The sequence below is a fragment of the Phytophthora cinnamomi genome, assembly GCF_018691715.1.
Source record: "Phytophthora cinnamomi strain GKB4 chromosome Unknown Contig83, whole genome shotgun sequence".
Classification (NCBI taxonomy): domain Eukaryota; phylum Oomycota; class Peronosporomycetes; order Peronosporales; family Peronosporaceae; genus Phytophthora; species Phytophthora cinnamomi.
In genome coordinates, this window is record NW_027151016.1 from 833,765 (window position 1) to 904,528 (window position 70,764).

The 70,764-nt window shown below is 55.6% G+C and overlaps 7 protein-coding genes across 7 annotated transcripts; 3 read left to right on the forward strand and 4 right to left on the reverse strand.

Moving 5' to 3' along the window:
• Window positions 1-25,588: 25,588 nt before the first annotated feature.
• Window positions 25,589-25,999, reverse strand: IUM83_11377 (reverse transcriptase; the record flags this gene model as incomplete). Its single annotated transcript, XM_067935933.1, has 1 exon — window positions 25,589-25,999. One exon carries the CDS (start codon window positions 25,997-25,999, stop codon window positions 25,589-25,591), a length of 411 nt encoding a protein of 136 aa, XP_067784969.1.
• Window positions 26,000-28,830: 2,831 nt separating this feature from the next.
• On the reverse strand, window positions 28,831-29,073 carry IUM83_11378 (polyprotein; the record flags this gene model as incomplete). The annotated part of the gene is made up of 1 exon (XM_067935934.1): window positions 28,831-29,073. The coding sequence occupies one exon, from the start codon at window positions 29,071-29,073 to the stop codon at window positions 28,831-28,833; it is 243 nt and encodes an 80-aa protein (XP_067785035.1).
• A 4,060-nt stretch (window positions 29,074-33,133) lies between these two features.
• On the forward strand, window positions 33,134-33,844 carry IUM83_11379 (putative secreted RxLR effector protein; the record flags this gene model as incomplete). Its single annotated transcript, XM_067935935.1, has 1 exon — window positions 33,134-33,844. One exon carries the CDS (start codon window positions 33,134-33,136, stop codon window positions 33,842-33,844), a length of 711 nt encoding a protein of 236 aa, XP_067785061.1.
• Window positions 33,845-34,955: 1,111 nt separating this feature from the next.
• On the forward strand, window positions 34,956-37,019 carry IUM83_11380 (Spore coat protein CotH; the record flags this gene model as incomplete). The annotated part of the gene is made up of 1 exon (XM_067935936.1): window positions 34,956-37,019. One exon carries the CDS (start codon window positions 34,956-34,958, stop codon window positions 37,017-37,019), a length of 2,064 nt encoding a protein of 687 aa, XP_067785087.1.
• A 1,716-nt stretch (window positions 37,020-38,735) lies between these two features.
• IUM83_11381 (reverse transcriptase) lies at window positions 38,736-39,752 on the reverse strand (the record flags this gene model as incomplete). Its single annotated transcript, XM_067935937.1, has 1 exon — window positions 38,736-39,752. One exon carries the CDS (start codon window positions 39,750-39,752, stop codon window positions 38,736-38,738), a length of 1,017 nt encoding a protein of 338 aa, XP_067785025.1.
• Window positions 39,753-39,895: 143 nt separating this feature from the next.
• On the reverse strand, window positions 39,896-40,936 carry IUM83_11382 (reverse transcriptase; the record flags this gene model as incomplete). Its single annotated transcript, XM_067935938.1, has 2 exons — window positions 39,896-40,218; window positions 40,585-40,936. The coding sequence occupies 2 exons, from the start codon at window positions 40,934-40,936 to the stop codon at window positions 39,896-39,898; spliced, it is 675 nt and encodes a 224-aa protein (XP_067784980.1).
• Window positions 40,937-42,735: 1,799 nt separating this feature from the next.
• IUM83_11383 (reverse transcriptase) lies at window positions 42,736-45,580 on the forward strand (the record flags this gene model as incomplete). The annotated part of the gene is made up of 2 exons (XM_067935939.1): window positions 42,736-44,731; window positions 44,787-45,580. 2 exons carry the CDS (start codon window positions 42,736-42,738, stop codon window positions 45,578-45,580), a joined length of 2,790 nt encoding a protein of 929 aa, XP_067785086.1.
• Window positions 45,581-70,764: the final 25,184 nt, after the last annotated feature.

Sequence of the window (70,764 nt, forward strand, 5' to 3'; positions counted from 1 at the left end):
GGCCAGAAACTCGCGCTGCTCCTGCTCCATGCGGGCCTGCCACTCTTGCTGTTGTCGCAAGACATTCAGCTCGATTTGGACAGGCCCAGACCTCGCGGACGCGGAAGAAGCTGATCCAAGACGCCTGGATTCACCCGAGCGACTGGAGGCGGCCGACATCCTGGGTTTCGCGAGCGTCGAGCGCGCACCTCGCTCTTAGCGCTTCGGTGTTGACTCCGCTCATCGCCGCTGACGTCGCCAGTGTCGACGGGCTCGGAGGAAGCTGGAATCCTGGGTGCATCGCGCTTTGGAATCCTGACGTCGGCGTTAGAGTGCACGGACGGCGCCATCTCGACGTCATCCTGGTCGGCCGGCACAAGCCGCGGAGGGATGAATGTCCGGGTGACTTGGAATCCAAGATCACCAGTGACCGCGACACCGCCAGAATTCTGGGCAACCAGCGCCAAGGTTCCGACCCTTTGACCAAGCAACATCATCGACGAGGATGAAGAGCTGCCGCGAGACACTTGCGCGCCTGAGGCGGTGCTCTCGTCTGAAGCTCGCGATGTGCCGAAGATGGAATCCTGACGCGAGGTACCAGCCGATGACTTGTACGCCGGCAGTGAAGACAGCGATGGCGTGGACAGCGCGGACGGGGTCGTCGGGACTTGCGGCCGAGGTGGTCCAAGCTGAGTGCGCTTGGACTACGGCTCGCTGTCACTCGACCCTCGCGGGCTCCGTGAAATCCTGAGCCCAGTCACCCTGAACTTCAGGACGAACTGTCGCCCGAGTAGGTCCGCGTCGTAATCCGTCATCAATAAATCACCGTCTTCATCTTCCGTGTGGTAATCTAGTCTTGGTGGTACTTCTGGCGCAGGTTGATCTTCAGGCGCAGCGTTCACCTTGAAAGGCACTCAGGCCACCACAAGTCTCCATTCGACAAGCTCCGCCGTGAGGAAATTCTGGATCTCCTCCATGACAGAGCGCACCATGCCGTCTGGAATCCTGGATGCACGTGTCGTGGACCATTCCGGAATCAAGTTGACGAACTCGAATCCTGCCTCAAAGAACAAAGTCTGGAGGATGGCGACACACTCGCGTGGCGTCATGACGTTCAGAGGAATCTGGGTAGCCGTGAGATCCTGGGCCCCACCAACGCCCCACCGGGCGAGGTGAAACTCAGAGATCCAGGCATCATCCTGACTCGTCAGAGCCGACCGCCACTTGAGGTAGTCGCCGGTCGCGTAGGCCGCAGCGAAATACGCATTAGCGTCCGGTTTTGGAGTTGGCCACTCGTAGTCGACACTTGGGGGCGTCACCTTTCCAGGTTTCGCGTCTTCCCAGCGTCGGACCTCGCGTCGCGCGTACATTACCGTACGCTCTCCATCCAGCACCGGTGCTCCCGACTCTAGAGCAGCCTCAGCAGCATCCTGTACGTTGCCTTCCGGTGTCGTCCTTGGCGCAGCTCGTGGACTTGGGGCCGGAATCCTGGGTTCAGGTGGTGCGGACCCAGACTTCACAAGTGAATCCTGGGTTTTCGCCTCCTCCTTCACACGCACGGGCTCCGACTTCACTTCCACCACAGACTCGTCCGAAGATGAAGACTCAGAAACCAAGTCCGTCACCTCCGGGGACTCCACCGCATTGGCGCCTCCCTCAGACGCCTGGGCACCACCCTCGCGGGCGTGCTCCTCCAGGACGTCAGGATTCTGCGACCCAGGATTCGCCTCCGACGAGCCTTGAACCTTGGACGAAGCTTGGTCATCGTGGGTCGACGGCTCGTTAGCCGGCTGATCTTGAATCGAAGACGCCTCGACGTCCCCACCTTGCGCTGCGTCGCTCTCGCGAGCAGCCTTCCTCGCCTTCCGAGCATCGCGGACGACTGTTTCCAGGTCCTTGTGCTCCTCAGGCTCCAAACCTTGAACACGACGTGACTGACGCGCCGCACTACCACGTCCCCCGTCATCACGTCCAGCCTTCTTCGCCCCTCGTCCTCCAGGCATCTTCGACACTTGAAGTTGACAGGCACTCAGCAGATCTTCAACACTTGAACTCGGTGAAATCCTCGACAATCGAATCCGGGCACGCGCACCAGCTGAGGCGAGGCCGATGAAACCTTGATCGCCCAGGATGTTTTCTATAGCGTAGCCCAGGAAAATACTGGGAGTCAACAGAAGAAGAATAAAACCCAGAGTTCCGCAAAGCAAACCCTGAATTTCACCCTCCCTTGTTTGGCGTGAGTACCTTGCGTAATCCCTGTCGGCTCGTTTATCTTCGACGGAACGGCACTTCACCGGAGTTGTAAATGTAGCCTTTGAAGAAGCGCTGAGGTGCACGTCTAATCCAGAACGCGTCCTCGATGCTGAAGGCAACCCAGAATTTCAGATCACCCGAATCCAGAATATCACGAATTCAGGATCCAGGATTTTACTTCCACTCTGGGTGAAGCTTGGAACTCAGAAGGCACCTTACCCAAGTGCTCTCTTAGTCCGATAACCAACAAATACAGAGTATACAACACTACAACTAGCCGTCACTTATTCTTTTGGACCCTCGGACGGTGGGTCACTCACACACTAGGCTCACTCGAGTCTGAAATCCAGGCGCCTAGCTCGCCTGAATACTCGCCAATACGCGCACCACCCTCAATTAAGAGGGAAAAGACAATCACTATCAGTTAACCTTCCCGTCACACGCAGCAGTCAATACAATATCCTGGAGGCGACTACTTAGCACTCCAGAACACAATCGGGAACATGAAATGGGCTACCACGAGCACAGCAAGTGACCCAACTAGGATATGAAATAGATGGATCACCCCAGGAAGCACAAGGCGTCTCTGGTCACCACCTAACTGGACTTAGAGTAGGTGGAGCTCACACAGACGACTCGTCCTTGTAGTCGATGTGCCCTTAATGTCCCGCGGTCGTAGTCTCGGGTCCTCCGGATTTCCGTCGGCAGGCTTGGCCGAAGTCACTTGCGCGTTACAGGGAAAATTGAACTCTGTTTTGGTTATCGACTACACTATCACTTCTCTCTTCTGCACTCTTCTACGGGCAAATGTCATCGGTTCATTATGCTTCGGGTCGAATATCTTGGCTTCAGTATACCTTGGGTTAGAGGTCCTGACTAGTGACGACTTGGTCGTCGCACCTTCGTCGTGGGTTAACAAATGACTTGGTTTCACCATGCAGCGAGTCCGTTGTCTTGGTTACAGTATAGTGTGAGCTCTCTCCTTCTTCTCTTCGAAAAAGTCGAGTCGACAGGTCTTAGTGGATTCTCGACTGTTCTTCAAGCCACACATCACTTGATTGCAAACTGGCCTCAAACTTGCTTCGCATTCACACTCAGGATTCCACTTGGTATCTTGGGTGATTCTTGGTATCTTGGCGTAACTTGGTGAATCTTGGCGTAACTTGGTGAATCTTGGATGTCGGCTTGGAAGATACTTGGTTTTAGTATAGGGCGTCTGGATTCACGGTCCAATCCCAGGATTCCATCTTGAAATCCTGGGCACGTGTCTTCACACAAGTGAATCTTGGGTTTCTGTGGTGCACTCTGGGTGCAAACTCTTCTTCATCACAGACTAGCGTGTATCTCCACAAACATCAACTCGTACGGCTTCCAGCGCGTGATCATGGTGGTGGTAGTGGGTGTTTCTTGGTACTTGATCCATCTTGTCGCTCTGGACCACACCAAGACGAGGTGTACTCTGGGATACGTTCTCCAGAGACACTATCCGCCAGCCTTTAGGCACTCGTCGTAAGGGAAAGTCCGGTGGCTGGGCTGAATGCACTTGTTGAATCCTGGGTGTGCACGCCCAGGATTTCACACTTCCAGCCGGTTGGGCCCATCTGCGGTCAGGCGCGGGATTCCTTCCACAAGAACACGCCCCTCCCTGTCGCCACTCATGTCACACGGGTACGGCCGTGCCGCATCCTCTCTCTCCACCAATCACAACTCAATATAGACTCCAAGTCCAACCAGTGACGGTTCGTCGTCAGCGAAAATCTGGGGCCGCTATGTGTCACAGCAGCCAGGCGAGCGCCTGAGTGACTTCGCCGATAGCCTGGTGGACATCGCGTTCGGGAAAAACGTAGCAGACGAGCTCATTAGAGAGGTGTTCTTGCGCGGCATGAACAATGAAGTGATGGCCACGCAAATACGTACCTCGAAACCGGCTACCCTGGAAGACGCAGTGCAAGTAGCCATCGAGACGTGCGGCGAGTACGGTGAAGGCCTCAGCGTCACCGACTGGAGGACAGCGCAGGAATGCTACCGCCCCAAGCGAGGGTCCGCCACTGAAGAAGCAAGATGTAAGAAGAAGGCGGCGAAATCGGAAATGGCAAGCCCGTTTGATTGGAAGCAGCTAGGACTCGGATTCGGTACGGGAACGCAGCCGATGTACGACATCTCAGGGGAAGCTGTTAGCGGATTGGCCGAGACGGTCAAGAAAGATCCAGTGTCAGTAGCCGCCCTCCGCGCCCTGATGGTGATGGTTGGTACCGGAAATAAGACAGCCGAACCCAGTGAACAGCAGGCGAAGGCAGCAGCAGGCAAGACCAAGGCGAGGGTCCTGGAGCAGTGTGGATAAAGCCGCACCCTTGCGGCTTTATTTCGTTCAGGGCTCTGTCGCGATTTGCTAGATAAAGCCGCATGCAAATTCAAAAAGCCGAATAGAGCCGGCCCTATAAAGCCGAAGATAACTCCGCGAGATTGGCTATACAACGGTATACGAAAGGCTATACCTACTTGTATACTCGGCTAATTTGTGTGGGGTTTGTGTTTCGGAAATCAGGTGAGGACGACAACCCCCCCCCCCCCCCCCCCTCAAGTTCCCGTCCAAATCAGCATACAGCCAGCTTACTCATACAGCAAGCCTACCCTGGCACGATGGGGCGCCTCCAGGGCTACGAGAGGCAGCAGTTCATTGAGACGGACTTACCGAAGAACGGCGGCAGGCTCCACCTTCGGTGCAAGCATTGTCCGCGCCCAAGATCGTCATAGGGCGAGATACCGGTTATTTTTTCAGCGAGAGAGAGGCAACATCAATTTTGAGAGAATTGATACTTCCTTTGCGGATGGAATCCCAAGGTGGCTGAAGCAACAAGATGGCGTTCGGCGTCGAACGACCGGTACCTTCGTCTTAGACTTGCCCTTCTTGCCCTTGGTCTCCATGCGAAGCATGGGCGAGCCGTTGGCAGTCGTCGCGATCAGCACGAACACGGCGAGCGCAGTGGTGAAGAACCTCATGCTGCTTTCGGTGGGTGCGTGGGAGGTGACTTGGCGGTGAGGTGGGGAGACTTATTTGCAGGAGCTTGCTCGGCTCGGTGCAAAATGAGAAATGAGGCCGAGCAGCGCTCAACGAAATGGAGCGCAATACGCTTGAGACACCGTGGCCGTGATTTGAGTTGGAGGCCGTCCGTTGCCGATGATTCAGATAACGTTCGGGTTCAGGATGCCCGATGGCACCAGGTGGAACTTGTTCTCCAGCGCGGTGTGGCCCGCGTAGGAGCCCGCAAGAGCTCGGTGATGGCGCGACTCTCCTGTGTAATCTACAAAATATAACAAGCCCAATTAGGTACGATTTGTCAGGTACTGTCCGGATATTGGCCGCCACTTGCCCAACCTATAAAGCCGATCGGCTAAAAAATCGATAAAGCCGAAAAGCCGAAAATAAAGCCGCGGCTTTATCCACACTGCCTGGAGATCAAGGCAGAGAGGACAGCTGGCGGCGCAGCCGCGGAAGAGCAGCCCGCAGCCGCAGGACGCAGCTGGCAGCTACAGCCGGCCGGCGAAGGTGGCAGAGGGTATGGCAGCCGCTGGGAACGGAACGGCCGAGGACGAGGCGGAGGACGAGGCGGAGGACGCGGAGCTGGCTTAGCGAACTACGGGCCAGTCGACAATCGGCCGATTGCGTAGAGGAAAGCCGAGTCGTCATGCAGCTATTGCGGACGATCATGCCACTGGTGGCGAGAATGCGCTACGCGCCTAACAGACGCCAGCGCCGCGGAGGCACAACAAGCCCAAGCCACCGGAAACAACAGCAGCAGCCGAAGCAATCAGGATGCTGAAGCAGAGCAGAAGGCAGCCCCACTGGCAGCGCAGGGAAACGGCCAGCGGCAGTAGACGAGGGGACGCTATTGCCGGCAGAACAGGAACGCCCCATAGCTGAAATGACGGATGGACAGCGCACAGTTCACAGACGGAACCGGTGTATTAAACACCAAGAGAGACGGCGTACGATGCGCAGTGAAGCACCCAGAGCAGGACAAAAGACAGAGGTCCCGCGGAGTGCACCAATCTGGGGGAAGAGCGAGTCTGCGGCTAGTAGTCCAGTCTGGGGGAAGAGCAGCAGCGCGTGTGAAGACGAAGAGGCCGAGAGTGAAGATATGGCCGATGCGGGAACCAAGGAGGGTGCAGCAGCAGTACTGGCCGTGTTAGCAGACAGTGGAGGCGCTCCTGCGCTCGCGCAGACGCCGACAGCCGAAGGTAGTGCAGCTGACGTGCAAAAGACACCGCAGGGATTGATGAGGAAACGCCTGTTGCTGAGCGGAGGCCGGACCACGGCCGCTAAGAGGCGACAGCGAAGAACGAAGCAAGAGGTAGCCGAGGCAAGCGCATACTGGCGGCAGAGATTCGTACATAGTACACCGAACGTGCTAACGTGCTGCGGAAGAAGGTTCAGAGAGTGATAGCCGAACTGCGCGAGGTGTCCGATCTGTTGCATCTGGAACACGACCGTCGAGACACGCAAATAGCAGCAGCAGTTGTGCTGCGAGAGGAACGCAAGAGGCGCTTGAAGTGGACGACCGCTGTCGCAGCAGCTGACGACGAGCACGTCAAGCCTGGACCATCGACAGCAGTCGAAACTGTGCCAGCGGTGGCACAGCAGAAGACTCAGCAGCCAGCAACCATTACCGACGAGGAGTGGCAGAGGATTGTGCAGCAGTATGCTGACAAGGCGCCCGAGACGCTCGAAGAAACTGGCTCGCGGTGGCAAATGCGTGCAGCACGCCGCCGAGCCGAGAAAGAAGCCAAGTCGTACCGGGTGGCAAGATGCATAAGAATACTGCAGCAACGCCGAGAACGGCAGAGGCGTCTGAACGTAGCAGAAGCAGCTGGTCGAGCAGCAAGTGAGCAGGATAGAAGACGCCGAGCCAAGAGCAGCTACCACTATGAACAGCAAGGGAATTACGGAGACGTAGAGTTGCGGACAGAAGCCGACGATACGAGTGGGGATTTTGCGCGCCACGAGCAGCGGCAGTTCTAGCTGTTTGCCCGAAGAGACACACGCAGGAAGTGAAGCTGGACACTTGCGCCCAGTATAGTGTGGCTGGTGAAGGTTTACGCAAGTACGGGTACTATGTGACGCGCAACGCGCCGGTGTACATTGTTGAGGGATTCGGCGGAGGCATCAACCAGGAACTTGGTGTACGGAGATTCACGGGCACGACGCGATACCAGCAGCGAATAGTCGTGGATGCATTGTTGGTTGAAGGCCAGGGCGACGAGTTCCTGATCGGTGAGAATTGGATGGTGGACAAGCAGGTTAAAATGGATTTCGGCAGCCGTGAACTAAAGTACCGCGACGAAGCTGGACAGAAGGTGATCTTACCCTTCACCTGTTATGGAGTGAGTTTGCTGCTACAAGCGAATGGCACCAGACGGGCTGTGGTACGGCTGGCTAAGACCATGAAGTTAGCCACTAACATCCGCAGCATATTGCGAGTCGCAGTGGATGCAGAGGATGGCACCACTGGTGTGTTCTTGCCGAGGCTGGAGGCAGAAGACATTTAATGCTAGCGCCCACAGTCGCCACGGTGCGCAACGGGAATGTTCGGATAGTAGTGTTCAACGTAAAAGGCCGCCGCGAGAAGCTGCTAGCTCGAGAAGCGCTAGGGACGTGGATTCCTGCTGATGTTGACATGCAGATCCTGTCTCTGAATGGCGAGTTGGAAAGGGCTCGAGTGGCCGAATGGGTCCAGACGCTGCGTAAGGCCGACGCTAAACCCTTAAAGGACGAGGATAAGCTGGAAATTGGTGAGATGGTAGCGGAAGACCGTGACCTAGTCATTGCATTGCTGAGGCAGTATCCCGACATTGTCGAGAAGAAGGAAGGCTGTCCGCCGCTCTCCAAGACGGGAGTAGTGCATCATATCAACACGGGCGATGCAGCGCCAATTATGCTGCGCCGTAGACGATACGCCGTAGCCGAGCACGCTATTATCGACAAGGAAGTGGATGAGATGCTGAAAAACGGAGTCAATGAAGAAGGGTCAGGCGCTTGGGGTTTCCCAGTCGTCTTAGTGAAGAAGAAAGAGGGCACCGTGCGCTTCTGCATTGATTATCGGGCATTGAATGCAGTCACAGTAAAATAGGTATATCCCTTGCCGCGTGTGGACGAGACCCTGGAGGCCTTGCATGGAACTCGACGGTTTACAAGCCTAGATCTACACGCCGGATATTGGCAGCTGGGCGTAGCAGAGGAGGATAAGCCGAAGGCGGTCTTTACAACTCGCCGAGGGCTGTTTCAATTCGTGCGAACGCCATTTGGTCTTTGCAATGCGCCGAGTACCTTTCAGAGATTGATGAATTGCGTGTTGAGGGGCCTCACGTGGATTTGTTGTTTGGTTTACTTGGACGACGTGATCATCTTTACCCGAGGCACGGTCGCGAGACATGTCGTGGAGCTTGCAGTGGTTTTGGAGAGACTTGCAGAAGCTGGTCTGAATTTGAAAGCAGATAAATGCACGTTTGCAGCAAGCATGGAGTACCTGGGTCATGACTTGACACCCGAAGGTATCAAGCCAACAAGCCGCTTGATCAGAGCGACCACTGAGTTCCCAAAGCCAGAAGATGAAGCAGCCGTTCGCAGATTTGTAGCTTTAGCGGGATATTACAGGAGATTCATGCCAGAATTCGGCACACGAATGGCTCCACTAACGACGCTGTTGAAGAAGAGCAGTGAAAGGACATGGGGACACCGGCAAGAAGAGGCCTTTGCATGGGCCAAGGCCTGGTTAAGTCAGAAGCCGGTGTTGATTTATCCTGATTATCAACTACCCTTCAAGCTGACAACGGATGCTTCGAAGACAGGGCTAGGCGCGGTGCCCTCGCAGGATCAAGGGAATGGAGACCAACCCGTCGCCTACGCCTCCAAAGTGAACAGTCCTCAGGTGGCGAAGTATAGCATATCGGGGTTGGAATGTTTGGCAGTAGTTTGGGCAGTGCGTTTGTTTAGACCGCACTTGTACGGGCGCAAGTTCACTATCGTGACATACCACTCTGCGCTGAAGTGGCTGATGACGGCAAAAGAGCCAGCTGGACGCTTACACCGCTGGGCTTTGACACTGCAGGAGTATGATTTTGAGATCTGTTATCGGCCGGGGAAGGAAAACCATGTTGCTGACGCCCTATCCCGAGGACCAGCAGCTGAAGACGGCGCCGCAGAAGCAAAGGGAAGGGACGCCGACGAAGAGGTAGCTATTGGAGGTGCCGCAGATGCCGTTGAGGGCGAGTCAAGGGCAGGTGGAACCGGGGAGCCCGTTGTGACAGTCATTCGCCAAATTGCCGGCCAGGGCACAGGAGCGATGTTGTCGCAGGATGAAGCTGAAACGCTAATGACTCCGCCACAGCAGCCTCGCAGTGAAGCCGCTGAAGTCAAACTGACGATGGAAGAGATTGCCGATGAAGTTGCAAAATTGAGTTGTGGTAGCAGAAGTAGCATGGGCGCTGAGAATGCAGATGCAATTGACGCTGAGATTGAACGCGCAGCAGACGATGTAGTTCGAATGGCAGTGATCCGACGTGTGGAAGCTGCAGAAATGGGCGTGGTGCACTTCACTGATGAGGACATTAAACGGGAGCAGGCTAAGTCAGTGATGGTGCAGACATTGAAGGAGAAGGGCACCTACCGAGGACAGCAGGTGGTGACCGATGATGCCGGTCTAGTGAGTATTGTTACAGCCGAGGGAGAGCAGCATATCATCCTGCCCGCGGTATATTGGGCTTTAGCTTTCAAAGAAGCACATGACAGTATTTGGGCTGGACATCTACGGATGCCGAAGACATATGAACGGCTGCGGAGGATGTATTGGTGGCCGCATATGCGTGAAGCTGTGTACAGCTGGGTAGCCGCGTGCCAGGATTGTGGTTCGCGCAAGGCAAAACCCCAAGCTGTAGTGCCGCCGTTGAGAAGTGTCAGAACGGGAGACGTTTGTGATCGATGGGCTATCGATGTAGCGGGTCCTTTACCGGAGACGGAGAATGGTCATCACTGTGTGATTGCCGCTATTGAATACACGACGCGGTATGCAGTGGCAGAAGCAGTGAAGGAACACACAGCTAAGGCAGTTGCAAGATTTCTAATGCATCGGGTTGTGTTGGTTTTCGGACCCATGCGCGAGATTATGATGGACGGGGCCGCGGAGTTTTGCAGTCAAGCGACAGCTGAATTGCTAGAATTGATGCACGCGAAGCAGTCCACACCAGAGCCGTATCGACCGCAGCTATTGGGGCTGGTTGAACGTTTTCACCGCACATGGAAAAATATCATGGGTACCAACCGAACGAGCTGATGTTCGGGCGGAAGTTGCGACCGCCTTCTGAGTTGTTGAGGCGTAGTCATTTACGGCGGCCGTATCGGACGTTGGACGAATACCATGAAGTGTTAATGCAGGACCTACAGAGAGCACGCGAGTTAGCAGCAGTAGCATTGCAGAAGGAGCAGACACGTCAGGCGATGTACTATAACCAGCGCAATGTGCGGTAACGCACCGTGTTTTCGACCGACCAGTTGGTGTGGGTCTACCGACCAGCACGCGGGCCGGGGATCACGAGGTTTGGACACCGCCGGAGAGGTCCGGGACAGATTGTTGAATTGCAGGATAAGACAACAACTTAGTGAAGATGCTTGAGTCGGGAAAGGAACTTGTAACACATTGCTCGTTCTTATTACCTTATTATTACCCCACGAATTTGTTGGAGCAGATGGCTCGTGACATCGCGTTGGATCTGCATGAAGAAGCCGTAGCAGCAGCTGAAATTGATCCAGATGACGAAATTGATGGATCAGACCAGATGGATGATCCACAAATAGATGGAAGTGATAGGACTGCGGATATTTCCGTGATGGAGCACGACGACCGAGTGACTGGAGTGGATATATCCTCTACAGTGGCTCCAAACGCAGTTGCTAATTTACCCGCAGCTCAGACGACAGCCGCCGAAGTAGCAGACGAACAGCAGCCCCCAACAGCAGCTGTCGCGCGTGACGCCGAAGCAGCAGACGAACAGCGGACAGCAGCCGTAGCAGACGAGCAGCAATAACCGAACGCTCAAGGTAACGCAGCAGGAGACACTGGCAGCAGACGTCGTGGACGCCCGCGAAAACACCCGATAGCAACAGATGCATCAGCAGCAGCCGAGCGAGCACCGAAACGACGGCGTTCGCGAACAACAGCAGCGCTTGGAGATGCCGTTGCCGGACGCACTCGTGCACGCATTCGAAGAGGTCCCTATCCAGGAACTGAAGATGACGATCAACTTCGACACAGAGGCGATAGCCCGATTCGAGCATTGGCAGCTGGCGTCAGCCTGGAAGGTGACAGTGCAGCCGCTCCCGATGCAACAGCAGCAGCCGATGATGATGCACTTGCCGCAGCCCGCGTTGCTGAGCAGTCAGCCAGAGATGCAGACACAGCCGAGCAGCCCAGTGATAGCCGAGCGGCAGGAGCAGTGGACCACGTAGTCTATGTTCAAGATGACGGAGCAGCAGAAGCAAGACGTCGACAAGGCGCTGAAGCTGGCAGAGCAGACATCGGCCTAGAACGTGATGAGACGCATGCTGACGAAGTTGAGGCAAGAAATGCAGCAGCTGACGAGGAAGAGATCTCACAGCAGTAATTCAACCGACGACGACAACCTGCGGCCGAGGAAGCAGAAGAAGAGCCGAGGGTATACGTTTTAGTTGGTCAAGGACGCCGAGGCGTCGACAGCCTCGTGTCTCCGAGACCAAGGCTGCCACGCATCGTTCCCGACGAAGCCGTGGTGGAGCTTCGTAGAAGGAAGGATCGAGCACGCACAGGGCGTTACTCGATGGAGTTCCAGATTGTCCGTTTGGCTGATAGGTTTGACCCTAAAGCGGACACCATCTGGATTAATCAAAAAGATTACGAGCAGCTGTGGAAAGAAGGACGCATACGCACCGAGTTTGAAGATGATACAGCTGGCGAAAGTATATCCCCACCTGATTGTGAACACTAATGCAGAGGTTGCAGCAGTCGAGTGCGTAGAACAGCAGTATCGCACGCGCTTTGAAGATGACGGTAACGCAACCCCAGATGAAGATGACGGCGTGACCACCGACGAATCGGGGACGATTCGAGGCACGGTGGAAGAGAGTGAGCAAGGTGTAAGCACTGAAGCCCTTCCACCTTGCGTGGTGATGACGGACAACCGAAGCAGCAGCAGAGACGGCGGATAAGTGGACAGCGGCGAGGACGCTCAAGTGGACAGCGGCAAGGACGCTCAAGTGGATGACGGCGAGGACGATCCAGATGACGGACGCGCGGATGACAGTGAGCAGCTGGCTCACCGAGGAGACGGCAGCTGGGGTGTGCCACGAACCGGCACTTCAAGGACGCAAGGATCGCACGTGAGCGGCTGTAACGAGACAGAAGCAGGTGCAGAAGTAGATGTAGCAGCAGAGTTAGATTCGCCCTGTGGAGCGTAAGCCGTAGCGGTGCGCGGTGTTGCCGGCATTGGTGACGCCGTAACTACTCTAATGAAGCTGAAGATGCGAAGCAAATATGTGTGTGTTGGCGAGATGTCCAAGTGTGGCGAATGGGAGTGTGCCTGAGTGAGTATCTGCAGCCCCACGAGAGGAAGGAGACCGCGGTATCGGCAGCCCGCGTAAGCAGAAGCGTGCAGGGACAAGAGAGGTATTGGCAGCCCCGCGGTAGACTAGCCCGCCCGCCCCACGCCTGCAGGTGTCCTGAGGATCTCCCGGATTGCCCCAACTTCAGCCGGATGCACGGAGGGTCGACCAGCAGCTATGCGTGTTTCATATGTAGTGTGCGTGTGTAGTAGCAGCTGGAAGGCTAGTCCATCGAGCACTGTCTCGACGGCCGCGATATAAGATCGACGCTGGCGAAAGATCGACGCTGGCGACTGGAGCCTACGGGACAGATTGCCCCCGCTTACTCTAGCACAAAAATTCTCTGGCTCGCACACGTCGTGTTGAGGTTCCAGGAAGTTGTGTTCCAGGTCCAAATGGGTACAGTGTACCAAAACTGATAGCCAATTCAAAGGCTTGAAATTGCCCAGCTCAGAGCACGTTCTTCACTTGGACCAGGGCCTAATAGTCGTGTAACCCCGTTAGTGGGGTCCACATCTTAACCTAAATCAATAGGAACATCAGTAGGTGGCTTTATAGCCAATGAATATGCAAGAGACTAGGCTCACTATACTAGATAGTGAGTGCCATACATTTACACCAACACAAAGAGAAATACATTCAGTTTGGGATTTACAGTTAAGAGTCTGGTGCTGACTCTTGGAGTCTGTAGGGTGTATGGCCTCGTACGTCGTTCTGGTATTAGAACGACCGCTATCCTTAGCTAAGACTCGGTGAGTCTCACTCGTCTTCCTCTGACGCAAAGCTACGGCAACTCCGATGCACTGGGTAGCACTTGTAGTCAATCCGACACCTGAGTCTGGAAAGACTGACCCTCTGTGAGGATGGAGCAGTTCGCTCAGTTGCCCCCGAACCAGCAGGAAGCGCTTAACAAGCTCTCGTCCTTGCTCAGCCCAGAGGGCGTGATGCAACTTGCACAGCAAGGCCCCGACGCCGTAAGCGCGCGTCTCGAGGCATTCTCGAGCTACGAGAATGATCTGCTGGGGCACCTTCAGCAAAGGATGGCCGCGACTGCGGCGCCCCCGGCGCCCACGTTGTCATTCGACGCTGGTCCAAGACCCAAGCCGTGAGCATGAAGACCTTTGAAGGCAAAGAAGGAGAGAGTCTCCTGTTGGGGATCCGAGAGGTCGAAATGGCTATGGGATCAGCCAAGCTCCGGACGGAGTAGCAGCGCGTGGCGCTAGCTATCTCGAAACTCGGTGGACGAGGGAGCGAGTGGGTACTAACGTGCGGGACGTCGGTCGACGTGGCCTCCCCGACGTGGGACCTGCTAACGCAGCAACTGTCCCGAGTGTTCGCCCCGCCTAACCAGGCGTATCGCGTGCGGTCACGTTTCCTGGATACTCGACTGAGTAAAAAGGAATTGGTGGACTATGTCCAGGAGTTGAAGACTCTTATTGTAGGCATGTCTGCAAATCCTCTACCCGAGGCAGTAACCGTAACGGTGTTCATGGAGGGTCTGCGCACTGGGGTTACCACGACGGAGGTATTCAGTATCCCACCTCTTGGAAGAGGCTGTGAACATCGCGTTGAACGCTGAGTTCAATTTTAAGTTGTCACGACTTCGGTGGAATGCGTCGTACGCTGAATCGTCGAGTGGTCCGAAACCCATGGATTTCAGCTACGCTGAAGATGAGGAAGCTGAGCTTCGGGCTGCTGAGCAGCGGTGGGGTATCCGCAGGTGCTTCATCTGTGGTGACACCCGGCACCTGAGAGTTCGCTGTCCGCTGCGCAACCAGCGTCAAGCTTCGACACGCCACAGCTCCGCTTCGAGCCATACCCCTGATTCGTCTCGGAGAAACGGGAAGACCCAGTAGGCCGCCCCGCGCCTACAGGGGAAGAACAAACTTCGGTTGAGCCACGGCGAGGTGGAGGTCCGCAGGACTTCGCCCCGAAGCGAGCCGTACTCTCTAACACGGAACGTGTATGCAAGCCGGGCTTGCTAGTCGTCCAGGCGACTGTGAAGGACTTTCAGAATCCATGGGCGATTTTGATCGATTCGGGAGCGTCGGGTAATTACGCCCGGCGCTCCACGATGGAAGAAATTCAGGTGTATGCTGAGGCACTAGCAGCGCGTGTTGGTGACATCGCCACTGTTCGTCTCGCGACGGGCACTCGTGTCACGGTGCCCAAGGTCCCTGTGGACCTGAGCGTGAAGGTTTTGGACTTCGATAGCGTGGAACGCTGTCTGGTCTTGGACCTGGATTCGAGATATGATCTCATCCTTGGCATGACGTGGCTGGAACACCACGATCCTTGGATAGATTGGCGGTCCAAGACCCTTGGTGATACGCACTTCTCTCCTGGTGGAGCTTTGGCGAGTTATGAACCCACCTCTGCTAGGAAGCAGAAGAGCTTTTCGCGCGAGCACGGGACCGAGGCGCAGCTTATGCAGCTCGCTCGAGAATTCACCGGCGGCGGTACGCGGATCTCATGGAATCACGTCGCGCTCCGCATGCAACCCACGGGGCATACCGCGGCCACGCTGCGCCAGCCAGGCGCTGTACCGAACATGGGATCGGGACATCCCGCGTTTTCCTGCCTCTTTCTTCATAGCAGGTCGACGTCCTCGTGGTCGCCCTCCTGCTGTCGCGCGGCAACTTCGGAGCCTTGCTGGAGCTCCGACACCACTCACAGCTGGTGACGTGGCGCCGACGCCTCCTGAAGATCACCGAGAACGAGCAGCGCTTCAGTCACGGTCTCCAGAAGCAACGGGAACATGTGTAGCAGCGACACCGCCTCTGGTATCTCCACGCACACCAGCAACACCTGTGCCAGGACAACAAACGTCGGTACTGTCTTCAGCGAGTGCGGAACGTGCTGTTATGTCCATTTTTGCTCAGGTTTCACGGGCTGAGGTCGCCTGTGCTCGTTGCAACCCTAATCTGAACGTCGGGGAAGTGCTGCCGGGGGTGTGACACTGTTGTTGCGAGAACTGGGCGATATCACCGCACGTGACGTCTTCTTCGACATAGGCATGGTCTAGGTACAAGTTGCGGTTGCGACAAAGGTCTCGAAGGCGATCGGTATCGATATACGCGACGATGTACAAGATCTCGGCGTGGATCGGATTGCCAAGAGTCCGTACGGCGAACGCCTTCGAGAAAGAACCAAGTTCATCTGCAAGCAACATCACTGAGCTTCGCTTCTCGCGCATGAATCTGTACGCGCAAGCTACAATCATCTGTTGGAACAACATCTTGTTCGAGGCTTTGACGGTCGCATTCGTGAAGCATGAATTTAGTGAGCTGGTTGAAGTGCGGGTTTTCGTCTGCACAGCTCCCATTTGCCCACGCCACCGCGAGCCTTCTCGTGCTTGAGCGACTCCCACATCATCGCGCTCTCGGTAGCAGTGCCCGCGGCTTCAAGCATAATGCAGCTAGCCGTGCATCACGACCACGCCCGAGGTCACGTCATCGTGCACGCCCAGGTTGGGGCGGCCGCCGCTCCACGTTATCCAGCGAGTGAGCAGCAGCCAAACGTGATACAACATGGCGGTCCCCGCGGATGCTGAGACCCTGGTGCACGTTGACGGCGAGTCGTCTGAGAGACTCAAGCCGAGGGCCCAGCACAGCAATCACGCGCCCCGACGACTCCGCACAAGCCTCCATGATGAGCTGCTCGACGAAATCACGCGATACAGCATCACTAGAGTCCTGCGAGTTGCCGGTGGCGGATAGACCAGCACTAACAATTGAAACGGAACACGCAGCGCCCGTAGGCGATGGTTGACTTGTACCTGCGTCACCGGCAGCTGTGGTGTAGCAGAACGCACAAATTAGTCCTCGCAACAGACACAACAATCGCCGAGCTACTCGACGCTTATCGGTCTGCGCTAGGTTGTCCCCAGCGGTTCGGCCCTTCCGGGACAGCGGTGGCGGTCCTCGCCGAGACCAGGCAACCAAGCCAGTTGATCATCCGGAAATCAGCTGAGCTCGCTGACTTCCGCTCCTCACAAACCCGTGCCCTCCACCAAAGGATGGATGTGAGATTGGGTTTTGACTGCGGAGTGGAGCCGCCAGACCGAGGTCTAACGGCGTCGAGGCTTTGAGAGAAGATGACCGAGGTCTCCTATGGGCTACTCACATTTATCGCGCGCAGAGCGACAGGAAGCTAGTTAGTGACTGCGGGGCTCGGCGGGTCCTAATAAATCCCGCCGAGCCCTCCAGGTAGTCATAGTGGATACCCTTGTTGCCGCTTATTACGAATCCGGACTTAAGGCGAATGCTCGTCCGGTTGTAGGATCAGACCGACAGCTCGGTCAACACTAGATATTTGTATAGACATTAGGGATTAGTTATAGTCGAGGCCTCACCGCCTCTAACTATTAAATCAGAGGAGAATATTCCTCCAAGCCACCAGGGTCAAGTCCATCTACGGTAAGTCTAGCTAACTTAGCTGTAGGGTCTGGATACGCTCGGCCGACGCGGGGTATGGCTGCCGGCGAGCTTAAGGTACATTGGCCGAGAGTTCGTCCTGGAAAGGCCAAGAGTGGATAGTGGCCGAGTGCTGGGAGATAGAGAGTCCTCACTGTACGTTTGTACGTTGACCTGGGTGCGTGGCGTGACCCCCCAGTGTGTTTGACTCTTTGGCCGAGGTTTCACCTCGGCGCCCCTGTTAAAGGCTTTGACCGGCCCGGTACCCTTCCTTTCTGAGGGACCACAGTGGGTTTAGCGCGAAAGCGTTTATATTTACGCACCCCAGCCGTTGCTCGTGGCTGGCGGTGCCTTTGTGTGGGCTCTACCTATCTGACCGATACTTCAACACAAGGCATATTTCCAGCCCGGTGTAAGGGATCGGACCTGGTTTTCAGGTTTAATCCCAACAATCTTCGCCGACCTTTCGAGGGAAGCGTGTGTTGTAGGTAGGACTCGTCCCATTTGTCGAGGCTGAGGACGAGGACTCGTAAAATCGTGAATTCCTACACGACTGTCAACAGTCATTGGCGAAGCGGCGATAGCTACGATGCTGCGTACGCTATCGCCGACGGAGCAACATGGTGTTGCTCTAGGATTCATCATGAAGGAGCAGCGTGATACTGCTTCCTCAGTGACGGCGTCGTCAGTGACGGCGTCGTCAGGGACGGCGTCGTCAGGGACGACACCGCGTGCTCAATCATTGAAATTGAGCGTGAGCAATTACGTGGGAAGAGAGGGCGAGCCTCTCCTCCGATGGCTTGTCGAGCTCGACACAGCCATAGCGGCTCGACGCATCGTCGACCCGCTGTCGAAGGTCGCGTTCGCCATGTCCTGCCTTGGCGGACGCGCAAGGGGTTGGGCGTATGGGCGCCGACTCTCCGATCCTACGTGCTGCAGCACCTACGAGGTATTCAAAGAGGAGCTCAGACAAGCGTTTGAGCCCCCGCAAAACGAGTTCCGGTCGAGGGCGGAGTTCCTCGACCTTCAGCAGGGTAAGCATGACGTCCATGCTTACGCGCAGCGCGCACGATACTTGGTATCAAATATCGTGACCAACCCGATAGCCGAGGCGACTAAAGTCGTCACGTTGATGAAGGGACTGAGAGATGGGCCTGTGAAGACCTATCTCTTCCGAGAGTACCCGAGTACTCTCGAAGCTGCAATCACCCTTGCCATGCAAGAAGAGTTTAGCCTGCGGGAGGCTAAACTCCATGCAAATGTACCGAGGCCGCAACCACGCCCGGTATCGAGGACGGGAGGTCCAGAACCAATGGACCTCTCGAACGCAACAACTGCTGGTTACCAGCAGCAGGGAGGTAGCGTGCGATGCTTCCGTTGCGGAAGGATCGGTCACTTTGCACGGAAGTGCACAGTTCCCATACCCCCTGGAGGTGGCCGTCGTGGCGATGCTAGGCATCGCCGCGGACCAACACAAAACGCGAACATCCAGTAGGCGTGGGGCGCCCTACTGTTAATGCAGTCACACGTGCCGACATCGGACACACTGAGGACTACAGCCCCCAGTGAGACTAGCTCTCCCTGCAAGAAACGAGATGACAGGCCGAACCTAGTCATCTTGAAGGTTTACTCGAAGAGAGCGAGTGACTCTCTTCGAGCATTGGTAGCTTCAGGCGGGTCGAACAACTTTGTTCGACTACGGAGCCTGCCGAGACTTGACTTCGAGGAGGCGCATGTACCTCGAAGTCTTCTGGAAGTTCGATTAGCAACAGGTGCCATCGTGAAGACCGAGAAGCGCGTCGTGAACGTGCGCTTCTCGTACAAATAACGTGTGTTTGTCGAACACTTTATCGTCCTGGACCTGGACGATAAGTTCGACGTGGTAATGGGCATGCCGTGGCTTGCACGGCATGATCCAGTAATTGACTGGAAGAAGCGCACGAGCGTGCGCTTCGGCCGCGACAGCGGAACAGAGAGCGATGGCCCTGTTACCGCCGCGCACACACCAACAGGTGCGCGCGGCTTACCAGTCGAGACAGCGCTTAATGCTGCTGTCCTAGAGTACCCAGGAAGTGCGCGAAGGCGCGCACAAGTGAGACCAACGCCGGCAATGCTGCCGACGTCAGAAGAAAAAAATGTGCTGGTTCCGGGAGCCAACACTCACATTCAAGTGTGTAAGGGACAGTCCCTGCCCGAAGAGGTCAGGTCGACAACGACGCGTCGGCTCCGGGAGCCGACGCACCCTCGGTCATGAGGGGCTCCGCCAATGAATGGCGTCGAGGTGACGAAGGCGTGTCGACTCCGGGAGTTGATGCTGCAAACAGTGCGGACGGTTGCAAACGTACCGCACTGACGCAATTTGCATGCTGTCGTGCAGCCCGGCTGCACGACGAAGCGCCATGCGATTAAGCCGGGCTTGATATCGCGCGCCCGCGGACAGGGTCTGCTGGCGAAGGAACACATCTCCGTGCACACGAAGGAACATGCGGTCAAGCCGGGCTTGATACCGCGCGTCGCGGACAGGGTCCGCCGGCGAACAACTGTCCACGGCCGGGCCTGGACCAGACGAACAACTGTGCGGAGCCCGGCTCCGCGCAACAAGAAGACGGCGCATGCGGAGAACGCTGCGCAAGTCTCGGTCCAGGACTGAGGCGCCACGAGAACCGTCTGCTGGGCAGACTGAGGCGGTGACACCGGACGTCGAGACGCTAAGCGTCTTGACGCGTACCGATACTGAATTCCAGTATCATGAAATGGAACTCGCTAATCCTTCGACGACGGCGTCGGAGTTGACTTCGCTTCCAGTCATGAGCTGGAAGCGCTTCACGCGCGACTTGCACGATGGACGCATCGAGCGGTCAGCGTTCTTTCGAACAGCGAAAGAACGAAGAGCGAGAGCGAAGAGCTGAGGCAGCTCTTCATGGGAAGTACCACTGAGAGTGAAGACACTGTCAGCGCGAAGACGAAGCGAGAGTGCTTCAAGGAACAAGTCTGGGACTCGCTGAAGTCGAATCCCTATTAAGAATTGTTGAGGGAGTACAAGGACGTACTCCCGGAAGAAATTCCTGCGGAGCTTCCGCAGGATAAAGGCATTCAGCACGAGATTAATCTCGTGCCGGGCACAAAGTATTGTGTTACGCGGCTGTGGTCACTGCCGCGAGAGCAAGTTAAATCAATCGACGACTTCTTTGAACACCCCTGCGAACTTCAACACGTGCGTGACGCACTTGTTGCGCTCGGTGCGCGACTTCGCACCGAGCTACTTCGATGATGTGTTCATTCACAGCCGAGCTGTGGACGGGGAGACCGACGTAGAGATGCAAAGGGTGCATCTCCGGAAGTTACTTGAGCTTATGCGAAATCATAAGCTCTACGCGAACCTGAAGAAGTGTACCTTCGGGGCGAGCGAGATACCCGTCCTCGGGTGTCTCGTAGGGAAAAATGGTGTTCGCCCTGACCCGGAAAAGGTCAGAGTGATTAATGAATGGCCAACGCCTTCAAGTGTCAAGGAACTGAGGCAGTTCCTTGGCTTGGCCACGTACTTGTGCAAGTACGTGGAGGATTATGCGGGCAAGATCCGCCCGCTGTCACTGCTTCTTATGAAGGAAGCTGTGTGGAATTGGACAACCGATTGCCAAAAGGCATTCGATGCAGTCAAGCGGGGCTTGACTGAGGCGCCGATCTTGGCAGTGGCTGACCAAGATCGCCCATTTCACGTAGTGTGTGATGCATCCGATGTCGCGATCGGAAGTGCATTGATGCAGCACGGTCACGAGGGCCGTGATCGTGTCGTCTACTACCAATCGCGTCAGCTGAAGCCAGCTGAGCGCAACTATCCGGTGCATGACAAGGAACTCCTTGTCATGAAATATGCACTCGCGAGGTTCCGAGTGTATTTGCTTGGAAGTAGACCATTTGTGGTCTACACCGACCATGCATCACTGCGCACTGCAGTGAAGTCACCACACATTTCACAGAGAATGGCGAGATGGCTCTCATTCTTTGCGGAGTATAACTTCCGGGTCGAATACAAACCTGGAAGATTGAATGTGGTGGCCGACGCGTTATCACGTCGGCCGGACTACGCAGAAGCTGCTGACGTCAATGCCATTGACGTCATGCGATCAAGCAAACCCACATCGTCTCTGTTGGACGATGTGAAGGCCGCGTACGCGCACGACGCGGACACGAAGCTCTTGCTGGCCTATGGCACAGCGTCTTCTGACAGGTCCCGTCAGAAGCTGCCCAAGCACCTTCGAGCGCGTGCACACCGCTTTCGAGTGCACGACGGATTGCTGCTTTACAATCCAGTCGATGACAACGCGGATCGCGTTGTCGTGCCGAACGATCATGACCTGCGACTCAGGATCATGTACGAATATCATGATGCCCCGACTGCGGGACATCTCGGACGTGAGAAGACATACGTCCTTCTCACGCGCGACTTCTACTGGCACCACCAGTATAAGTGGGTGCGCAAGTACATCCGTGCTTGCGAGGTATGCCAACGCGTAAAGCCTGCGCCATTCGCGCAGGTTCCTTTAAACAATCGCTACCGACTCCGTCGGAGTGTTGGAAGTCCATGTCTTTGGACTTCATCTTTGGTCTTTCCCCCGGACAGCGGAGGGAATACCGGTGTTGTGGTCTTCGTCGACCGCTTCAGCAAGATGGTACATCTTGCTGCGGTGCCGGCAGAAGTGACCGCGAAGCAGACGGCCCGTCTGTTCGTCGACATGGTGTTCAAACACCATGGCATGCCGACTGACATTGTGTCGGACCGAGACCCGCGCTCACAGCGCATCTGTGGCAAGAAGTGTTTACACTTCTTGGGAGCCAGCTCTCAATGTCGACTGCGGATCATCCGCAGACGGACGGCCAAACCGAGCGCGTGAATCGCGTGCTCGTCGATATGTTGAAGAGCTACGCTCACTCGTTCCAATACTGGAGCGAGTGCTTATCGATGGCGGAATTCGCCATCAACAACTCGGTGCATGCCTCGACCGGGCATACACCGTTTTATGTGAATGCCATGCGGCATCCACGTCTGCCGAGTTTACTCGGAGTGGTGGCTCTCACTTTAAGTGGGGGAGGATCTACGACTGCAACACAGCAGCCGCAAAAAGCCGCTGACACCTGCACAGTGTCAGCCGCGAGAACAAGAAACAAGACAACCAGGTCGGCGCGGGGCGCAGACCTTGGCAGGAAGAACCAAGGGTCAGCGCAGGGCGCTGACCCCCAGAACAAGGAGAACGAGTCTGTGCAGAGCACAGACTCCACTAGGAACAAGGACCACCGGCCTGCGCAGGGCGCAGACACCACGAAGAACCACGCAGAGGCCGGGCCTCTTGCGGAGAGCGAGCTCAACGAGTTCAGCTCGGATGCGATTGACTTCATCAATAAACGACAAGCCGTAATTCGGTTTGTCCAAGATGCAATAGCAGCTTCTGTTGACCAACAGAAGCTGAACGCCGATAATATTGGCAGCGGCAACACAAATGAATTCAAAGTTAGTTCATTGATTTTGTTAGCTACTCAAAACCTGCCTAAACATGCAGTTTCCGATTTCGGAGCGTGCAAGCTTGCTCCGCGCTTCATCGGGCCATTCACTGTGTTGGCACGGCACGGCACGGCAACGCTTACACGCTAGACATACCCTCTAGCATGCGCCTCCATCCGACCTTTTACGTCGGGCGGCTGAAGCCGTACCTGCAGCACGAGCCATTAGCTCGGCTGACCCGAAGCCTCGGCAGAAGCGGAAGCCTTGGCCTCGGCGACGAGCAGCTTCTCCTCCAGCGCGCGGACGCGCTGGAGCAACCCCTTCATCTGGGTCCCCAACTCGGCCTGGATATTCGAGGCGGTCTGCGAGACCGCCGCGACTTGGGCCTTCTAGTTCGCCAGCTCCTGCTCAGGGCGGCGAACTCAGCGCCCTGCAGACGCTCCACGATGGTCACCCGGTCGTGGAGAGACGCATACTGATCAGCCCGGGGCAGATCATACCCGGGGCGTGTTCCCACCCCCGCCACCGCCAATCCGTGACGCCTGCGGCTCAACCCGCTGGATTGTTGGGCGGATTGTTGACCATAGTATCCCGAAAACGAACCCTCAAGGGGCTCGTTTTCGTATTCGTTGGAGAGGATTTCCTCCCCATCAAGATACATGGGAGCCGCGGAACGTCTTGCTGGAGGCCGTTCCGGAAATGGTGAGGGCGTACGAGGAGCAGTACGCGCTGGTGCAGCGGAAGTAGTACGAGCGCTGGATCATCGCTAGGGTACACGTCGTTCCGTGTGCCCAAGAGTATCAAAGAGCTCCGTGCTAAATTCTTCGGTGTATGCCCGGTCGAGGCATGCACTGAGTTATTGATGGCGAATTCCGCCATCGATAAGCACTCGCTCCAGTATTGGAACGAGTGAGCGTAGCTCTTCAACATATCGACGAGCACGCGATTCACGCGCTCGGTTTGGCCGTCCGTCTGCGGATGATCCGCAGTCGACATTGAGAGCTGGCTCCCAAGAAGTGTAAACACTTCTTGCCACAGATGCGCTGTGAAGCGCGGGTCTCGGTCCGACACAATGTCAGTCGGCATGCCATGGTGTTTGAACACCATGTCGACGAACAGACGGGCCGTCTGCTTCGCGGTCACTTCTGCCGGCACCGCAGCAATATGTACCATCTTGCTGAAGCGGTCGACGAAGACCACAACACCGGTATTCCCTCCGCTGTCCGGGGGAAGACCAAAGATGAAGTCCAAAGACATGGACTTCCAACACTCCGACGGAGTCGGTAGCGATTGTTTAAAGGAACCTGCGCGAATGGCGCAGGCTTTACGCGTTGGCATACCTCGCAAGCACGGATGTACTTGCGCACCCACTTATACTGGTGGTGCCAGTAGAAGTCGCGCGTGAGAAGGACGTATGTCTTCTCACGTCCGAGATGTCCCGCAGTCGGGGCATCATGATATTCGTACATGATCCTGAGTCGCAGGTCATGATCGTTCGGCACGACAACGCGATCCGCGTTGTCATCGACTGGATTGTAAAGCAGCAATCCGTCGTGCACTCGAAAGCGGTGTGCACGCGCTCGAAGGTGCTTGGGCAGCTTCTGACGGGACCTGTCAGAAGACGCTGTGCCATAGGCCAGCAAGAGCTTCGTGTCCGCGTCGTGCGCGTACGCGGCCTTCACATCGTCCAACAGAGACGATGTGGGTTTGCTTGATCGCATGACGTCAATGGCATTGACGTCAGCAGCTTCTGCGTAGTCCGGCCGACGTGATAACGCGTCGGCCACCACATTCAATCTTCCAGGTTTGTATTCGACCCGGAAGTTATACTCCGCAAAGAATGAGAGCCATCTCGCCATTCTCTGTGAAATGTGTGGTGACTTCACTGCAGTGCGCAGTGATGCATGGTCGGTGTAGACCACAAATGGTCTACTTCCAAGCAAATACACTCGGAACCTCGCGAGTGCATATTTCATGACAAGGAGTTCCTTGTCATGCACCGGATAGTTGCGCTCAGCTGGCTTCAGCTGACGCGATTGGTAGTAGACGACACGATCACGGCCCTCGTGACCGTGCTGCATCAATGCACTTCCGATCGCGACATCGGATGCATCACACACTACGTGAAATGGGCGATCTTGGTCAGCCACTGCCAAGATCGGCGCCTCAGTCAAGCCCCGCTTGACTGCATCGAATGCCTTTTGGCAATCGGTTGTCCAATTCCACACAGCTTCCTTCATAAGAAGCAGTGACAGCGGGCGGATCTTGCCCGCATAATCCTCCACGTACTTGCACAAGTACGTGGCCAAGCCAAGGAACTGCCTCAGTTCCTTGACACTTGAAGGCGTTGGCCATTCATTAATCACTCTGACCTTTTCCGGGTCAGGGCGAACACCATTTTTCCCTACGAGACACCCGAGGACGGGTATCTCGCTCGCCCCGAAGGTACACTTCTTCAGGTTCGCGTAGAGCTTATGATTTCGCATAAGCTCAAGTAGCTTCCGGAGATGCACCCTTTGCATCTCTACGTCGGTCTCCCCGTCCACAGCTCGGCTGTGAATGAACACATCATCGAAGTAGCTCGGTGCGAAGTCGCGCACCGAGCGCAACAAGTGCGTCACGCACGTGTTGAAGTTCGCAGGGGCGTTCAAAGAAGTCGTCGATTGATTTTACTTGCTCTCGCGGCAGTGACCACAGCCGCGTAACACAATACTTTGTGCCCGGCACGAGATTAATCTCGTGCTGAATGCCTTTATCCTGCGGAAGCTCCGCAGGAATTTCTTCCGGGAGTACGTCCTTGTACTCCCTCAACAATTCTTAATAGGGATTCGACTTCAGCGAGTCCCAGACTTGTTCCTTGAAGCACTCTCGCTTCGTCTTCGCGCTGACAGTGTCTTCACTCTCAGTGGTACTTCCCATGAAGAGCTGCCTCAGCTCTTCGCTCTCGCTCTTCGTTCTTTCGCTGTTCGAAAGAACGCTGACCGGCTCGATGCGTCCATCGTGCAAGTCGCGCGTGAAGCGCTTCCAGCTCATGACTGGAAGCGAAGTCAACTCCGACGCCGTCGTCGAAGGATTAGCGAGTTCCATTTCATGATACTGGAATTCAGTATCGGTACGCGTCAAGACGCTTAGCGTCTCGACGTCCGGTGTCACCGCCTCAGTCTGCCCAGCAGACGGTTCTCGTGGCGCCTCAGTCCCGGACCGAGACTTGCGCAGCGTTCTCCGCATGCGCCGTCTTCTTGTTGCGCGGAGCCGGGCTCCGCACAGTTGTTCGTCTGGTCCAGGCCCGGCCGTGGACAGTTGTTCGCCGGCGGACCCTGTCCGCGACGCGCGGTATCAAGCCCGGCTTGACCGCATGTTCCTTCGTGTGCACGGAGATGTGTTCCTTCGCCAGCAGACCCTGTCCGCGGGCGCGCGATATCAAGCCCGGCTTAATCGCATGGCGCTTCGTCGTGCAGCCGGGCTGCACGACAGCATGCAAATTGCGTCAGTGCGGTACGTTTGCAACTGTCTGTACTGTTTGCAGCGTCAACTCCGGGAGTTAACACACCGTTGTCACCTCGACGCCATTTATTGGCGGAGCCCCTCATCACTGGGGGTGCGTCGACTCCCGGAGTCAACGCGTCGTTGTCGACCTGACCTCTTCGGGGAAGGGACTGTCGCTTACACGCTTGAACGTGGGTATTGGTTCCCGGAACCAGTCCATCTCCTTCTTCTGACGTCGGCAGCATTGCCGGCGTTGGTCTCACTTGTGCGCGCCTTCGCGCACTTCCTGGGTACTCTAGGACAGCAGCATTAAGCGCTGTCTCGACTGGTAAGCCGCGCGCACCTGTTGGTGTGTGCGCGGCGGTAACAGGGCCATCGCTCTCTGTTCCGCTGTCGCGGCCGAAGCGCACGCTCGTGCGCTTCTTCCAGTCAATTACTGGATCATGCCGTGCAAGCCACGGCATGCCCATTACCACGTCGAACTTATCGTCCAGGTCCAGGACGATAAAGTGTTCGACAAACACACGTTATTTGTACGAGAAGCGCACGTTCACGACGCGCTTCTCGGTCTTCACGATGGCACCTGTTGCTAATCGAACTTCCAGAAGACTTCGAGGTACATGCGCCTCCTCGAAGTCAAGTCTCGGCAGGCTCCGTAGTCGAACAAAGTTGTTCGACCCGCCTGAAGCTACCAATGCTCGAAGAGAGTCACTCGCTCTCTTCGAGTAAACCTTCAAGATGACTAGGTTCGGCCTGTCATCTCGTTTCTTGCAGGGAGAGCTAGTCTCACTGGGGGCTGTAGTCCTCAGTGTGTCCGATGTCGGCACGTGTGACTGCATTAACAGTAGGGCGCCCCACGCCTACTGGATGTTCGCGTTTTGTGTTGGTCCGCGGCGATGCCTAGCATCGCCACGACGGCCACCTCCAGGGGGTATGGGAACTGTGCACTTCCGTGCAAAGTGACCGATCCTTCCGCAACGGAAGCATCGCACGCTACCTCCCTGCTGCTGGTAACCAGCAGTTGTTGCGTTCGAGAGGTCCATTGGTTCTGGACCTCCCGTCCTCGATACCGGGCGTGGTTGCGGCCTCGGTACATTTGCATGGAGTTTAGCCTCCCGCAGGCTAAACTCTTCTTGCATGGCAAGGGTGATTGCAGCTTCGAGAGTACTCGGGTACTCTCGGAAGAGATAGGTCTTCACAGGCCCATCTCTCAGTCCCTTCATCAACGTGACGACTTTAGTCGCCTCGGCTATCGGGTTGGTCACGATATTTGATACCAAGTATCGTGCGCGCTGCGCGTAAGCATGGACGTCATGCTTACCCTGCTGAAGGTCGAGGAACTCCGCCCTCGACCGGAACTCGTTTTGCGGGGGCTCAAACGCTTGTCTGAGCTCCTCTTTGAATACCTCGTAGGTGCTGCAGCACGTAGGATCGGAGAGTCGGCGCCCATACGCCCAACTTCTTGCGCGTCCGCCAAGGCAGGACATGGCGAACGCGACCTTCGACAGCGGGTCGACGATGCGTCGAGCCGCTATGGCTGTGTCGAGCTCGACAAGCCATCGGAGGAGAGGCTCGCCCTCTCTTCCTACATAATTGCTCACGCTCAATTTTAATGATTGAGCACGCGGTGTCGTCCCCGACGACGCCGTTGTTGAGGAAGCAGCATCGCGCTGCTCCTTCATGATGAACCCCAGAGCAACACCATGTTGCTCTGTCGGCGATAGCGTACGCAGCATTGTAGCTATCGCCGCCTCCCCAATGACTGTTGACAGTCGTTGGAGGGCCTCCCACTCTGGATCCGACAGGTGGGGGCAGTCTGCGCGTGCAACATGCGTTGCAGGCGTATTGGAGCTCTCCATGGGCACCTCTGAGCTCATGGGGTTCTCAGCTCCGCGTTCGTACACCTCGTACGAACGTCAAGCAGTCGGTCGTTGGACGGACTACAAAGTGCTACCAGGTGTAGTGGGTCTAACTTGACTCACTACTTTAGCTTACACGTCGCGCCACGTGTATGAGAACGTGTAGGAGTTTATTAATAATTTGAATTAATTATACTTGAGTCCACAAGTATAATATAAATCAGATAAAACACCAAGTAGTTAGTTTAAGGTAAAATGAGAACTGTATTGTTTGTAAATTGATCTTCCTCCTAAATCTGCTAAAACTGTTTATCATCTATGAAAGGGGTTGACAGCGACTGGCTGTCAGAGCCCCGCCAATATGCACGTCTCTAATTGGTAGAAAGATGCTGCTTTCTACCAATAGGATCTTTGGGTAGGTGTGGACCACTCATTGTGGTGGCCCACTTCAATGTATCCATTGGTGTGACTTACACCAAAGCGAGGAAGTATCTAAAACCTTTAACAGATATTTATCTGTTAAACCATAAGTGACAAATGTCATGCACAAGTGACAGTTGTCACTTGTGACCGTTGTCATGCACAAGTGACTGTTGTCACTTGTGTGTGTAACCCCGTTACAGTCCCAGCTTCCATCTTAAACTCGTGCAACTTCCGCGTTATCACGACACAGTTGTGTAGCGTGGTGCGGTTGTAGTACTCGCGTAAAGTGTTCTATGTCTGCAAGGCACGCGTCAAGGAACGGATCTTCGTCTGGTGCTGGATCACCACACCGTGTACGATGATGTTCAGAGCCTTGGCATCGTTCGTGAGCCACGCCTCCGTGATCTCGTTCTTCGCCTTGACGCCCTCCACATGCGCGAGCAACCCCTTCCGGGCGAGCGTCATGTGCATGTTATACTCCCAATGGAAATAGTTCCCACTACCCAGGAGGACTTCGGCGTGCTTGGTCGTCATGTCTTGAGCGGAGCGTTCCTGCAGCGAGCGTTCTTGCGGTGAGCGTCCTTGGGGCTGTTAACCTATTGAGGAACGCTTGTAATGTTGGTGGCAAATGCCGAAGTGAGTTGATTAAAGTTACCAAAGGTGTCCTACTTGTCCTTCTCAACGCTCCTCTCCTCTTGTCCTTCTTGTTGCTCCTTCGCGTGGGCTTGTGCAAACACTGTTTCCTGCTCCTTCGAGCCAACCAAGCCGACCATCCTGTGATCGGGCAATAGGAAGCGTTCTAGGGCGGTTCAGGGTGAACCGTTTTACGCGGTCCGAACCGTGCTAGCTGTGTACCTCAACACCGTGAGTCCTGGATCGAAGTAGCGATACGCAGTGCAATATTAATATCGCTTTTTGAAAGTGGTGCTCATGTTATACATTTAAAGTTTAAGCAATACACAAGTGAATGTTTTTCTCCCATGGTTTGCTCACCAAATTTAGAATAGGGATAGCTCTACCTGTACGGTCACCCTTAGGAGTCCTAAGCGTACTATGTATTGAAAAGTAGAGAATATCACTATTTGGAATACCACTGAAAATATATTTGTCTGTAAGTCCCTCGAGGATGGTGGCCGTCAAAAGGTATCGAGTGTTGTGCATACGTTGGAGAAGCTGTCCTAGGTGAAGGTCGTAAACAAGACGCCGAAAAATACCGAGGAGAAGCACCCCGTTGTGTAGGGCACCTCCCTATTCGTTACATCATGTATGTTATGACCAAGTTTTCCGCAGCGTCCGCATTTGTGTGCTTTCTTCGGAGCCTTAGCGGTAGATGATTCGCCTGCGCTAGAAATCCATTTCTCTCTCGGTCTCGCTCCTCCTCCGAGGCCACCACCTCCACCATGTTTTTTTTTAGCCATGTACGGCCCTACAACGACTCTATCGTCCACTGCGGTGACTCCGGCTTCACCAACACGCGCGCACACACGACGGTCCCGTGGTGCTCCTGGTGCAGCAAGCGCGGCAGGCGCGTGGTCCTCTTTTGCTGCAGCCTTGGCTGCGGGTTTTGGTGTGGTGCCAGTACCGTGACTGAGATGTTACATCTCTGACTGGCATAAATTTGTTGGAGTGCGATTCTGTCATTTGGGCACAATTCGGCACGGAACAGTGCCTGAAAAAAGAACTGTCATTTAACCTCTCTAAATGAACAACGCTTGGCTCGAACCAATTAGGGGGTTTCAGAATCGACTGAAATGCCTCAGATTTGAGTTGCATCTGGCGAGCAAGTCCGCCTGAAATCGTCGATGTACCACATATTTCGCTGCCGCGAAATGTCCCGGGTATCTGGGCCATAGCGACACGTGTCGGAGGGAGGGCAGTGAGGCAAGGCTCAAAGCAGAATTGCTATGCCTCGCCACTCGCCGCGGAAGGCGCTGCTGACGGATCTACAGGCCGTGTATATCACTACTCGGACGATCAATACGCAGCAGAGGTAGTCCTCGCAGCGTTCCTATCGGTTGATACAAACACATCTCTCTCGTTTCGTTGGGAAATCCTCACGCCGACTTCCGCTTGGCGCGCTTCTTTTCTTCAGCGCAGCGACCATCTCCATCACTTTTCGAGGACTTCTTCTTCCCAACCGAGGTATTCTTCACCACGCCAAAGTGCTTCTCCAAGTTGAGTGGGTGTTCGCGCCACAAGATGAGCGCGAGGAAGTCCTCTTTCCTGAGGTGCTCTTTCGGCAAGATCGCTGGGGAAAATCTGACACTGATTATTTAGTCCAACCAAATCCGTCGACCACACAACCTCGAATCACGTATGATTTCGTAGACGGATTTGGCAAAGAGCCTTGTGAAATCCGACGGATTTACAAATACCAAATACCATGGTATAAGGAGGTAGATTCTGAATCCCCCGATTGGATGTCACTTATGGAGGTATGACTATACAGTTGTTGCCTGCGACTGCGGTCGCTTACATGTACTGTATGTGTTCGTCCTTCGTGCTTGACGGCAGACAACGTTGGACAAATCTGTGAAGATGTTGGAATCGTTCATGGCGCAAATACCGTATGCAGAGAAAATGTCACGTAAACACGCATATTCTCTGGTTATCACAACAAAATGTGGCTGAGCACGAAACGCAGAGGTGAGCGGTTGCGAGGAGTAGGCCGCACGGTATTTACCAAAGTGTGTCCAGCCAGGAGCATTCCGGCGAGCGGGGAGCGAACCGCGATGGCGCCCAGCCATGCGGCATTTATTGATACTAGGAAATTGTATGGATACTGTGCTAGTAGAGAGGTTTCCAAATTGTGTTTCCACTGCCACTACTCTCCTGGTCCGAGATTGGTTATAGTGAAAGCCATGGCAAGTTTTTTAGTGCTCTCAGGTTCACTATCCTCACATTTTGCCTACCGGAGAATACTCGATAATAGTCTACTGATCACTTGTGATGTAGCTGAAGCTTGGGCTCGTAGAAGGCAAAAAGAAAAGTGATATTGTAACTTAAAGTCCGTACTCTCTTGTACTCTAGATTAGCTACTCACTTCATGGCCACTCCTTGTTGTATGCAAGTTTTTAGTTGACGGTCGTCCCGTAAACTTCGTCCCGTAAGTCGTCCCGTAAAGCCGTCCCGTAATACGTACCACAACAAATATAAATTACGTGCTCCGTAATAAATTACGAAACCAGTAACATATAACGCAGTGCGTTACATCACTACGGTACGATGGAGATGAGTGGTTGTGGCACAGCTGAAGCGAATGCACCAAACACGCTTCAGTGTCCGCGCGCATCTGCCCCTAGATCTGCATCACCGGCGACGCTGCCAAGGCGCAGCGCATCTGAAGCACCAGCGGCGTCGCTTTCCAGACGCAGCACACCATTATGCTGTCTCTGAGCAGGGACGGCATTGCGTGCGTGTATAGTATCTATTCTCGCTGTTCGGTTGTTCATGGTAGGCTGCGTCAAACGCAGAGCGATGCGCTAGAGCTTTTCGCTGGGCTCCTCCAGTACGGGAGGATAATACGTGGTTGGAGCTGGTGGCGGCCGGCGATGTGCACGCGCTACGCCAACTCGAACGTACCCAGGAGTAGCTAAGCCCGATTCTAGGCCATCTTTGCTGTGAGATTGTTGCGCGAGGAGTCGCCCTATGTATTCAGGGCGCCTGCCGCGTGCTGCCACTTCTCCATTACATTGTCGTGGCCGCCCTTGTAGGGCTCATCAGCGATAATTTGATCTAGAACAAGCGCATCATCGGCGTCCGTTAAGTTCTTGCGTTTGACGCACCATTGCAACGCGTTCAGAAAGTACCAATGTGCTGTGGTTCTGCTTGGCGAGCAGACTGTAAGGATGGCTGCTGGTTAGGGAAGTGAGCGTTTTCGCAACGATTTTGTAATGAAGGTTCAGGGGAAGCGGTGTTTTAACAGCTTTTTTGGTGGTACATGGAGTTAGTGAAAGCGCTCTCGAAACATCTCTAGTATCGTTACATGTATTGTGCTTGACAATGCTGGTCACTTCCTCTCATCATTGTGATTGGATACTGGTGAATCACTAGCTCAAACGAACCCTAAACGACGCAGCCAGGTAGCCCTGTGCTTGCTTTTCGTTATCCACACGATTTGTTGTCGCAGTCATCACGTTTTGCTGTTATTGACTGCGACCAGTTGGTGCTGAAGCTGCTATCTTGGACAGGCTGGAGATTTCCTCCACTACAGTGAGAAGTGCCAAAAACACTGGTTTTGGTCGTTTTTGTTGTGATTTTGACTTCTCTCAATTTGGCCTAGAAATAATGTACAGTGTATCCGTGCTTGAGATTTGCTCCAGCTGTAAGAAGGAAATTGGATGGGTCTTTGATATTAAAGCATCACACTGCGGAATACTATAGAAGGGGCATACGTGTACTGTACCGGTACTGTGCAGCCGATCTCAAAGCACATCCCAGTTGGGTGGGATTTCCCTGCTGCGGACCACGCAAGCGTCGCTCGTATGCACGTCGTCATACCCAGTTGATACTGTAACGCATATTGACACTCCGGAACTCGCCGTGCGGAACGCAAGTCCAAACACCCTGAGAACCCCTTTAATCAAGTCCCAGGATGCGTGCAAGTTGCGTGCTATTGGTGATGGCAGCATTGCTGGCAACGTTGGACGCTGCATCAGCTACAACTAAGGTGGAGGCAGATGCAACGAAGCACCTTGAGAACAGCGAGCGATTTCTGCGCACTCATGAATCAACAACGACGGCAAACTGGGATGACAGTGACAATGAGAAGGACGACGAAGAGCGTGCCTTCAGCATTCCAAAGGCCCTAAGCTTTGGAAGATCTTCTCAACAACTTTCAGGCGCGGAAAAGGCGTCTCAACTTCTGGCCGCGGAGAAGACTTATCAAAAGGCCTTAAGCTTGGAGAAGGCTCCCGCTCCAAACTATTTTGCTTTTGACGACCTCACCAAAATGGTAGATAACTTCAACTTTAAGGTCGATCAGTGGGAGAAGTGGTACCGACAAGGCTTTACGCTGGGGCATATTCGACAAAAACTCGATCTGGAGCAAAATCCAGGTTTCCAGACACTGCTGCTTGACTATATCAACCAGTACAAGTCCCGGGTGGACGAACTTGTCCTTGCCCCTTTGGAGAAGGCTGCGAAGGCTGCAGAGGCTGCGAAGGTTGAGAAGGTTAAGAAACCTAACAATGTTCGTTTTGGAGAGAACAAGGAGACAACCACTGCTGAGATCGATGCGATATGGGAGAAGGCACTGGCAGATATTCCAAAGCGCCGAAGGCGATGGTGGGTTTTCGGCTCGTGAAGATCGAGCGTTTGTGCTTCGACCGGGATCACATCTGGTACTCGCCGAGCGGTGATGTGTTTGTATATTTAGGTAACTTGGTTTCCTACTCAACACACAAAGCTGTAGCATGCAGTCCCCGGGCGGGTAGGTTTTCACAACCCTAGTGGGGACAGCCATTCAGTGGTCACTTGCTCTTTGTCGACACGACGATCAAGTTCATTCAGCGGACCGTCTGGCTATCCTCCGCCGCGGTCGCACTCGAAAACCCGCCACACTACTCTCCCAGGGCGAGCGTCTACGATCCATCTCTCGGGCCGACGCCCCTTCGACCTGACTCTCCGAGGCCTAGGCTAAACATTGTGAATGGACTGTCCCTTGACCCCGCATGACTTGAATAATGAAGGAAATTACTCAGTGAGTATTGAGGTACGGAGTGCCAGAAAAATGGCTTCACCAGGCGAAAATGAATAGACGAATTGTGCATCTGCGTGATCTTGTTGTTCTCGAAGTACAATGACCACCTTCATTCTAACACACACGCACTCTCTTACACTCCAGATACGAAGCCTCTAGCTACCCGCAGTCATCAGCTTGCAATACGCACTGTTTGCTCTGTAGCCAAGTCATACCAAGCAGCATTTTTCAGTCCGTTACTTCAACGTTATCAACGGTGCTGTAGGTTTCTCGCGGCGGTATGCAGCAAGTCTTCTCGCCGAATCTGGGGCAGCCCTGGCACAGGCCAAGATTCGCGACAGGTGAACGCCACCTTGTCGGTTTGGCCTACTGGCAAGTAGTCTGGCGACGCTCATGCCCAACGGATACGAGCAGCCTCAGCAACCAAGCAGTCGTTACCGTCCGATCCAGTCGCCATTTTCGGCAGCGATAACTGCCCTCCTGCGCCACTAACGGACTTGCGGCTCTGACACCTGCAGCTTCCTAGCGGCAGTTTGCAATTCGCCGCAAACTGCTCAAGTCTTCGGCCCAGTCCAGACCCCACCACCGACTTCGACGAGTACCTGCCCCGTGCACCATGCGAATCCTCTCCACCCTGGCGCTTCTGGCGTCCGTGCAGGCAGCGGTTGCCGCAGCGCAGCAGCAAGCTGCCCAGAGTCTGGCAGAGTGCTATGAGATGCCCGTGGTGATCGTCTCGGCGCTGGACCGGAGCTTCCCAGATCCGACGTGCAACCAGCTGCGCTACCCCGCCGACGACTGCCTCAAGGAGGCCGTGCAGACCCGCGTCGAGGTCGTCGACAACGCCGACGGCTCGCCCAACTGCGTCGACGGCGAGCGCACCGCCGTGTTCGAGCACTCCACGTCCAACTACCGTGGCCAGACCAGCCTCTTCTTCGCCAAACACCAGTTCAACCTTAAGTTCCCCGAGGACACGTCATTCCTGGGCATGGTGGAGAACAAGGCCTTCGTCATGAACGGGCCCTTCCTCGACTGCACCTTGCTGCGAAACCACTTGGCCCACTGGTTGTACCGCTCGACCGGCCGTTACTCCGTGAAAACCCGGCACGCCGTCGTGTACATGCGCACGAGTCCCGACCAGGAGAAACCCAAGTACTCCGGTATATACCTGCTGCTGGAGAAGCCGACGTACGACAAGAACCACGTCAATTTGGCATCCATGGATGCTGCTTGTGCCGCCAGAGACCCCAAAGTGATGAACGGCGGCTGGGCGTGGTCGAACGACCCACCCAGCTACGGCTCCTACTCGCCCAACATGGTCATCGACCAGTACCAGAACGAGTTCGGCATGGGCGAACGCCCTGTGTTGGCCCACCCGAGCGGCTCCGAGCTATCGCAGCAGATGCGCGACTTCTTCGTGAACACGGACTCGGGCTTCCTGCCTCAGATGTACCGCGCGCTCTGGAACAACATGACGGCCCCGCTCGAGCTCCAGAACCACTTGGACCTCGGCTCGTTCGCCGACTACTTGCTGCACACGGAGATGTCGCTCAACGTTGACGCCTACCGACGCAGCACCTTCTTCTTCAAGGACCGGGACCAGCCCATTAATGCCGGACCCGTGTGGGATCTCAACTTGGCGTACGGCAATGGCGCCCGCCGCAACTTTAAGGACTGGATCTACCCGCAGTACACGTACTGGAAGCGCCTCATGTGTCACTCGCAGCTCGCGTCGCTCGTGATCCAGCGCTGGAAGACGCTGCGCGGCACCAACGTGCAGAAGGCCGACGACCCCATCTTCGGTGTCTGGACTGACGAGTCGATCACGAAATTCCTGGACGCGAGCTCTGCGCCTGTGCACCGGCAGCTTTCAAAGTGCCAAGGTGGAGACTGGCGCAGCGATGTCGTGCAGTGCGCTGTTGTCGACTTGCAGACTTGCAACGGAACATACGCCGAGCGTGTGACCGACCTGCGTGACTCCGTCTTGAACCGCGCTCGCTGGATGGACGAGCGGATCGAGCAGCTCTACAAGCCGCTTGACGCTCAAACGTGCTCGGGTGTTGGAGAAATCCCCAAGTACAATTGCGGACTTGACGGCAACGACGACGGCTGCCTCTCGAACGCGGAGAAGTACTACAACGCCGTCAAATTCCCGCCGGTGCGAAAGCCGTACACTGGATCAACATGCGAGGAAATTGCTACGAGCAACGTCGCTGCCCCCAAGGGCGAGGAGACTGCGGCGGAGATGACCCCGTACCAAATGGCCTCGGTCGACTACTGCTGGAAATCCGCAGGTAGCTACGTGTACCCGCAGCAGAAGGGAGTCAAGGACAAGACGCTCACTCCGTTCTGCAGTGGCTATGGGTCGTGTTCCCAGGGACCCGGTGCAACATGCAATTGCTCTGCTGCAATTGAGGTCGAGCACCCGTCCTGCCGCCGCATTGATGCTGAGAACGAGCACTACGCACGTGAGCAGCAGCGTATCGCTGCTGCTGCAACTGCGGCCAAGACGACAACCTCGACCACAACTGTTGCAGACACCCAGACAGCAAGTACCGAGACCCGCGAAAAGGACGCAGTGCACAACTCTCGCTCGCCCCTATCGGATACCATGGCCGTTGTTGCGGCTGCTTCGGCAGGCATTGTGCTGTTGGCTTTGGGCACCTGGCTTGTCAAGGAGCACGGCCGTCGCCGTCGTCGCCACCGTCTGAGCGAGTACACCCCTGTCCAGTACGGCAGCGTGGAGCACGCTCGCATCTTCGCCCCGCTGCCTAACCTCTAGATTAGTAGATAATTGGTATTAAGTGGTTAGATGACTACAAAAAGAATGTAGTCATGTTCGCACTCCTCCCTCTATTGTAAACCAGCCCCAGCCCTACGATATCAAGACTTCGAAAAAGAGAACCAACTTATTTTTTTCCAGCGCCACAGCATCTTTTGACGAATGCCACTGATTCTACCTTTAGGACTCGCTCCTCACATAAGCGTAAATACCAATGTGGTACCTCCGGTCTCGCGGCGAGAGCTAAATACCAAAACCGCCCCATCGTCTTATCTCCGGCCCTTATCCAGGCAGTCCAGAATGCCTTGTGAAGCTACTGTCCAAGAAGGTGGAGACGTCGCCCGCATATTTTAGCTCTCTGAACTGAAGTTTGGTCAGCATGGTCTCGTGTACCGGGGTTACAAGGAATAGTGACCCTGGCACTATTCAGGGATGGCTACAAGAGGTCACTCCCCTGAGAAGTGATACAATAGGCTTGAGAGCCAATCGATACATTTTATATAGGATAAACTATAGGGAACTTCGGATTTGTATACAGGCCAAATCTGTACTAACCTATAAATACACTCAGTCGTAGATCTACCGTACTTCTGATCAATCAGTCCCCTTAGGCCAGGGACACGTGAACTGCCGTTCACTGAGAGTTTGGATACTCTCGTTAGCACACTTCCTCTGTGCAAGGTGCTCGTGTGGCCCCGTCACATCTCGCCTGCCTCAAGCCCAGCCCGTGCGGCACTCGCTCGTGCTGCTAGCCGCGTACAGCGGCCCGATGACACGTTGGACAGCGACCGCGCTGTCGACCTCGAGTCCACACCGCCTGTAACTTCCGTCCATGTCCGAACTGCAGCCGAGCCAGCTTCATCTCCGCCCCCTGGAGACGTTATAGTGGTCGATGAGGAGGACGTGGCTGCGGCTTCCACTGCCTCGCCTCAGCGCTCCAGCGCCCCGGTTGCAGTACGCATGTCCGCTGCTATTGGACGGAAGCCATCAAAGCGTGTTACCACGCGGTCGGGCCAGGCTACCGGCAGCGCCACCGCGGCGCCGAAGAAGCGCAAGACAACCAGGTGTTCTCCCCGATAGAAACCAAGTCAGACCGAGTCTGTATCAGCTCTTGGTACTACTGTCGCGTCGCCGTCAACAACGCCGGTAGGGCCCTCGACACGCCCCCCCCCCCCCCCCTATAACGGGGTTACACGCACAAGTGGCCTTGTGGCCACTTGTGATTTTAACGGATAAAATATCTGTTAAAAATTTGAGATACTTCCTCACCTTGGTGTAAGTCATACCAATGAATACATTGAAGTGGTCCACCACAATGAGTGGTCCACACCTACCCAAAGACCCTATTGGTAGAAAGCAGCATCTTTCTACAATTTGAGACGTACATGACCCACTACACCTGGTAGCACTTTGTAGTCCGTCCAACGACTGACTGCTTGACGTTCGTACGAGGTGTACGAACGCGGAGACGAGAACCACATGAGCACGGAGGTGCCCATGGAGAGCTCCAACACGCCTGCAACGCATGTTGCACGCGCTGACTGCCCCCACCTGTCTGATCCAGAGTGGAAAGCACTTCAACGACTGTCAACGGTCATTGGAGAAGCGGCGATAGCTGCAATGTTGCGCACGCTATCGCCGACGGAGCAACATGGTGTTGCTCTAGGATTCATCATGAAGGAGCAGCGTGATGCAGCTTCCTCAGTGACGGCGTCGTCAGGGACGCCTCAGTTCCTTGACACTTGAAGGCGTTGGCCATTCATTAATCACTCTGACCTTTTCCGGGTCAGGGCGAACGCCATTTTTCCCTACGAGACACCCGAGGACGAGTATCTCGCTCGCCCCGAAGATACACTTCTTCAGGTTCGCGTAGAGCTTATGCTTTCGCATAAGTTCATGTAGCTTCCGGAGATGCGCCCTGTGCATCTCAATGTCGCTCTTCCCGTCCACAGCCCGGCTGTGGATGAATACATCATCGAAGTAGCTCGGCGCGAAGTCGCGCACCGAGCGCAACAAGTGCGTCACGCACCTGTTGAAGGTCGCAGGGGCGTTCTTAAGCCCCTGCGGCATTACTAGCCACTCCCAGAGCATGCCGCTTGGCGTGCTCACTGCCGTGAGAGGGATGTCGCTCTCACGCATTAGGATCTGATAGAATCCATCTCGCAAGTCGAGAGCACTGTAAACGGTGCTCCCGGCCATCGAATCGATGATGACATCTTTTCGTGGTATCGGCGTCTGCGCCGGTACCGTCGCATCGTTCAGCTTGTTGTAGGCATGAACGATGCGCCATCCGCCCTGTGGCTTTTTGACACAGAACGTCGGAGCACTGTGCGGGGACTTCGATTCCCGCACTTGTCCTGCTTTGCGACGACTTTCAAAGAAGTCGTCGATCGCCTTGACTTGATCTCGCGGCAGTAGCCACTGCCGCGTAACACAATACTTCGTGCCCGGCACGAGATCAATCTCGTGCTGAATGCCCTTATCCTGCGGAAGCTCCGCAGGAATCTCTTCCGGGAGTACGTCTTTGTACTCCCTCAACAATTCGTAATAGGGACTCGACTTCAGCGAGTCCCAGCCTTGTTCCTCGAAGCGCTCTCGCTTCGTCTTCGCACTGGGGGTGTCTTCAATCGCAGTGGTACTTCCCATGAAGAGCTGCCTCAGCTCTTCGCTCTCGCTCTTCGTTCTTTCGCTGTCCGAAAGAACGCAGACTTGCCCGATGCGTCCATCGTGCAAGTCGCGCGTGGAGCGCTTCTAGCTCATGGCTGGAAGCGAAGTCAACTCCGACGCCGTCGTCGGAGGATTAGCGAGTTCCATCCCACGATACTGGAATCCAGTATCAGTGCGCGTCAAGACGCTTAGCGTCTCGACGCCCGGCGTCACCGCCCCAGTCTGCCCAGCAGACTGTTCTTGTTGCGTCTCGGTCCCGGACCGAGACTTGCGCAGCGTTCTCCGCTTGCGCCGTCTTCTTGTTGTGCGGAGCCCGGCTCCGCACGGTGGTTCTTCTGGTCCAGGCCCGGCCGTGGACGGTTGTTCGCCGGCGGACCCAGTCCGCGACGCGCGGTATCAAGCCCGGCTTGACCGCATTTTCCTTCGTGCAGCCCGAATGCACGGAAATGTGTTCCTTCGCCGGCAAACCCTGTCTGCGGGCGCGCGATATCAAGCCCGGCTTGATCGCATGGCGCTTCGTCGTGCAGCCCGGCTGCACGACAGCATGCAAATTGCGTCAGTACGGGACGTTTGCAACTGTCTGTACTGTTTGCAGCGTCAACTCCGGGAGTTAACACACCGTTGTCACCTCGACGCCATTTATTGGCGGAGCCCCTCATCACTGGGGGTGCGTCGACTCCCGGAGTCAACGCGTCGTTGTCGACCTGACCTCTTCGGGGAAGGGACTGTCGCTTACACGCTTGAACGTGGGTATTGGTTCCCGGAACCAGTCCATCTCCTTCTTCTGACGTCGGCAGCATTGTCGACGTTGGTTTCACTTGCGCGCGCCCTCGCGGACTTCCTGGGCACTCCGGGACAGCAGCATTAAGCGCTGTCTCGACTGGTGAGCCGCGCGCACCTGCTGGTGTGTGCGCTGCGGTAACAGGGCCATCGCTCTCTGTTCCGCTGTCGCGGCCGAAGCGCACGAGCGTGCGCTTCTTCCAGTCTCTCACCGGATCATGCCGTGCAAGCCACGGCATGCCCATTACCACGTCGAACTTATCGTCCAGGTCCAGGACGATAAAGTGTTCGACAAATACCCGTTGTTTGTACGAGAAGCGCACGTTCACGACGCGCTTCTCGGTCTTCACGATGGCACCTGTTGCCAATCGAACTTTCAGAAGACTTCGAGGTACATGCGCCTCCTCGAAGTCGAGACTCGGTAAACTCCTCAGTCGAACAAAGTTGTTCGACGCGCCCGAATCTACCAATGCTCGAAGAGAGTCACTCGCTCTCTTCGACGTTACCTTCAAGATGACTAGGTTCGGCCTGTCATCTTGCTTCTTGCAGCGAGATCTGGTCTCACTGGGGGCTGCAGTCCTCAGTGTCGCGTGCTCAATGTCGGCACGCGTGACTGCATTACCAGTAGGGCGCCCCACGCCTACTGGATGTTCACGTTTTTTGTTTGTTCGCGGCGATGCCCGGCATCGCCACGACGGCCACCATTGTAGTGCACGGGAGCCGTGCACTCTCTGGCAAAGTGACCGATCCTTCCACAACGGAAGCATCGCACATTACTTCCGTGCTGCTGGTGACCAGCAGCCGTTGCATTCGAGAGGTCCATTGGTTCTGGACCTCCCGTCCTCGCTACCGGGCGTGGTTGCGGCCTCGGTCCATTTGCATGGAGTTTAGCCTGCCGCAGGCTAAACTCTTCTTGCATGGCAAGGGTGATTGCAGCTTCGAGAGTACTCGGGTACTCTCGGAAGAGATAGGTCTTCACGGGCCCATCTCTCAGTCCTTTCATGAACGTGACGACCTTGGTCGCCTCGTCAATCGGGTTAGTCACGATATGTGATACCAAGTATCGTGCGCGCTGCGCGTAAGCATGGACGTCATGCTTACCCTGTTGAAGGTCGAGGAACTCCGCCCTCGACCGGAACTCGTTTTGCGGGGGCTCAAACGCTTGTCTGAGCTCCTCTTTGAATACCTCGTAGGTGCTGCAGCACGTAGGATCGGAGAGTCGGCGCCCATACGCCCAACCCCTTGCTCGTCCGCCAAGGCAGGACATGGCGAACGCGACCTTCGACAGCGGGTCGACGATGCGTCGAGCCGCTATGGCTGTGTCGAGCTCGACAAGCCATCGGAGGAGAGGCTCTCCCTCTCTTCCTACATAATTGCTCACGCTCAATTTCAATGATTGAGCACGCGGTGTCGTCCCTGACGACGCCGTCACTGAGGAAGCTGCATCACGCTGCTCCTTCATGATGAATCCTAGAGCAACACCATGTTGCTCCGTCGGCGATAGCGTACGCAGCATCGTAGCTATCGCCGCTTCTCCAATGACTGTTGACAGTCGTTGGAGGGCTTCCCACTCTGGGTCAGACAGGTGGGGGCAGTCTGCGCGTGCAACATGCGTTGCAGGCGTGTTGGAGCTCTCCATGGGCACCTCCGTGCTCATGTGGTTCTCGGCTCCGCGTTCGTACACCTCGTACGAACGTCAAGCAGTCGGTCGTTGGACGGACCACAAAGTGCTACCAGGTGTAGTGGTCTAACTTGACTCACTACTTTAGCTTACTCGTCGCGCTACGTGTATGAGGAAGCGTAAGTACTTAGTAATTACTTCGGTTAATTATATTTGAATACACAAATATAATTTAACTTAGACAAGACTCCAAGTAGCTAGTTTAAGGTAAAATGAGAACTGTATTGTTTGTAAATTGATCTTCCTCCTAAATCTGCTAAAACTGTTTATCATCTATGAAAGGGGTTGACAGCGACTGGCTGTCAGAGCCCCGCCAATATGCACGTCTCTAATTGGTAGAAAGATGCTGCTTTCTACCAATAGGATCTTTGGGTAGGTGTGGACCACTCATTGTGGTGGCCCACTTCAATGTATCCATTGGTGTGACTTACACCAAAGCGAGGAAGTATCTAAAACCTTTAGCAGATATTTATCTGTTAAACCATAAGTGACAAATGTCATGCACAAGTGACAGTTGTCACTTGTGACCGTTGACATGCACAAGTGACTGTTGTCACTTGTGTGTGTAACCCCGTCACACTTCCAGCGATGAGCTGGAAGTGCTCCACGCGCGACTTGCACGATGGACGCATCGAGCAAGTCTGCGTTCTTTCGGACAGCGAAAGAACGAAGAGCGAGAGCGAAGAGCTGAGGCAGCTCTTCATGGGAAGTACCACTGCGAGTGAAGACACTCTCAGTGCGAAGACGAAGCGAGAGCGCTTCGAGGAACAAGGCTGGGACTCGCTGAAGTCGAGTCCCTATTACGAATTGTTGAGGGAGTACAAAGACGTACTCCCGGAAGAGATTCCTGCGGAGCTTCCGCAGGATATGGGCATTCAGCACGAGATTGATCTCGTGCCGGGCTCGAAGTACTGTGTCACGCGGCAGTGGCCACTGCCGCGAGAGCAGGTAAAAGCAATCGACGACTTCTTTGAAAGTCGTCGCAAAGCAGGACAAGTGCGGGAATCAAAGTCCCCGCACAGTGCTCCGACGTTCTGTGTCAATAAGCCACAGGACGGATGGCGCATCGTTCATGCGTATAACAAGCTGAACGATGCGACGGTACCGGCGCAGACGCCGATACCACGAAAAGATGTCATCATCGATTCGATGGCCGGGAGCACCGTTTACAGTGCTCTCGACTTGCGAGATGGATTCTATCAGATCCTAATGCGTGAGAGCGACATCCCTCTCACGGCAGTGAGCACGCCAAGCGGCATGCTCTGGGAGTGGCTAGTAATGCCACAGGGGCTTAAGAACGCCCCTGCGACCTTCAACAGGTGCGTGACGCACTTGTTGCGCTCGGTGCGCGACTTCGCGCCGAGCTACTTCGATGATGTATTCATCCACAGCCGGGCTGTGGACGGGAAGAGCGACGTAGAGATGCACAGGGTGCATCTCCGAAAGCTACTTGAGCTTATGAGAACACGTAAGCTCTACGCGAACCTGAAGAAGTGTATTTTCGGGGCGAGCGAGATACCCGTCCTCGGGTGTCTCGTAGGGAAAAATGGCGTTCGCCCTGACCCGGAAAATGTCAGAGTGATTAATGAATGGCCAACGCCTTCAAGTGTCAAGGAACTGAGGCAGTTCCTTGGCTTGGCCACGTACTTGTGCAAATACGTGGAGGATTATGCGGGCAAGATCCGCCCGCTGTCACAGCTTCTTAAGAAAGAAGCTGTGTGGAATTGGAGAACCGATTGCCAAACGGCATTCGATGTAGTCAAGCGGGGCTTGACTGAGGCGCCGATCTTGGCAGTGGCTGACCAAGATCGTCCATTCCACGTCGTATATGACGCATCCGACTTCGCGATCGGATGCGCATTGATGCAGCACGGTCACGAGGGCCGTGATCGTGTCGTCTACTACCAATCGCGTCAGCTGAAGCCAGCTGAGCGCAACTATCCGGTGCATGACAAGGAACACCTTGCCATGAAATACGCACTCGCAAAGTTCCGAGTGTATTTGCTTGGAAGTAGACCGTTTGTGGTCTACACCGACCATGCATCACTGCGCACTGCAGTGAAGTCACCACACATATCACAAAGAATGGCGAGATGGCTCTCATTCTTTGCGGAGTATAACTTCCGGGTCGAATACAAACCCGGAAGATTGAATGTAGTGGCCGACGCGTTATCACGTCGGCCGGACTATGCAGAAGCTGTTGACGTCAATGCCATTGACGCCATGCGATCGAGCAAACCCACATCATCTCTGTTGAACAATGCGAAGGCCGCGTACGCGCACGACGCGGACACGAAGCTCTTGCTGGCCTATGGCACAGCGTCTTCTGACAAGTCCCGTCAGAAGCTGCCCAAGCACCTTCGAGCGCGTGCACACCGCTTTCGTGTGCACGACGGACTACTGCTTTACAATGCAGTCGACGACAACGCGGATCGCGTTGTCGTGCCAAATGACCATGACCTGCGACTCAGGATCATGTACGAATATCATGATGCCCGACAGCGGGACATCTCGGACGTGAGAAGACATACGTCCTTCTCACGCGCGACTTCTACTGGCACCACCAGTACAAGTGGGTGCGCAAGTACGTCCGTGCTTGCGAGGTATGCCAACGCGTAAAGCCTGCGCCATTCGCGCAGGTTCCTTTAAACAATCGCTACCGACTCCGTCGGAGTGTTGGAAGTCCATGTCTTTGGACTTCATCTTTGGTCTTCCCCCGGACAGCGGAGGGAATACCGGTGTTGTGGTCTTCGTCGACCGCTTCAGCAAGATGGTACATCTTGCTGCGGTGCCGGCAGAAGTGACCGCGAAGCAGACGGCCCGTCTGTTCGTCGACATGGTGTTCAAACACCATAGCATGCCGACCGACATTGTGTCGGACCGAGACCCACGCTTCACAGCGAACCTGTGGCAAGAAGTGTTTACACTTCTTGGGAGCCAGCTTTCCTTGTCGACTGCGGATCATCCGCAGACGGACGGTCAAACTGAGCGCGTGAATCGCGTGCTCGTCGATATGTTGAAGAGCTACGCTCACTCGTTCCAATACTGGAGCGAGTGCTTATCGATGGCGGAATTCGCCATCAACAACTCGGTGCATGCCTCGACCGGGCATACACCGTTCTACGTGAATGCCATGCGGCATCCACGTCTGCCGAGTTTACTCGGAGTGGTGGCTCTCACTTTAAGTGGGGGAGGATCTACGATTGCAAAACAGCGGCCGCAGAAAACCGCTGACACTTGCACAGTGTCAGCTCCAACAACGAACAAAACGAATGAGTCTGCGCAGGGCGCAGACTCCTCCAACAACAAGGACAAAGACCACGGGTATGCGCAGGGCGCAGACACCGCGAAGAACCACGCAGAGGCCGGGCCTCTAGCGGAGAGCGAGCTGAATGACTTCAGCTCAACTTCATCACCAAAAGACAAGCCGTAATTTGGTTTGTCCAAGATGCAATAGCAGCTTCTGTTGACCAACAGAAGCTGAACGCCGATAATATTGGCAGCGGCAACACAAATGAATTCAAAGTTAGTTCATTGGTTTTGTTAGCTACGCAAAACCTGCCTAAACATGCAGTTTCCGATTTCGGAGCGTGCAAGCTTGCTTCGCGCTTCATCGGGCCATTCACGGTGATGGCACGCCACGGTAACGCATACACGCTAGACATACCGTCTAGCATGCGGCTCCACCCGACATTTTATGTCGGGCGGTTAAAGCCATACCTCTATCACGAGCCAAGTGGCTCGTCTGACCCGAAGGGACAAACTCGGCAGGGGAAACCCTCCTCTCCAGCGCGTAGTCGCGCTGGAGCAGTTAATACAGTCGGGCCTACATCCCGACCGGCACGTTCAAGGCGGTCTGGGAGACCGCCACAGCCGGGACACGAAGGAACAGAGCGGCAACCGCCGCGCTCTGAAGGTACTCCACGACCGTCACTTGGTCGTGGAGCAACACGAGATGAAGGTCAACACGGCGTTGACCATCGGGGCGTGTTTACACCACCTCCGCCACCGCCGCGAGACGCACGCGGAGAAATCGTTGGATCATCCAGCGAATTGTTGATCATAGGAAAACAATCCGAGGTCCGGATTGTTTTCGCATTCACTGGAGAGGTTTCCCTCCCCAACACGACACGTGGGAACCACGGAACGTCCTGATGGAAGACGTTCCGGACGTGGTGAAGGAATACGAAACCCAGCACGCACTACCAGCAGGAAGGTAGTGCGAGCGCTGTAGTAATCTACAACGCCTGACGACTCGCGTGCTAGATAATTAGCACGGAGGTCATTGAAGCTTTCAGGTATACATATAGTATACCTGTTGTGGTCGCGGTTGCTAATACGCACCGCCACCTGGACGGACAGTGCGCACGACGCACGGACACCAGCCTCCGCCGCAACAGCGTGGACTTGCTAATACTTGCCTCACTTCGAGAAAGACTCGAAGTGCTGTGGCGCTTGCTTACCCGATCACGGTAAGCAACAGAAATTCGCTTAGAGATGTCGACGAACAGACGCGGTCGACATCGAAGAATCGTACACAGACACTGTGTTGTCTGTTCCCGTGGTAGTGGCGAACCTCGCCCTACCGCGCATGGTACTCAGCAACAGAGATCTTACCCTCTGTTGCAATGGCAGTCTTCAGCTTGGTCGTACTCATTGCGGATGAGTACGGAAATCCCCAACACAAACAATTGACAAGCAGTCAATATTAATTGACGTGTCGAGACCGACACGTCTAAGCTTAACGGGGGGATGGTGTAACGGGGTTACACACACAAGTGACAACAGTCACTTGTGCATGACAACGGTGACAAGTGACAACTGTCACTTATGCATGACATTTGTCACTTATGGTTTAACAGATATGTATCTGTTAAAGGTTTTAGGCACTTCCTCACTTTGGTGTAAGTCACACCAATGGATACATTGAAGTGGGCCACCACAATGAGTGGTCCACACCTACCCAAAGATCCTATTGGTAGAAGCAGCATCTTTCTACCAATTAGAGACGTGCATATTGGCGGGGCTCTGACAGCCAGTCGCTGTCAACCCCTCTCATAGATGATAAACAGTTTTAGCAGATTTAGGAGGAAGATCAATTTACAAACAATACAGTTCTCATTTTACCTTAAACTACCTATTTGGTGTTTTATTTGATTTATATTATACTTGTGGACTCAAGTATAATTAATTCAAATTATTAATAAACTCCTACGCTTCCTCATACACGTAGCGCGACGTGTAAGCTAAAGTAGTGAGCCAAAGTAGGCCCACTACAGGAAGCGAAGTCAACTCCGACGCCGTTGTCGGAGGATTAGCGAGTTCCATTTCACGATACTGGAATCCAGTATCGGTGCGCGTCAAGACGCTGAGCGTGTCAACGCCCGGCGTCACCGCCTCAGTCTGCTCAGCAGACTGTTCACGTGGCATCTCGGCCCCGGACCGAGACTTGCGCAGCGTTCTCCGCTTGCGCCGTCTTCTTGTTGTGTGGAGCCCGGCTCCGCACAGTTGTTCTTCTGGTCCAGGCCCGGCCGTGGACAGTTGTTCGCCGGCTGACCCTGTCCGCGGGCACGCGGTATCAAGCCCGGCTTAACCGCATGTTTCTTCGTGCAGCCCGGATGCTCGGAAATGTGTTCCTTCGCCGGCAAACACTGTCTGCGGGTGCGCGATATCAAGCCCGGCTTGATCGCATGGCGCTTCGTCGTGCAGCCCGGCTGCACGACAGCATGCAAATTGCGTCAGTACGGGACGTTTGCAACTGTCTGTACTGTTTGCAGCGTCAACCCCGGGAGTTGACACACCGTTGTCACCTCGACGCCATTTATTGGTGGCGCTCCTCATCACCGGGGGTGCGTCGACTCCCGGTGTAGTGCGTCTAACTTGACTCACTACTCTTGCTTACACGTTGCGCTACGTGGATGAAGAAGCGTAAGTACTTAGTAATTACTTAGGTTAATTATATTTGAATACACAAATATAAGTTAACTTGGACAAGACTCCAAGTAGCTAGTTTAAGGTAAAATGAGAACTGTATTGCTTGTAAATTGATCTTCCTCTAAAATCTGCTAAAAACTGTTTATCATCTATGAAAGGGTTGACAGCGGCTGGCTGTCAGAGCCCCGCTAATATGCATGACTCTGATTGGTAGAAAGATGCTGCTTTCTACCAATAGGATCTTTGGGTAGGTGTGGACCACTCACTGTGGTGGTCCACTTCAATGTATCCATTGGTGTGTCTTACACCAAGGTGAGGAAGCATCCAAAACTTTTAACAGATAAGCTATCTGTTAAATTCACAAGTGGCTTGCAGCCACTTGTGCGTGTAACCCCGTTACACCATCCCCCCTTAAGGTTAGACGCGCGGGGTCTCCGCACGTCAATCTTCGGAATTGACCATTCGTCAATTCTCCGCGTTTGGAGAAGAAACCCGCGCTCATTCAACGATGAGCGCGCCTCAGAAGAAGACTTCGAAGTCGGTGGTGAGTCATCTCTCCATCGACGACTACTTCGAACGCCAGAAGGCGAAGTACGGCGACGTCGTCGACTTCGACGACGACGATGAAGATATGGAGGGCGAGGAAGACTCGCCCTCAAAGCGCAAAGACTCAGTGTCGAGCGAATCGCTCGACCCTCATGCTAAGAACATTCGCTCGCGTGAAGGGGACGAATCGGACGCTTCGAGCTCGAAGCATTCGCGAACTGAGAGTGATACCCCACTCGCTTCCGCTGGGGCTCTCAGTACTCCGCGTGCTGCTGCTGCAGCGCGTGATTTCAAATCTCAAGGCTCTCCGCGCCCTGCAGGCGCAGCGCGCGATCCGTGGATGCCGTCCGCGTCCGACATCTCGGACCGGTATGGTGACTCGGTACCTCCGAATGAGGTGCCGCTGTACGTATGCAGCGCCATCAAAGATGACGCCGTGGCTGCCGAGCTGCACCTTGACGCGGAGACGCATCAAAGGCGCGATTACTACATCGGACTCTTCCATGAGCTCCGATGGTTTCAAAGCAAGAAGACATCTTCTCGCAGCAAAGTGCCCGAATGGCAGGCACTTTGTCAAAGTTGGAACGCCTTTGTTGAAAACTTCAACAAGAAGCCGAGTGCTTACCGTGATCGGATTAAGCAAGCGCGTGATCGCTTCGAGACGTACTCGAAGCGTGGAAAGTTGGAGCAACTCCACGTTGCTGCGGAGGAGGCCAATGTGCCGTGCGCTGTGCCCGAGGGCTTTCAGTGCACGAAGTGCTTCCCAGGCGCCTGAACGGGTACACGTCGTTCCGTGTGCCCGAGAGTCTCAAAGAGCTCCGTGCTAAGTTCTTAGCACGTGAGGGTTCGGGCGCTAGCGATGATCGCAGCGCTCGCACTACTTCCGTTGCGCCAGCGCGTACTGCTCCACGTACGCCCTCACCATTTCCGGAACGTCCTCCAGCAAGACGTTCCGCGGCTCCCATGTATCTTGATGGGGAGGAAATCCTCTCCAACGAATACGAAAACGAGCCCCTTGAGGGTTCGTTTTAGGGATACTATGGTCAACAATCCGCTCAACAATCCAGCGGGTTGAGCCGCTGGCGTCACGGATCGGCGGTGGCGGGGGTGGGAACACGCCCCGGGTATGATCAGCCCCGGGCTGATCAGTATGCGCCTCTCCACGACCAGGTGACCGCCGTGGAGCGTCTGCAGGGGGCGCTGAGTTCGCCGCCCTGAAGCAGGAGCTGGCGAACCAGAAGGCCCAGGTCGCGGCGATCTCGCAGACCGCCTCGAATATCCAGGTCGAGCTGGGGACCCGGATGAAGGAGTTGCTCCAGCGCGTCCGCGAGCTGGAGGAGAGGCTGCTCGTCGCCGAGGCCAAGGCTTCCGCTTCTGTATGCGTTGCCGTGCCGTGCCAATACAGTGAACGGCCCGATGAAGCGCGGAGCAAGATTACTTGCTCCGAAATCGGAAACTGTATGTTTAGGCAGGTTTTGCGTAGCTAACAAAACCAATGAACTAACTTTGAATTCATTTGTGTTGCCGCTGCCAATATTATCGGCGTTCAGCTTCTGTTGGTCAACAGAAGCTGCTATTGCATCTTGGACAAACCAAATTACGGCTTGTCTTTTGGTGATGAAGTTGAGCTGAAGTCATTCAGCTCGCTCTCCGCTAGAGGCCCGGCCTCTGCGTGGTTCTTCGCGGTGTCTGCGCCCTGCGCATACCCGTGGTCTTTGTCCTTGTTGTTGGAGGAGTCTGCGCCCTGCGCAGACTCATTCGTTTTGTTCGTTGTTGGAGCTGACACTGTGCAAGTGTCAGCGGTTTTCTGCGGCCGCTGTTTTGCAATCGTAGATCCTCCCCCACTTAAAGTGAGAGCCACCACTCCGAGTAAACTCGGCAGACGTGGATGCCGCATGGCATTCACGTAGAACGGTGTATGCCCGGTCGAGGCATGCACCGAGTTGTTGATGGCGAATTCCGCCATCGATAAGCACTCGCTCCAGTATTGGAACGAGTGAGCGTAGCTCTTCAACATATCGACGAGCACGCGATTCACGCGCTCAGTTTGACCGTCCGTCTGCGGATGATCCGCAGTCGACAAGGAAAGCTGGCTCCCAAGAAGTGTAAACACTTCTTGCCACAGGTTCGCTGTGAAGCGTGGGTCTCGGTCCGACACAATGTCGGTCGGCATGCTATGGTGTTTGAACACCATGTCGACGAACAGACGGGCCGTCTGCTTCGCGGTCACTTCTGCCGGCACCGCAGCAAGATGTACCATCTTGCTGAAGCGGTCGACGAAGACCACAACACCGGTATTCCCTCCGCTGTCCGGGGGAAGACCAAAGATGAAGTCCAAAGACATGGACTTCCAACACTCCGACGGAGTCGGTAGCGATTGTTTAAAGGAACCTGCGCGAATGGCGCAGGCTTTACGCGTTGGCATACCTCGCAAGCACGGACGTACTTGCGCACCCACTTGTACTGGTGGTGCCAGTAGAATTCGCGCGTGAGAAGGACGTATGTCTTCTCACGTCCGAGATGTCCCGCTGTCGGGCATCATGATATTCGTACATGATCCTGAGTCGCAGGTCATGGTCATTTGGCACGACAACGCGATCCGCGTTGTCGTCGACTGCATTGTAAAGCAGTAGTCCGTCGTGCACCCGATATCGGTGTGCACGCGCACGAAGGTGCTTGGGCAACTTCTGACGAGACTTGTCAGAAGGTGTTGTGCCATAGGCCAGCAAGAGCTTCGTGTCCGCGTCGTGCGCGTACGCGGCCTTCGCATTGTTCAACAGAGATGATGTGGGTTTGCTCGATCGCATGGCGTCAATAGCATTGACGTCAGCAGCTTCTGCGTAGTCCGGCCGACGTGATAACGCGTCGGCCACTACATTCAATCTTCCGGGTTTGTATTCAACCCGGAAGTTATACTCCGCAAAGAATGAGAGCCATCTCGCCATTCTTTGTGATATGTGGGGTGACTTCACTGCAGTGCGCAGTGATGCATGGTCGGTGTAGACCACAAACGGTCTACTTCCAAGCAAATACACTCGGAACTTTGCGAGTGCGTATTTCATGGCAAGGTGTTCCTTGTCATGCACCGGATAGTTGCGCTCAGCTGGCTTCAGCTGACGCGATTGGTAGTAGACGACACGATCACGGCCCTCGTGACCGTGCTGCATCAATGCGCATCCGATCGCGAAGTCGGATGCGTCATACACGACGTGGAATGGACGATCTTGGTCAGCCACTGCCAAGATCGGCGCATCAGTCAAGCCCCGCTTGACTGCATCGAATGCCGTTTGGCAATCGGTTGTCCAATTCCACACAGCTTCTTTCATAAGAAGCTGTGACAGCGGGCGGATCTTGCCCGCGTAATCCTCCACGTATTTGCACAAGTACGTGGCCAAGCCAAGGAACTGCCTCAGTTCCTTGACACTTGAAGGCGTTGGCCATTCATTAATCACTCTGACATTTTCCGGGTCAGGGCGAACGCCATTTTTCCCTACGAGACACCCGAGGACGAGTATCTCGCTCGCCCCGAAGATACACTTCTTCAGGTTCGCGTAGAGCTTATGCTTTCGCATAAGTTCATGTAGCTTCCGGAGATGCGCCCTGTGCATCTCAATGTCGCTCTTCCCGTCCACAGCCCGGCTGTGGATGAATACATCATCGAAGTAGCTCGGCGCGAAGTCGCGCACCGAGCGCAACAAGTGCGTCACGCACCTGTTGAAGGTCGCAGGGGCGTTCTTAAGCCCCTGCGGCATTACTAGCCACTCCCAGAGCATGCCGCTTGGCGTGCTCACTGCCGTGAGAGGGATGTCGCTCTCACGCATTAGGATCTGATAGAATCCATCTCGCAAGTCGAGAGCACTGTAAACGGTGCTCCCGGCCATCGAATCGATGATGACATCTTTTCGTGGTATCGGCGTCTGCGCCGGTACCGTCGCATCGTTCAGCTTGTTGTAGGCATGAACGATGCGCCATCCGCCCTGTGGCTTTTTGACACAGAACGTCGGAGCACTGTGCGGGGACTTCGATTCCCGCACTTGTCCTGCTTTGCGACGACTTTCAAAGAAGTCGTCGATCGCCTTGACTTGATCTCGCGGCAGTAGCCACTGCCGCGTAACACAATACTTCGTGCCCGGCACGAGATCAATCTCGTGCTGAATGCCCTTATCCTGCGGAAGCTCCGCAGGAATCTCTTCCGGGAGTACGTCTTTGTACTCCCTCAACAATTCGTAATAGGGACTCGACTTCAGCGAGTCCCAGCCTTGTTCCTCGAAGCGCTCTCGCTTCGTCTTCGCACTGGGGGTGTCTTCAATCGCAGTGGTACTTCCCATGAAGAGCTGCGTCAGCTCTTCGCTCTCGCTCTTCGTTCTTTCGCTGTCCGAAAGAACGCAGACTTGCCCGATGCGTCCATCGTGCAAGTCGCGCGTGGAGCGCTTCTAACTCATGGCTGGAAGCGAAGTCAACTCCGACGCCCTCGTCGGAGGATTAGCGAGTTCCATCCCACGATACTGGAATCCAGTATCAGTGCGCGTCAAGACGCTTAGCGTCTCGACGCCCGGCGTCACCGCCCCAGTCTGCCCAGCAGACTGTTCTTGTTGCGTCTCGGTCCCGGACCGAGACTTGCGCAGCGTTCTCCGCTTGCGCCGTCTTCTTGTTGTGCGGAGCCCGGCTCCGCACGGTGGTTCTTCTGGTCCAGGCCCGGCCGTGGACGGTTGTTCGCCGGCGGACCCAGTCCGCGACGCGCGGTATCAAGCCCGGCTTGACCGCATTTTCCTTCGTGCAGCCCGAATGCACGGAAATGTGTTCCTTCGCCGACAGACCCTGTCTGCGGGCGCGCGATATCAAGCCCGCTTGATCGCATGGCGCTTCGTCGTGCAGCCCGGCTGCACGACAGCATGCAAATTGCGTCAGTACGGGACGTTTGCAACCGTCCGCACTGTTTGCAGCGTCAACTCCGGGAGTTGACACGCCTTTGTCACCTCGACGCCATTTATTGGCGGAGCCCCTCATCACTGGGGGTGCGTCGACTCCCGGAGTCAACGCGTCGTTGTCGACCTGACCTCTTCGGGGAAGGGACTGTCGCTTACACGCTTGAACGTGGGTATTGGTTCCCGGAACCAGTCCATCTCCTTCTTTTGACGTCGGCAGCATTGTCGACGTTGGTTTCACTTGCGCGCGCCCTCGCGGACTTCCTGGGCACTCCGGGACAGCAGCATTAAGCGCTGTCTCGACTGGTGAGCCGCGCGCACCTGCTGGTGTGTGCGCTGCGGTAACAGGGCCATCGCTCTCTGTTCCGCTGTCGCGGCCGAAGCGCACGAGCGTGCGCTTCTTCCAGTCTCTCACCGGATCATGCCGTGCAAGCCACGGCATGCCCATTACCACGTCGAACTTATCGTCCAGGTCCAGGACGATAAAGTGTTCGACAAATACCCGTTGTTTGTACGAGAAGCGCACGTTCACGACGCGCTTCTCGGTCTTCACGATGGCACCTGTTGCCAATCGAACTTTCAGAAGACTTCGAGGTACATGCGCCTCCTCGAAGTCGAGACTCGGTAAACTCCTCAGTCGAACAAAGTTGTTCGACGCGCCCGAATCTACCAATGCTCGAAGAGAGTCACTCGCTCTCTTCGACGTTACCTTCAAGATGACTAGGTTCGGCCTGTCATCTTGCTTCTTGCAGCGAGATCTGGTCTCACTGGGGGCTGCAGTCCTCAGTGTCGCGTGCTCAATGTCGGCACGCGTGACTGCATTACCAGTAGGGCGCCCCACGCCTACTGGATGTTCACGTTTTTTTTTTGTTCGCGGCGATGCCCGGCATCGCCACGACGGCCACCATTGTAGTGCACGGGAGCTGTGCACTCTCTGGCAAAGTGACCGATCCTTCCACAACGGAAGCATCGCACATTACTTCCGTGCTGCTGGTGGCCAGCAGCCGTTGCATTCGAGAGGTCCATTGGTTCCGGACCTCCCGTACTCACTACCGGACGTGGTTGCGACCTCGGCACGTTCGCATGCAGTTTAGCCTGCCGCAGGCTAAAGTCTTCTTGCATGGCAAGAGTGATCGCAGCTTCGAGAGTACTCGGGTACTCTCGGAAGAGATAGGTCTTCACGGGCCCATCTCTAAGTCCTTTCATGAACGTGACGACCTTGGTCGCCTCGTCAATCGGGTTAGTCACGATATTTGAGACCAAGTATCGTGCGCACTGCGCGTAAGCATGGACGTCATGCTTACCCTGCTGAAGGTCGAGGAACTCCGCCCTCGACCGGAACTCGTTTTGCGGGGGCTCAAACGCTTGTCTGAGCTCCTCTTTGAATACCTCGTAGGTGCTGAAGCACGTAGGATCGGAGAGTCGACGTCCATACGCCCAACTTCTTGCGTGTCCACCAAGGCAGGACATGGCGAACGCGACCTTCGACAGCGGGTCGACGATGCGTCGAGCCGCTATGGCTGTGTCGAGCTCGACAAGCCATCGGAGGAGAGGCTCGCCCTCTCTTCCCACGTAATTGCTTACGCTCAATGTTTATAATTGAGCACGCGGTATCGTCCCCGACGACGCCGTCGTTGAGGAAGCAGCATCACGCTGTTCCTTCATGATGAATCCTAGAGCAACACCATGTTGCTCCGTCGGCGATAGCGTACGCAGCATCGTAGCTATCGCCGCTTCTCCAATGACTGTTGACAGTCGTTGGAGGGCTTCCCACTCTGGGTCAGACAGGTGGGGGCAGTCTGCGCGTGCAACATGCGTTGCAGGCGTGTTGGAGCTCTCCATGGGCACCTCCGTGCCCATGTAGTTCTCGGCTCCGCGTTCGTACACCTCGTACGAACGTCAAGCAGTCGGTCGTTGGACGGACTACAAAGTGCTACCAGGTGTAGAGGTCTAACTTGACTCACTACTTTAGCTTACTCGTCGCGCTACGTGTATGAGGAAGCGTAAGTACTTAGTAATTACTTAGGTTAATTATATTTGAATACACAAATATAATTTAACTTAGACAAGACTCCAAGTAGCTAGTTTAAGGTAAAATGAGAACTGTATTGTTTGTAAATTGATCTTCCTCCTAAATCTGCTAAAACTGTTTATCATCTATGAGAGGGGTTGACAGCGACTGGCTGTCAGAGCCCCGCCAATATGCACGTCTCTAATTGGTAGAAAGATGCTGCTTCTACCAATAGGATCTTTGGGTAGGTGTGGACCACTCATTGTGGTGGCCCACTTCAATGTATCCATTGGTGTGACTTACACCAAAGTGAGGAAGTGCCTAAAACCTTTAACAGATACATATCTGTTAAACCATAAGTGACAAATGTCATGCATAAGTGACAGTTGTCACTTGTGACCGTTGTCATGCACAAGTGACTATTATCACTTGTGTGTGTAACCCCGTTACACAACCTGTCTGAAAAGAGTTAAAAACAAAATAAAACAAAAAAGAACTTGATGCCCATGTCGGGGTTTAAACCCGATCCTCCAGACACGAAGGCCTGGTGCTCAACCAAACGAGCTCCATGGGCGCGGATTAGTCACATCAGGTACGAAAGTAAGGCACCGCCGCTGGCGCTAGCACGCATGGGCATGCTGCTGCCCAGCCCGCACGCACAGCCCAGCTCGCAGTCCTGTACGGGAGCAGGCAGCACTCATTCACACTAGTCGGGCAAACTGCACGCGCTCAGTAGGCTCGGACCAGCACACACTCCAGCGGGCACAGCCCGGCCCAGCACACGCACATATCACCAATCGCAACCGAGTGCGCGCCGCGGGACGGTGCACGCCATGGCCAGCCAGCGCACATTACAGCAGGAGCGGCGCGCCCGCAGCTCCCGCACACCACATGTCACATGTCACACGCCAGCAACGCCTAGGCACGCGCAAGCAGCATCACATGGGTAGCACGACTCGCCGCACGCACCTGGGAGCTTCTGAACTGTTGGTCGAGGAGAACGTGCCGATCGTGAAGATAAATATGCCCTGCTCAAAAAACATTAATACCGTTACTACACTGGTTTATGTTGGAAGCAGTCCAGCCGAGTTGGAATTTTAACGGTATGGTTACTTGACCGAGAGTTCACCTAGGCTAGGCCAAGAGTTGGATTGCTGGAGAGGCAGGAGCGACTTTGTATAGTCGTTCACTATATATTTGTGGGATGGGAGAGTCCCCGGGTGTATTTAGAGGATTACCTAGTCCCCACTGTAGTAGGCCTTACCCACCGGTGCCCTTCACCGTGAGGGACTGTATAGGGTTGCACGCGAGCGCTATATAGCATCCTAGCCCTAGCTCGTGGCCAAGTGGTCCAGGTTTTGGGTTAATCGAAGATACCAGAAGCGCTTGCAACTTACTCAGGGTAAGATATCGTTGCTGATCTTCAGAGTATGACCCAACAATCGCTGACCTACGCGGGAAAGCTTGTATAGTTGGTGAACGTCATACCGAACAGTAGGGAGGTTTTTAGTGGAGTTATGTGGAGAAGCGAATTCCGGGAAAGGGGTGATTGGGAGCAATCGGCAAAAAGATGGATCCTGACGGAGTCACTATACCGCGGAAGTGACACCCGAGAAGCCAGATCGAGGGGGATCAGGTGATGCGGGTGGGTCGAGGCTATCAGTCGTGTGTGGCGTCAAAGGAGACTACTGGAAATACTACAAGATGACACAGAAGACGGCTACATACGGCAGAGAGCCAGATCCGCACTATCGGAAGTGGTTGGATCCAGATCACATGTACCCATGTGGATCCAGACCCGGGTCACCTGTACCCAGGCGGATCTGAGCTTCCGAGGGATGACTAGGATACGCTAAGCGGTGGATGGAGCTTACGCCAGCCGAAGGACCCCAGATCAAGACAAGTTAACCCAGATCAGGGACGGTGGGATCCGGATCACATGTACCCATGTGGATCCAGATCCAGATCACATGCACCCATGCACCCATGCGGATCTGGGCCTCTGAGAGGTGGCAATGGCGAGTGAAGTGGAGAAAGGAGTATGCGACGACCGAAGGACTCAAGATCAGCGAGGACCAGCGTGGATCAAGCGGATTTGGGAGAGGTGGATCCAGTACGCCAGGGCGGATCCAAGCCTCTGGTAGACGGCTAAGACAAGGAAAGTGAGGAAAGGAGGTTGCAACAGCACAGGGACCCCAGATCAACGCAGACCGACCCAGATCAAGGCACTTCAGAGATCAGCGGATCTGGATCTGAGAATCAGGTGGATCCGGATCTGGGGATCTGGGGATCTGGCGGATCTGGGACTCAGTGGGTGATCTGGCGGCTACAGCTCAATGGAGGGAACAAGTGACGATGCAGTGAAGGTAGAGGTGGTCCGTAGAGCCGGCAGGTACAGATGGGAAGATAGTTCGGATTGGGTGATAGGATTTTGGGATAGGATTGGACATAACCATAAATCGGAGTCGAATTTGCCTGGAAGTGCTCAAGTGGTCTGGACTCGCGGCGGGGAAACGCATATTGGCCCCGCTCGACGTACGCTGTGGGGATTGAATTTGGCTCCACACGCACCCCAAGACTACCAAGCGCCAGCAAGCGGTCCTCCCCCCCCCCCCCCCCCCAAAGAGTCAAATTCGCCTTGGACAACGCAAGTGCCTTCGCCTTCGCCTGGAATCAGGATCGACATTGGCCCATCAAGAAGCAGCAAGGTACTGGGTAGCAGATCTAGTGTTGGTTGAATAATCTGGATAGTATATTGGCCAGATCAACCTTCCTAGTGAACTCCCTACAAGTGCAGATCCCAGATCACCCGGAGTTAACTACTTGGCCGGGTGATCCTAGATTCTCAACTACCCTGGTCCCGCTATAGGAAGCGGCAAGTACGACAAAGGGCGACCTACAAAGTCGCAACAAGGGCCTACAACACACCACAAGGCAACCAATCGGCCGGATCCAGATCCAGGCCGCCAGATCCAAGTCGGGAATCACTTGATCTGGACAAAGAACCGCGAGCAGAGTGAAGATTTCCGCGCTGCTCCACCGGATCCCCGCGTCTCGCCAAGACGTTCCTACTTCAACACTTGGACTCTTTAGAAGTTACCAGAGGAGCAAGATCCAGCCCTACCGACGGGTACACAAGGTGAGGAGTTCAGCACTGATCACGGATCATCGGAGTACCCCCTCCGTTAGTCGGTGTCCGGGCGCTGTTGGGAAGTTGGATCTAGCAATCTCGCAGGTTTTGCCGATCCTGCTACACCACAATGGTGCGCGTGCCCGGATTCGAACCAGGGATTTCACCGTGAGTCCCAAGAAGAAGTTCAAGTGAAGATGGAACAAGGGGACCAGGCGTCATCGGAGTTGGGATCGACGACGACGCCGCTGAATGAAGCAAGATCCACGGATCGACAGAGTGCTGGGAGGACATCTGTCGACGGAAGAGAGGCGGATCCGGATCCGGATCTGGAAGACAAACCTCAACCTCCTCCCTAGGTCCCTTCGGGGACCCCGGTGGGTCTAGACTCACGTCTAGATCCACCAACAAAACAAACCAAGGCTGGCACAAATCGGTATACATTTGCTGATTCACCGGTTAAGCTCAAACGTGAGCAACTTCCCTACACTCCTCCACTGCCCAAGCCGCTGGATCAAGACCGGTCGAAGACATCGGCGGCGCGGAGGAAGATGAAGGCCCCGAATCTGGACGAAGAAGACCCCAAGGATCCCGGATCGGGATGGTCGGAAGCCGCTCTGGAGTTCACGTTCCGCCGTGCAGAGCTGCGTGACTTCATCGCCCAAGATCCAGTGATGCGGATCCTGGATCTGAAGCAGATCGGACACCTTCAAGGCCCCATCGCAGCTCCCGCGACGGCGGACAGCAAGCTGGTCGCGGCGAAGAACCTGATGCATCTGCTCAAGAAGACCGGACTTGTGGCGGGACAGTTTGATCCGAACGATCTCTTCGATCTGGATCTGGACCAGATCCAAGCCTCGACTCACGGCCTCTTTGACAAGCTGAGGGTCTTGGTGGGTGAGATCCCGGCGACATCGTTGCCGACGGTCCCAGATCCCGGATCAGCATCCACCAAGGCCGACTCGACAAGCTGCCGGACGTCATCGCCCTTCGTGTCTGCCGCGGAAGCGGGATCCGACACTTCATCGGAACCACGACGTATGTCGCTCGGACCGTCTGGCGCATCGATGCTCCAAGCTCGATCCAAGGCCCAGCGCCCAGATCACCCCCGATCTGGATCCCGGAAGCAGACGGCCAAGCAGACAGATCAAGCCACCACGGCGACCGGATCCGGCTCCGACGAATCGACTGGCAGGCTGGAGTCCTACTTCCAAGCCGCGATGAGCCGCTTCCTGAGGGAGCAACACGCGCCGCCACCCCAAGCGATCCAGAACCCTGGATCACAGGACGTCGACATGGAGTCCACCGAGTCGCCGGATCCAGATCACTCTCATTGGGAGTACGATCCCGACGAGCTCGACTTCCCGACACCGAGCCGCGCCGCTATCGCCACAACCACAGCCGGATCCACCGGATCCACCATGATCCAACGCGTCCGGATCTCGGCGATCTCTGATCTCAAGGAGTTCTCTGGAAAAGACCAGGACGAAGATCGCGCGAGAGCTTGGGTCGGCACGGTGAAGTCGGCGTTCCTACGCGATCAAGCATCCGACGGAGAAAAGTGCTTGACCTTCGCGGATCTGTTGTCCGGATCAGCGAGGAACTGGTACCGGCAGCTACCCCGATCCACACGCAACAAGTAGTCGGAGCTGCTCCGCAGCTTCCAGATCCAGTACTGTGGGTTCGGGATCTCGGTAGCCCGCCAGTATTACCATGCTCGCAAGCGATCTGATGAGTCTGCGCTGGAGTACCTGCATCGGCTGAATGTCGCTGGACTACGTGCAAGACTCAAGATCAAGGACGGTGGACCCAAAGTGAAGCGCGAACATGTAGATCACTTCATTGAAACCTTGGGAGATCAGGATCTGGCCGATCGGCTGAAGCTGCTACGACTTCCAGATGCGGACGAGCTCGAAGAAGTCCTGCGCGCTGGATCGAGCGAAGAACCGGATGAAGAAGTCTGCATTTGGATCCAGCAAGTACCGGCAGAAGGCCTCAGCGACGCCCGCACCGGCAGTCCCAGCGAAACATGTGCGAGCGGTCCAGATCCAGGCCCCCGACTCCGGATCCGACTCAAGTTCAGACGGATCTGACTCGGACGGGGACGATTACCGCCAGATCTACATGGCCGCGGGAGGTGAACAACCTCCACAAGCCGAGGAAGTGTCGAATACCCTAGATCGGGGCCAACTGGAACGCCGCTCAGCAGATCTAGTGCCTCGTGACCACAGATCCAGAGTCCATGCCGACGGATCCGATCGCAGTCGCTGCTCGCACTGCGGATCCCGGAAGCACACGGAGCTTGGATGCTGGAGGCGCTTGACTTGCCAGAAGTGCGGCAAGAGAGGCCACCCGGCAGATCACTGCCTCTTCGTGTGCCGCGGGTGCGGGGAGCTCCACGATATGGGCAAGTGCCCAATGGAGGAGTTTTACAACTGGATCCGCCAGTGGTACAACCCGACCAAGCACGCGGGGATGCTACCAGAGAAAGCCGAGAAGATGTTAAACTAGGACGCTCGCCGGGTTGGAATCCGGTACGAGCCGAGCGTCCTAGGTATTATATCTATGCATTTGTGAACAAGACATCGGTCGATCAAGTTAGCAAGCGACCAGATCTGCAAGGTAATACACGTGATCTACATGGGAAACGTACTGCTGTGGCCTCAAGTCTCTATCAAGTCGACGACTTTGCCAGATCCGACGCGACGGTGACCGTGGATCTGGACCCGGAGGTGCCGCAGGGGTAATGGAAGCAACAGGATCCGGATCTGTGGTTCCGGCCCGCGGATGGAGAGGATACCACATCCCAGACGCCCAGATACGGCCGCGTCGAGGCCTATCGACGATCAGGTGATCCGGAGTCGCCAGATCTCCTTCCAGGAGAGTCTCGGGGCTACTGGAAGCAACATTCACCGGGTAAGTGGTTCCGACAAGCCAAGATCACCGGCAAGATCAACAATGAGAAAGCGATCTTACTCCTCGATACAGGTGCCAAGGTGTCCATCGTGGACACCGCCTTTGCTCGAAAGGTTGGATGCTACATCGACAGGAGCCAGAGTCAAGAATGCGTTGGAATCGGTGACAATGTCTACACAACGGAAGGAAGAACTCGGATCAAGATTACCTTAGCAGGATCCTGGGTGTATTTCTTCGACATCTGGGTAGGTGATCTATCCGGCCAAGAAGCTATCCTGGGCATGGACTTCATGGTCCCGGCCGGGATCCGGCTGGATCTGGCCGATGGATCACTCTGCCTGCCCGACGAGGTCCGGATCCAGCTCAGCGGAAGGCGACAGCTCTACAATGACAAGGCTAGGCTCGTGAGGCTGGATCAGCACCTGCAGCTGGGTGCCGGAGAGTCCGTCGAGCTTCCGCTGCGCCTTCAGACATCGGATCAAGACAAGCTGTGGGTTACACGCGGAGATCTGTGGGTGCCGACCGTGACCAAAGGACCAGGCAAGACACAGTACCTTCAGATCACCAACGTCGGTGAGAAGAAGTTGGTGCTGTGTCGCGACGAGCGGATCGGCATGTGGCTCGCGGCGACCGGATTCCGCGGCTGCAGGGCTTCGTGACCGTCGGATCCCGCCGCTACTTGGAGTGGCAGAATCTCGCCCTGCAGGCCACCACTGAAGCCGGGTCCGCGAAGGCAGATCCCCCACGGACCCCGCCGCCGCCGATGGTTGAGCGCCCCGAGTACCCTGTGCCGCGCGCGATACTGCGGAGGCCGGATCTGCCACGGGCGCAGCCCGTGGAAACTAGATCGCACGGCCTGGAGAACTATCGGAACAAACCACAACCAGATCCACATGCGCAGGCGGTCCAGGGTGATGTGCCCCAGGTGACTGCTGAGACACTGTACCTCCAAGCCTTATAATCCGTGGAACCTTCAGATCCACAGTCGGCGAGGCTGCCCAAGGCCTGCGAGAGCGCGGATCTCGACACCGAGGACGCGGCGGGACCAGGCCAGGGTGATCCAAGCCTCGCCGTGGGCGACAGAGCACAAGGAGTCCCAACCGCAGCAGCGCCGGGTGCTCGACGCTCGCCATGCAGTGGGAGGTGGTCCCCGAGCCGTCGCAAGCCCAGATCACCCCAGTTGAAGCCAAATCACCCGGTGGTGGGTGTGGCCGGGGCGGTCTGGCGACAAGACGGCCAGATCCGAAGGTGGTGCCAGACAGTGTGTGCGAATCCCACAGGATTTGGGCGCTGAATGCGACAACGACGTCAGATGACCAAGATCATACGCTAGCGGACATGCCCAGGCCAGAGCAGGACCCGCAGCAAGCCGCCGAGGACCTGCCATCCCCAGATCCATCGACGGGACCAGGCGAGGTGCCCACCGATCAAGATCCGACGCTGTACGCGCAACGTGCCGAAGACCCAGCTGGCGTGGGACAGGCGGATTAGCCCGTTGTCCTATCGGAGAGTAATCAGGGTGGTAATCACCCAGAGACAGGGGGCGGATCTGCAAATCTGACATATGGTGATAAGGGACAGGACGCGGATCCAGCTGGCACGCACGCATCAAGTGATGACCAAGCGGGAAAGGGCATGGATCTACACGGCAGAATGAGACAGGAGGCAAACCAAGCTCCGGGCTCGACGGCCGCTACAAACCCGCTTAATGCAGATCAGGCTGGCTCGGATCCGGTCGAGGACGAGCAAGTCTGCACCCATGAGAGTGGCGATTTGGATGCAGAAGACGTCGAAGCCGAGATGGCGGTGCTGCCTGAAGTCACGGTGGGGACGGCAGACGTGAAGATCGAGGACATACAAGTGGGCGATCCGGAGATCAACTCACCGGAGGAGATCGAGCGCCTACGCGGGTTGATCTGGAAGCGCCGACACCTGCTGATCGGCAAAGGCAATGCGTTGCCCCCCCCCCCGCCGCCCGTGGCGTAGTTTGTGATATTGATGTGGGCGACGCGAGGCCCATTGCCCAGCGTGTGCGTAAGGTTACGCCTCAGTTTCGCGAGAAGCTGTCAGATCTGATCAAAGGGTTGCTCGGAGCTCAGATCATCAAGGCCTCGATCTCGCCATGGGCCTCCCCAATTGTGGTGATCATCAAGAAAAACGGCGTAGATATACGTTTGTGCATTGATTATCGGCTGGTTAACAGTCTAACTAGGCTGATGATCTACCCAATGCCCCTGGTCAACGACCTGCTCGAAGATCTGGACAAGGTACTTTGGTATTGCTCTCTCGACATGGCAAGCGAATTTTGGGTGGTGACCATGACAGATCGGACTCGTGCGATCTCTGCTTTCATCACCCAGTTCGGTCTGTTCGAGTGGAATCGTATGCCATTTGGCTTGAAGAACGCCCCCCAGATCTACCAGAGGATGCTCGATAATGCGCTATATGGGTTCACCCGGATCCCGCGATCTGGCAAAAGCGGATCCGGATCCGACGACGATCGAGCAGATTTGGCCCCGGAGCATGGTGATCTGGACACGTCAAGTGGTCTTTCGCCTAGATCAACTGAAGCTGGCTTGGACGGAAGCGAAGTCGACAAGCCCGGATCGGGCGGATCTGGATCTGCCCGATCTGGATCTGGAGCTGTTCGGCCTGGTCGACCCGGGTCTGACGAAGTTCGAGCTTGTCGATGCCGGATGAGTGGTGATCTGGAGAGTACGACCCAGCATTCCCCCAGATCAAGTGGATCTAGGTCCGACGGACTTGGATCTGGTAAGCCCGGATCCGGCCGATTCGGATCGGGCGATCCCAGATCGGGCCGGTCCGGATCTGATATGAGTAGATCCAGATCTAGCGAATATCGAGCTGATCTGCACCCGGCAAGTAGTGATCGGGAGAGTTCGATCAAGCCTTCGGTGTTGGGACGTAGATCTTATATTGACGACATCTTGGTGACCGCCAGATCGTGGGATCACTTGTGTGAACGGGTTGACGGTCTGCTGGAGGCGTGTGACGAATGGGATATCTCGATTAGCGTGGTGAAGAGCTTCTGGGGCAAAGCCAAGGTGGAATATCTAGGCCATAAGGTATCCAGCTCAGGCCTGGAGGCGAATCCCAAGGATCTATTTGCCTTGGTGGACTTGCCGTTCCCGGGATCACTCAGGTCAATGCAGTCGTTCCTCGGAAGCTTAAATTATTACAGTCGGTCTATCGAGGATTATGCAATTTACGCTGCGATCTTGTATGAGCTGCGAGAGGTGGACTTCGTCGCGATGTCAAAGGCGGAAGGCCCAGATCAAGGCACACCTGGATCAGCCCACTCCGGATCACATCGGATCACCGAGTCAGGATCTGGGATCTGGTGATCTTGGATCCACGATTGGTGAGACCTCACAACCAAGAGGTCTGCACCCCAGCGGCGTTGCGTCGACTCCACATGGAGACGAAGCCCCCAGATCAGCGCTGGAACACAAAGCATCGGGATATCCTGATCTGGTGATACCGGATCTGGAAGCCCGTAATCCGGAGATACCAGATCTGAGCTCTCATAGTCTGAAGACAGGTGATCTGGGCCTGGGGGGTCTGGGCGAGATCGATTCCCGCTGGATCCGAGCTCACCGGGCGTTTGCTAAGCTGAAGAGCAAGGTTGCCTCGACTCCGATCCTGCGTCGCTTCAACTCTGGTCTACAACCAGTAGTGGTGGTGTATGCAAATGATTGGGCGATCTCGGCAGCCCTGATGCAGGAACATGATGGGATCCACTATCCGGTTACCTCCGTAAGCCGCACGCTGAAGTCCAGCGAACTCAATTATGGGATTGTCGAGAAGGAGGTGTTAGCGTTGCTGCGTATCCTGGATCTAGGCTATAATATGTTGGTGGGCCGCCCGATCAAGGTCCTGACCAGGTACTCCACACTGGCGTGGCTCTTCAGATCACCGGGGTTACAAGGACGCCTAGGGCAGTGGGCCGCCCTGCTCTCTCCGTGGACGCTAGAGATCGTCAACTATACGAAGGGCGAAGATGAGATTCTGGGGGCGATCGCCGCCAGCATCACACCCAGATCACAAGTGGATCAGGTCCTGATAGCGATTGCGCCGAAGAAGGAACCCAAGCGCCAGATCCAAGTACCGATCCCGACTGTGCGGCTAGATGAGGAGCTTTTTGTGGACAGCTTCGACGGATCCGCCCGCGTCAAACGTGGTGGAGACGCTTACAGCGCGATCCTGTGGAAGCTGCCCGAGTAGAGTGTGGTAAAAGCTGGATCCGGCTATGCTGAAGGGTTGACTGTCAACGAAGCCGAGTACCACGGCCTCCTGCTGTGTACGGTTCTACTCGAGGGAGAGGATCGGCGCAGGCTAGTGATTTGTGGCGACTCAAACCTGGTGATCCGCCAAGTGAGAGGTGAGATCGACTGCAAAGCACCAGGGCTTACACTGCTAAGGCAAAAAGCCCTAGTTCGGCTGCGGATCTGGCCCGATCACGAGCTGGTACACGTCAAGCGCGGCAGGGACGGTAGCGCTGATAGTCTAGCGAGCGCCGCACTCCAACGACAAGGCGGGATCCTGGTCGACGATGAGACGGATCTGCAGAATCTGGTCACACTGAATCGACTGCACGAGATACTGGTGGTTAGGAAGGAGGAGGCCGACTCGGTCGCTCGAGTTTCGCCAGCAACCACCAGATCGAAGGCTAGATCCAGATCCACACCTACCGTCCTACAAGAAGAGGTAGTGAGAGAACTGAGGATCGATCGGATCCGGCAAGCTCAGGACGAGGAGGCGTGGATCGCCGGGCTGAAGAAGTATTTGGTCGGGGCGGCGCAAGATCTGACGCAGGATGAGGCCAGATCCTATGGCAATATTAGCATGGATTACGAGGTGGATCTGAGTGATCTGTTATTCTACTGCCCTCCTACGAGGAGATCGGAGGCGGATCGAGATGGACTGATGCGACTGGTGATTCCAAAGACACTCCAACAGGATGTTCTGCATCACTATCACGCGAGTCTGGAAGGTGTCCACCAAGGGATCGGACGCACGTATCAGAAGATCTGAGATCACTTCCACTGGAGAGGTCTCTATCGGAGCGTGCAGCAATATGTCGGAGAGTGCGTGGACTGTGAGACGGGCTAGGGGCGACCCCGGATCCAGGGTAAGTCACCCGGTAACATCCAGGCAACCTACCCGTTCCACATCATAGCCATGGATCACATCCCGTCGTTGCCCAAGTCCTACGAAGGTAACACGAAGCTGCTGATCTGGGTGGATCTGTTCACAGGGTATGTGATCGCCAAAGCTAGCGCCTCGAGAACGGCACAAACGATCGCGGCGTCATACGAGGAGTGCGTGTTCAGGCGATTCGGCGCCAGCGAAGTGATCAGACACGACCGTGAGCCGGGGTTTATGTCCGACTTCTTCAGATCGTTCAACCGGATCTTAGGACAACGACAGCGCGCCACTATGGCTTACCGCCCCCAGGCCAACGGCACAGCCGAACGCATGGTGCAAACAGCGACCAGGGCACTCAAGATGTACGTGCAGGATCTGGATCAACGTGATTGGGATGATTACGCGGAACGGCTTACCTTCGCGATCAACACTGCTCAGGATCGGATCCGGGGGAAACCCCGTTCTACCTGGTACATGGGTGGGATCCTAGATCCATGTCGTGTAGGAACACGCGCTAAATTATATATGGCACACTTTCCCCACCAACAACACCCACCGAGTCACCGAAGACTCAATGGGCTTGTTAGGGTTAGAGCCTGAAGGCCCAGGAACTTTCGCTTGCACCGGGTTGATGTTTCCCCTGTGTACCGAGCTTCCGCTAGTCGACCGACGGAAGACTCAGCGTCACTAGCCACGAGCAAAGGCTAGCACGCTCTCACACACAAAATATACCTCGCAGGCCCTCAGAAGGAAGGGTCCCGGCCTTTACGGCGTGACACGAGGGTGCCGGAGCTATACTCCGGCGGGAAGAAATAAATGGAGTGCGCTCTCGCTCCTCCAGTTTCTGGCGACGTATCGTCGCTACCAATACACCGGCCACTAACTCTCTTTGCCCTGTCCGGGATGAACACACGCTACACTAGTAGATGTGCCCACCGACAGTCATAATCCTACCTACTAGGTTTACCTTGAGCTGCAGGTCGTTCACTGCAGGCACCGGTGTCGCCCTTGCGTGGTTGGGAGGAAAAACTGTTCTGTTATTGTTGCCCGAAGGCTTATCTTGTCTTCTCTTAAGTTTCCTATCGATCAATACAAATATCAAGTATAAACGCGTCTGTTTTTGGACCGCCAGTTGTAACTCACGACTCTTCGGCGCTTTCTCTGCGACGTGGCGGCGTTACTGACGACTCAAACGGCCGCTGAAACGCCACCGACGACCCGGGACAGGCGCCGATGACTCATAGGTTCGGATCTTGTCAGTAGGTTCGCACCGTACTTAGTGAGCTGCAACCGCCCGCTCTTGACTTGGGACCGTCGACGAGTCATCGTCACCGGCCTATTTAGGCCAATCAGCGATCGGGGAGTTTGGTCCAATGACTGGCGATGGGTTGTGACTTGCCAGTTAGCGCCGGCGCCTCGAGTCTTCTTCGCCCCTCGTCCCGTCTTTGGGTTTTGGCCTTGGCTTCATTTCCCGATACCACAACTGCCCCACCGCGACTCGAGCCGCGTACTGGTGAGCGTCGGGGCGCTCCTGTGCCATGGTTGGTTCTTCGCGCGCTGCCCAGTCCGCCGTGAACTCGGCCCTCAGGGCTCTCGGTGTATCTCGGTCTTCGCTCCAGGTAAGCCGTCTTCTTCTCGTTCTCTTGCCGTCTTCGCTCCTAACCCGGATCTTCGTATCTTGGTCAGTCTTCACCAGGTCGAGGAAGCTCGCTCGGTGCTGGTAGTTCGCCTACTGCTCCTGCTCCCTCGCAGTCGGCGGTGTCTGAGGATGAGAGCGCTGCTGAGTCGACGGCCAGTTCGGCCACGGTGAGTTTCCTGTCGTCTTCACGCTTTCTTGTTAGCTTCACGTGGGATGCTGATGCCTGGCGGCTTGTGCGTCTGCTTCCCAGGTTGTCTTGTCATCTCCGGAGTTGGGCTCACTCGCTGTTGGCGATGCGCCGAGCCAAGCTTCGCTGGACGCTTCCGCTGAGTCGTCCGCGTCTCTGGCCACCTCTCCGGCTGTTCCTTAGGTACGTCTCGTTGACTGGCACCTTGATCTTGAGCTGCTCTCGCTTACCTTCACGGTTATTGCTTTCATTTCTTGTCATTCAGGATACTTCCCTGGTTGATGTGCCTGTTGGTAGTGCTGCCGGCGACTCAGTTTCGATCCAGTCGTCGGAGCAAGCTGCTCGGTGCTCTACTTCGAGCGCTGAGGCCAGTCGTTCCACCACCGACGACTCGCTGGTCACGGTGTCGCGTGAGGCCCTTGAGCAAATCGTCATGGAAGCCAGTGCTGAGGCGTCGGAGCGCGTGATCGCGGTGTTGGGTCCTCGGTTGGATCTCATCGGTCGTCTCAATGTCACTCTGCACCAGGGTCCCAATATTCGTGGGGACCGCCACGTGGGCTCGCTTGGCCGCTGCTCGCTCGCTGGAAGACGTGGTGGCGGCGGCTCAGCCCAACATGGGGTCCACGATGACGTCAATCTGGATTTGGCCGTGATGCGAGGTCAGTTGCACTCCGCTGAAGCTGCGCGTGCTGCCGCCGAAAACTCGGCGATGAAGGAGTCGTTCAAGCACGAGAACACCATGGTGTTCCTCACGCAAGCGCGCGCGGAACTCGAGCACTCCAAGAAAGAGGTCAAGCGTCTGCAGGGTCCTGGAGGCTCACTACCTCCAGGAGATGGAGGGTCTTCGGAGCCGTGGATGCGCACACCGAGACGGCCACCCGCTTGGAGAACCGCGTTAGAGTTGCTGACGACGAGTGCAAGCGTATGGCTCTCCAGCTCACTCGCGAGCAGACGGTGTTCAAGGCTGCTGTGGCGGCGTCGACTGCACAGAGCAAGCGTCTTCACGATCTTCTGGCTCGCTTGGATGCCGGCGATGACTCGTCGTCGACTCGCCTCCAGCGCCGAAATGAAGACCTTCAAGAGCAGGTGAAGCGGCTCACGCGCGCCAACAGGACTCTTCTGGGCGTATGTCGTTTGAAGACATGGATCACCGATGACTCAAAATCGGCCAGAAGCACGAAAAGCAGCTCAGACGGAGCAAGAGCCGCCACTATCAGCCCACTGACGACTCGTCGGATGAAGAAGCGACTTTATCGGTGGTGGTGGGCGCAGATGGGCGAATACCTGCGCCAAATCCGTGAGGTGACCGAATCCGAGCTGCTTAGCGACTCCGGAGGATCGAGGTGGCAACGACCGCCCACTGGGCAGATCAAGGCGTTTTCGGGCACCAGAAACAAGAGCGAACTCGATGCAATGGTCAGGCGCTTTATTCTACGAGATGAAAGGAACACGAGTGACGCCTTAAACGGATTGCGCACATGCCTTTCGAGCTGAGTCTTCGACGGCGCTCTACATTGGTACCGACAACTACCTAAGAAGACCAAGCGAATGCGGGAGCCTAGCGAAGCTTTCATCAAGTACTATTGCTCCAGTTCAGCCAGTCAGCGGAGACTCGCTACTACTCAGCCAAGCGCGAATAAGGAACATGTTTCAGACTACCTAAACCGGCTCAATGGCTGGCGCCAGGAACGCCGGAATTCGGTTTGAGAGCAACGGCCGCAAGGCACGCGACCACGTCATGATTCCTCGAGACTTGCGGCGACTGAGGACTCGAACGGCGCCTGTGCCACCTGCGCATCTCAGGACATACATGAGTTGGAAGAGATGATCCAAGAGATATTGAAGATTGACGAGCGTAGTTCGTCCCGCGAGTCGTCGCTGCCTCACTTCGAGCTCGGGATGCCTCCTGACGACGTGATGACAGACGTCGCGATGACTTTGCGCCGCCACGAGCGCTCGGAGGACGTCGCCGACGTGATGACCGCCGCCGCGACGACTGCGGATAAAGCATAACCGTCGCGACCGACGCGAACGATTATGAGCTGCCGTCACGACGATTCACGCAATATGCCTGCGTGAGCCTAGCTGAAGCATCTGTCGCTGACATCAGTCGCTGTGAACTTCATGGACGGACACGCGAGACACGCGGAGCGAGCTGGC